The sequence below is a fragment of the Oryx dammah genome, unplaced genomic scaffold (assembly GCF_014754425.2).
Source record: "Oryx dammah isolate SB20612 unplaced genomic scaffold, SCBI_Odam_1.1 HiC_scaffold_26, whole genome shotgun sequence".
Lineage (NCBI taxonomy): Eukaryota > Metazoa > Chordata > Mammalia > Artiodactyla > Bovidae > Oryx > Oryx dammah.
In genome coordinates, this window is record NW_024070210.1 from 92,489,137 (window position 1) to 92,552,847 (window position 63,711).

General features: G+C 39.8%; 2 protein-coding genes across 3 annotated transcripts in view; one reads left to right on the plus strand and one right to left on the minus strand.

Moving 5' to 3' along the window:
- ZBED3 (zinc finger BED-type containing 3) overlaps positions 1-4,731 on the plus strand; it is a 14,814-nt gene extending 10,083 nt beyond the window's left edge. The window contains exons 2-3 of one of the 2 annotated variants that reach the window (XM_040225922.1): positions 2,456-2,571; positions 3,816-4,731. In XM_040225922.1, the coding sequence (XP_040081856.1) occupies positions 3,830-4,480 (651 nt within the window). In that variant the 5' untranslated portion in view covers positions 2,456-2,571; positions 3,816-3,829 and the 3' untranslated portion in view covers positions 4,481-4,731. The remainder of the gene's footprint in view (positions 1-2,455; positions 2,572-3,815) is intronic. The other variant, XM_040225923.1, reaches the window with a different exon arrangement.
- An 11,410-nt stretch (positions 4,732-16,141) lies between these two features.
- AGGF1 (angiogenic factor with G-patch and FHA domains 1) lies at positions 16,142-60,747 on the minus strand. Its single transcript, XM_040225925.1, has 14 exons — positions 60,145-60,747; positions 55,759-55,861; positions 54,542-54,744; positions 53,555-53,719; positions 49,678-49,866; positions 36,736-37,066; positions 35,533-35,644; positions 34,323-34,374; positions 30,405-30,506; positions 29,348-29,513; positions 27,740-27,822; positions 22,462-22,589; positions 20,594-20,693; positions 16,142-19,394 (listed from the first exon to the last, which is right to left on the minus strand). Exons 1-14 carry the CDS (start codon positions 60,352-60,354, stop codon positions 19,194-19,196), a joined length of 2,145 nt encoding a protein of 714 aa, XP_040081859.1. The 5' UTR covers positions 60,355-60,747; the 3' UTR covers positions 16,142-19,193.
- Positions 60,748-63,711: the final 2,964 nt, after the last annotated feature.

A 63,711-nucleotide genomic window follows, 5' to 3' on the forward strand; every position in this document is an offset into this window, starting at 1 on the left:
GAAGAATCAACCTTCCTGGCTTCAGATTAAACTACAAAGCTACAGTCATCCAGACAGTAGGGTACTGGCACAAAAACAGAAATATAGACCAATGGAACAAGATAGAAAGCCCAGAAATAAACCCATGCACCTATGGGTACCTTATTTTTGACAAAAGAGGCAAGAATATACAATGGGGCAAAGACAGCCTCTTCAATAAATAGTGCTGGGAAAACTGGACAGCTACATGTAAAAGAATGAAATTAGAACACTTCCTAACACCATACACAAAGATCAACTCAAAATGGATTAAAGGCCTAAATGTAAGGCCAAAAACTATAAAACTCTTAGAGGAAAACAGGCAGAACATTTGATGACATAAATCAAAGCAAGATCCTCTATGATCCACCTCCTAGAGTAAAGGAAATAAAAGTAAACAAGTGGGACCTGATTAAACTTAAAAGCTTTTGCACAGCAAAGGAAACTATAAGCAAGGTGGAAAGACAACCCTCAGAATGGGAGAAAATAATAGCAAGCGAAACAACTGACAAAGGATTAATTTCCAAAATATACAAGCAGCTCATACAACTCAATGCCAGGAAAACAAACAACCCAATGAAAAAGTGGAAAAAAGACCTAAACAAACATTTCTCCAAAGAAGACATAGAGATGGCTAACAAACACATGAAAAGATGCTCAACATCGCTCATTATTAGAGAAATGCAAGTCAAAACCATAATGAGATATCACCTCACACCAGTCAGAGTGACCATCATCAAAAAATCTACAAACAATAAATGCTGGTGAGGGTGTGGAGAAAAGGGAACACTCTTGCACTGTTGATGGGGAGGTAAATTGATACAGCCACTATGGAAGATGGTATGGAGATTCCTTAAAAAATTAGGAATAAAACCACCATATGACCCAGCAATCTGACTCCTAGGCATATACCCTGAGGAAACCAAAATTGAAAAAGACACATGTATCCCGTTGTTCATTGCAGCACTATTTACAATAGCTAGAACATGGAAGCAAACTAGATGTCTATCTACATATGAATGGATAAAGAAGTTGTGGTACATATACACAATGGAATATTACTCAGCCACAAAAAGGAACACCTTTGAGTCAATTCTGATGAGGCTGATGAACCTAGAACCTATTATACAGAGTGAAGTGAGTCAAAAAGAGAAAGAGAAATATTGTATTCTAACGCATATACACAGAATCTAGAAAAATGGTATGAATAATTTATTTACAGGGTAGCAATGGAGAAACAGACCTAGAGAACAGACTTATGGACATGGGGAGAGGGGAGGAGAGGGTGTGATGTATGGAAAGAGTAACATGGAAACTTACATTACCATATGTAAAATAGATAACTAATAGGAATTTGCTGTATGGCTCAGGAAACTCAAACAGGGGCTCTGTATCAACCTGGGGGCGGGGGGGTGGGGGGAGGATAGGGAGGGAGATGGGAGGGAGGTTCAAAAGGGAGGGGAAATATGTATTCCTATCACTGATTGACGTAGAGGTTTGACCGGTGAGCCAGTGAAGTTGCTCAGTCTTGCCCGACTCTTTGCGATTCCCATGGACTGTAGCCTACCAGGCTCATCCATCCATGGAATTTTCCAGGCAAGAGTACTGGAGTGGGTTGCCATTTCCTTCTCCAGGGCATCTTCCCGACCCAGGGATCGAACCCAAGTCTCCCACATTGCAGGCAGATGCCTTACCATCTGAGCCAGCAGGGAAGCCCAGAAAACAAAAAATTCTGTAAAGCAATTATCCTTCAATAAAAAAATAAATTAAAAAAAAATTGACTTGTCTTTTCTGTTCTCATCTTTGTCTCCAGTCATCCCTAGTTGCCTTTAATAAAAGTTTCTGGAACTTCACCATCTCCACTGCTGCCGGTTTAAAAGGGAGCACTGGCCATCTCACTGCCCAGGATTCTCCCAACTTGGCCTGAATTTTCCCCATGAAATAAGTTCTCAGGAGAGCTCCAAGTTGTTCTCATTGTTTAAACTTCCAAAGCAGATTTGTTGAGAATTATGCATTTGACCCTTTGTGAAGTTATCTTTTTAAAGAAGAAATATCACCTTTTCTATCTCCCTCCTCATGTGATAGGTCATCACATTGGGAAATGCTTTCTTAATAGAGAAGACCTTGCAAGGAGAGGCACTGTGTTGTGTTCGGACCCCTTTAACTACAACTATTTGTTGGACAAAGCAAACAACTATTATTTTTTTTGGAACTGACCAACCTTTCTATCTTGCAAATATATAGAGAGGGCCATTTAGTTGGGATAAGCAGCACAGAGAACTAATTTTATTTGTTTCATGACCAGAGCAACTATGAGAGGGTTGGGAAAATGAACACCAGAGGGTCAAGGCACTAGCTAGTATTTCTAGTGTCTACTTTTAGGGCTGTTTAATTGAATGTCTTTTACTGGCTGCCTGTCCTCTGAATTTACTCCTAGCACAGCTGATGGTTCTTGACATCTCAGAAGTCACGCTACAGTGTTTCCACCTGAGAACCTGGGTCTGCTGAAAACACTGAGGCAATGACCAAGACTGCCCACCGCCTTATTTGAAGGTAAAAGTTGAGAAAACTGCCCTGTATATTGCTGTTTCCTAAATGAGATGTGCATTTGAATGACTCTTAGGACAATTTTCTCATAAGCACATGGTTTTTACAATCACAGAAAGATATTTTTATCTTGAAAAAAGTTTTCTCTGAAAGCTTTTTAAAAAGCTGCTCAGTCCTAGCACCTAAGGTCTAAGAAACAAAATTTTCATTCCTAAAACTCTTTTTCCCCACTCCTTCCTTCTGTAACACTGCAAGAAGAATTCAAAAAGGAACCTTTCTTTTATTCGGAAAAGGTCAGTTTCTTTTAAAAGAGCGTAAAAGAGAGTAGTTAAAACTAATATATATATAAAGCACTTTTTAAACTTACGGAAGCTTGGCTTCCTAATTTTAGTCTCAGTACTTGTTAGGTAAGGATCCAGTGAATTTCAAAGACTCCTAGTTATGGAAAGAAGTCCTAGGCATCTTCAACATTTTTTTTTCTGAGTAATTAATGTGCTGAAATAAACAAATGAACATACATACTGAAGACTTATTTCTCAAGGGCACTTGCTTCTTGGAAGAAAAGCTATGACCAACCTAGACAGCATATTAAAAAGCAGAGACATTACTTTGCCAAGAAAGGCCCGTCTAGTCAAAGCTATGGTTTTTACAGTAGTCATGTATGGATGTGAGACTTGGACTATAAAGAAAGCTGAGCGCCGAAGAATTGATGCTTTTGAACTGTGGTGTTGGAGAAGACTCTTGAGAGTCCCTTGGACTGCAAGGAGATCCAGCCAGTCCATCCTAAAGGAAACCAGTCCTGAATATTCATTGGAAGGACTGATGCTGAAGCTGAAACTCCAATACTTTGACCACCTGATGCAAAGAACTGACTCATTGGAAAAGACCCTGATGCTGGGAAAGACTGAAGGCAGAAGGAGAAGGGGACGACAGAGGATGAGATGGTTGGATGGCATCACCGACTTGATGGACATGAGTTTGAGTAGGCTCCGGCAGTTGGTGATGGACAGGGAAGCCTGGCGTGCTGCAGTCCATGGGGTCGCAAAGAATCGAACACAATTGAGCAACTGAACTGAACTGAGAAAGAAATGCAAGTGACTATTCAAACTACAGGATTTTATCAGTAGTGAGGACGAGGCATGGTTTCTTCACAGGTTAAATCCAGTCCTAGAAGCTGTGTGTTGGAGCGGTTGTCCGGTGGCACATGTAATTTTGCGGTCATTAACTTAACCCTGTCTCCCTCGGTGCAGGCTCTGCCTAAAGAATGAGGAGCGAAGAGCCGGCCGTGACCATGGAAGAGACCGGCGGGCCGGACGCGGCTGCGGGCCGCCTGGGGGCGCCCTACTCCGAGGCCTGGGGGTACTTCCACCTGGCTCCCGCCCGCCCTGGCCACGCGGCGGGTCCCTGGGCCACCTGCCGGCTGTGCGGGGAGCAAGTGGGCCGCGGCCCGGGCTGGCACGCGAGCACCCCGGCGCTGTGGAAGCACCTGAGAAGCGCGCACCGGCGGGAGCTGGCGGAGAGCGCCGCCCGCCGCTCGCCACCCGCCGCCCCTGGCCCTGTCGCGGCCGCCGAGGGCGACTGGGCGCGCCTCCTCGAGCAGATGGGCGCGCTGGCCGTGCGGGGCAGCCTGCGCGAGCGGGAGCTGGCGCGGCGCGAGGCGGCCGTGGAGCAGGGCGAGCGCGCCCTGGAGCGCAGGCGGCGGGCGCTGCAGGAGGAGGAGCGCGCGGCGGCCCAGGCGCGCCGGGAGCTGCAGGCCGAGAGGGAGGCGCTGCAGGCGCGGCAGCGGGAAGTGAGCCGGCGCGAGGGCGCCTTGGCCCCGGCCGCGGCCCCGGCCCCCCGGCTGCACGCTCCACTCAAAGACGAGCCCGAGGGGGAACCCAGGGACGGCTGCGTCATCACGAAGGTCCTCCTGTAGGTTTGGGCGCTCCCACCCCGCTACCCCCACTCCACCAGCGGTATTCCACGTGTGGCCCGCGGAGCGGCGTCTTCAGCCTCACCTAGGAGCGGGATCTCAGTCCCTTGACCCCTGTGCCGAGTTGAAATCGCCAAATGCAGGGTCTTGAGAAGCAGAACCAGAACATGCTCGTGATCCTCTCCGGCGGCCTCCTCTGCTGGTGGCGTTTCGTGGGACCCGCGCAGGCGGTGGTTTTCCTCTGACCGCCTTTGGGAAAGAATCCACCGGCCCCGTGAACCGACAGCACTTGGAGGCACGGCCATTCTGTGGCTGGTAACTTTGAAAGGACCGAAACTTCCTTACACACCGAGGACTATCACACCACGTGTCCGCAGCCCAGGGCAGAGTGTGCATCGAAACGAGGAGCGGGCATTTTTACCCCCCAAAAGTTTTACTTCCTAACGAGTAAGTCTTTGATGAGTAGCCCTTGCCCAGCACCAAGTTCTGAAGAGGAGGCCGTTTAGTTTCCAGAACTGCTCATTACCCTATCAATCATTCCTAGTGCCTTAGGAAGGCAGTCCTGGAGAAGCCCTCTTTTTGCTCCCCTCCCCAGCTGGCCCCCCAGTACCAAGCGCCTTGTCTCACCTCTGCCGTCTTCCTTCCCCCGTTGGCCTGATGGCAGCTGTGGTAAGTTCCCCCTCTTCACTGCCTCACACTTGCCACCTTACTTGCAAGACCTGACCTCAGCCCTCCTTGACAGGAAGGGAGCTTCCTCCCCCACGTCTCCTCAGTCCTCAACCTGGGCCAAGAGGAAGGCACCCTCCCATCTGAGGCCACTTCTTTCACCTTTTTTGGGCCTTTTGTTGTTGCCGTGCTAAGTCATGTCTAACTCTTTTTCGACCCCATGGATTGTAGTCCCCCAGGCTCCTTCCCAGGCAGTAATATGGAGTGGGTTGCCATTTTCTACTCCAGGGATCTTCCCCATTCAGGGATCAAACCCACGGCTCCTGCGTTGCAGGCGGATTCGTTACCACTGAGCCACCTGGGAAGCCCCATGGATGTCTTATAGAATGTCCGATACTCTGGATTTGTGATTGTTTCCTTAGGCCAAATTATGTACTCCTTCTTGGTTCATCTACCCGGAGAGCTGCAACAGTCACCTCCGTGCCGGAAACTCCTGACTACCTCCAGCCTTGTGTGTTCTTCCCAGGTCTGTCCTTCATGTTCAGTCCCCTGCAGCGTATCTCCACCTTTACTTGCACATCTTGCCACTGGGGATGGAAGGGCTAAATGCATTCAATTCCACATCCCCACCCCTGACCCAATGACTAAGAATTACTGGGCTCTTAAAATGTGTCAGGTATATTTGCATTTGTACATTTGCCTCTCACTTTATTTCCATAGCAGCTCCCTGGGGAGGGGGGCATACTAACACTCTGCCCATTTTACAGCTAATGAAACAGAGAGGGGTTAAGTGGCTTGTACAAGATGACAGCTGGTAAGTAGTAAGTAGTAGTGTCAGCAGTCCCATCCAATCTCCACCTCCAGATGCCGTGTTCCCGGCTGCTGTACTGTTGCCCCTGTTGCTCACTCATCCCAGCTGACCCGTTTGCTTCCTAATTCCAGCTCCAGGTCATACCATCAGTGACACTGCCATATACTGACCACTCACCATGCCAGAGCTGTGCAAAAATGTTGGACAAGAATAACTGCCTACCGTGCAGCAACCCCATGATATAATTACTCCTACGCCCACTTTGCAGAGGAGAGACAGGCTCAGAGGAACCAAGTAATGTCGAGGAAGAATGGGATTTGAGCACCAGTTTTGCTGAATCCTAGGCCCCTGATCTGTTGAGTCTATTTCTAGTGGCTCAGTGGTAATGAAGAAGACCCAGGTTCAATCCCTGGGTCAGGAAGATCCCCTGGAGAAGGGCATGGCAACCCACTCCAGTATTCTTACCTGGAGAATTCCATGGGCAGAGGAATCCCATGGGCACCAGGAATTCCTGGAGGGCCACAGTCCATGGGGTCGCAAAGAGTCAAATACGACTGAGTGACTGAGACTTTCACTTTTACACCTGTCTTCCTTCTGATGTCACCTGCCCAACTCAAGACCCAGTTATCATTCAGCTGGGATTCACCTTTCCATCCTTGTCTTCTCACACTACCACCTACCTGACACTCAGCTTGGCCAGAGGAATTGTTCCGACACTGATTGTATCACATCTCCTGCTCAAGACTGATCACCCATCCTCTACAAGCTCTCTTTGTGGCCTGACAGTCAAGTCCCCTCCAGCCCTGTGCCAGTCTTATCTGTCCCCTCCTCCACACACACTGTATGCTTCAGCCAAACTGGACTCCTTGTTCTGCTGATGTGTCCTGGTCTTGGCACCTTTGTGCCTGTTTGCACTTCCACCTCTTAAAAAAAGCCCCTCAATCTGAGTATGAAAAATACCACCCATTTTCTAAGAATAAACTCAAATTCGACTCCCTACATGAAGCTTTCCTGGATTCCTCATCATTCAGAAGTGATTCTTTACTGCTCTGGACTCTCAGCATTTTGTATCTCAAAGCCCTTAGGGAGGCCCTCCGGTGTGCACCCTCGGGAGCCGGGCTGGTGTCCACTCATCTGGCCCCCCCAGTGTCTTACCTGTGGCAGCTGCTCAATAAATATTTGAGGTGATAAACCCATTCAGTTTTCCCAATTAATACAAGTATTCCTTTATCTTTAATTCTGAGTGGAATTCCTAACAGAAAAAAGAAGTAGCCTAAAAGGAAGTAGCAGTAAATTTTTAAAAGCTGTTTAGTCAGTGCACTTTTAATGTGTCAGTTTGGGGCTGTTTGGTTTGAATCTAATCACGAGGTATATCAACTATCAGGAACATTTTTCTTAAAATTATTATTTTTTTCATTACACAATTAATGTAAATGCAATGCCCCAATCTAGGAAGAAAAACTGAAAGAAAAAATCTCCCAAAGTCCTATCATCTTAGTCAGACTGCTATTAACATTTTATTCTGTCTCCTCCAATTTTTTATTACTCTAAAAATAATATTATTTCTATTAAGAACTGAAATGTAACTTCTTCATGTGTGTTTATAATTGGGCTGTACAATCTGAATTTGAACTTTTAGGAAGGAAAAAAGAAGTACAAATGTTTCACCGATTGTTCAAACCATTACAATAAGCAAAGAGTGACTTTTAGAATCTTAACTACTCTTTCACGAAAGGTGGCTAATGGGTGCACCAGTCATCTGTTCGGGGGATGGGGAAAGCAATTAGCTTGACTGATGACTTACTACTGGTTGTGGGAGTTAAAACACTTTTTACACTTCTGCATTGCTATAGCTTTTTCATATCAAGCATAAATTACTTTTATAATTAAAAATAAAAATTACTTCTTGCAAATGGAAAATCCTGTCAGCATTCAGCTTATTTAAGATACACAAAACTTCCCACACAAGAACTGGGATAACCTGCAATTCCAGAAAAGCCTAGAAGGAAATGCAGTCCAACTCCATCGTTTGACAGATGAGAAAAATGAGCCTGAGTGGCTCATCCACTTAGTGGCTATGAGGGCTCACCTGACTCCATCCTCATCAGATACTCTGCCTCTCTGGTCCTGAGGGCTTCTGCGGGCTTACCTGGCAAAGCACACGGGCTACCAGGACCAACTGGCTGAGCTGGCATCCTGTCAGCTAAGTGCTGGGATCTGAATGTGCAGAGGTGGGTTCCAGGGGTAGCATCGGTCTCTCTGGCCCAGTTTGCTCACATTAGAGTTGTCACTGCTAATGGGTGATGGGGATGTGCCCTTCTTATACTGGCAGAACTTCCCTGATTGATACCGTAAGGCTTGCTAATAGCAGCAGACAGTTGCTGCCTTTGAGGGCAAGGCACATGGCAAGGTGGAGGGCTGGAACTGGGATGCAGAATGCCCTGAATCCAACTCCTGAACCCCTGCCATGATGTCAAGTGATGGGCCACTTCTTTTAAGTTGAGATTCGGCAGAGGAGAGGGTGTGGGCAAATCGGGGTAATGACAAGACTCAAAGAGCGAGGGCTCTTTATGCACCTAAGGTGTCATCCTTGGAGGCTGGAGAAGGGAACGGCTTGCTTAGTTTGGGCTGAATTTCTACTTTAGAAAGCTGTCTATGTCTCAAGGTCTCGCTTTTGCTTTGCTACCATGGAATTACTGGGGAATTCTGTTTCTAAAAAGGTGTGATCTTCTTCAGTCTGCTCCTTTGTCTGGAAAAAGGATCACGTGATCATTAAGGTCCCCTTTGGCTCTAATGTACTATGATAACATAAAGTTCAGTGAAACAGCAATCTCTTGAGTGAATCGGTGGTTCTGTTTAGATTTTCCTGTTAATTGTAGATTTAGAAGGAAGTGCTTAAAGTCACATATATGTGTTTATTATTAAAAATAACAATAGTATATCACACTTCTTCTACAGAAGTGAGGCACTAACTATGAGATTCACTACCCAGAACTGAAAACGTGTGTAAGCGTGCTCTCCCATTCCCCACTCTTTCGGTTCTCACAGCACCCTGCAAGCAGGACAGGTATAATCATCCGTGTGTTACTACGAGGCCCCACACTTCAACAAGGTGAAACGGCCTACGAAAGACCACAGCTCCTAAGCAGCAGACTGGAGGCTGGACCTCAATCCATGGGTCCCAGCCAGATGTGGAACCAAACAGCTGCCCTCCTTCTGTGACTCTCTTCTGACCCACCTCTTCACCACTGCCTGACCTCTGTATCGTGGCCTGAGTGTCTGCTGACACTTGGGTCCATGTTGATTATTCCCACCCATGAGCTCTGGTGCTGAGAGGAAGCAACGCTGGCCATCATGAGTTTTGTATGGCTGCTGTAACAAATTCCACAAACTTGGTAGCTAAAAATAACACAAATGTATTAACTTACAGTTCTGCAGGTCAGAAGTCTTAAAATGCATCTCAAAGTGTTGGCAGGGCTGTGTTGTTTTCCAGAGGCTCCAGGAGAGAATCTTGTTTTTTGGGGTTTTTTTTTTTTTTTTTTGCTTTTTCTGGTTTCTGGAGGCTGCCAACGTTCTGGCTTCTTCAAGGCCAGCAAGGACCAGTCTTTCTCACAAACCATCACTCTGCCTCCCTTGTCCACATTTTAAAGGACTGTCTACTGAACTTAAGTTCAGTTGGTCAGCAACCTAATTCTATCTGCAAACTGAGTTCTCCCCTGCCAGGTAATACTGCAGTTCCAGGGGTTAGGATATGGACACTTAGAGGGGGGAAGTGGCAGGCATTATCTACCTACCATAGCACATTACACTGTCTGACCCGGGTCTGGGTAGGGGTGATGTGAGAAAGGAATGTGCCTGATGAGGAGCCCCTCTTCCTTGGGAATCAGCACTTCACTGAGGCCCTCATCTTTCCCTCTTGTGTCTTCCTCGGTCTCTCTGCCCAGTGCAGGGAGTCCTCATAGGCTTTTCTGAGAAAGATACCTAGAAAGTGATATGAAGAATGCCTCTGGAGTTTACGAATTTGTACACTGAGTAGAAAGGCTGGTGTGTGTGTGTGTGTGTGTGTGTGGGTAGGTGGGTGTGTGGGTGTGTGTGCATGCGTGTGTGTGCTGGTGTGTGTGTGTGTGTGTAGAGTTGAGTCTTTAGAGTCAGATGTGAATTAAACTCTTAAGTTAAAAAAAAAAAAGTCCTCAGATGTTATTAGCAAAAATGTTGAAACACAAAAAATTAAAAATAAAGTCTAAGCTTCCCACTACCCCTGTTAGCTGTCACCCTGGCAACCACTTCAATCTCTCTGAGATCCAGTTCCTTCATCAGTAAAATGCGGGTAAGACATACCTTACAAAGTTGCTGTTATGATTACTATCTAGGCAAATTCTGATGTACTTTAAATTCAGTAACAATGACTTCTTTTTTTCCTTTTTTTCTCTTACTTATCTGAAAGACAGCTCAAAACCAATCCAAAGAACTTCAGAAAGAGCAAGTTCCCCCAGGATGACTCCCGAGAGGAGAGGAACATAAGCCACAAGGGTCTGCCAAATCATTCTCCCTCATGATGGGACTACTCTTCTATCAAAACATAAATGTCACACCTGATTTGCCAAAGAAGCTAATTCAGTCAAACTCAACATGACTTGTGACTACCATGTCACCTGACCAATCTTACAAGTAAATCTATCAAAGCCAATCCATCTATGCACTTCTGCCTTCAAAGTTATCACCTTTGAAGATTATATAGTTATTCCACAAATGTTTCCATGCTTCAAATACTTCTGGAACTCTTTTTTCAGAGTAGCCCTTGGAGTTTCTGGGGTGTGTTCTAAAGTTACCAAATATTCATCTTTCCAGGAAAAGTTGATTTTTGAAAAGAGCTGCCAGTTACTCAGAGCCCAGTCTGATGAATATAACCAGATTAACATTTCTGGTTAATAGGGTGTGATTATAATAAAGCAGCAATAATTCTGTGTGTGTGTGGTTCATAAATTGGCCTTGAAGGTGTTGTACATTAAGGTTAAGTAAAGGGAGCATAATCGTGGTGGCGATTAAAGCCCGTTTTAGTGGGTTTATGATCTGAATGAATTCAGATAGCACTGGGAGTCATTACATATTTAAACAGTATTAAATGTTTCTCTTTATGAAAATCTTAATTATGACATTCTCTGAAATCTGATTTCATAGTATTAAAATGAAGGCTTTAAGGAAAAGCATTAAATGCTAATGAGAGCTTTATTATTTCAGTATATATTCTCCTGGGCCTTTGGTCAAGGTAAGTAATGATCAGATGAATGAGTTGGCAACCTTCCTGGCCTCTGAAGTCTACTAGTAATTGGAAGCTAAGTAACACACTGTCACATGTTTAAATATATTTAATAATATTCCACCAACTTTTCCCTGTCTTGCTTTCTGGGCAATGAAACACCACGGCATTTTAACACAGATAAGGAAAGCTGGCTTTCTGTCGGGAGAATTTCTGAGTCATCCTTACTCAGCACACACTTACTCAGCACACTCAGTACTCCGTCTGCATCCATCACATTAGCTCCCCAAGCGTGTCTGCTCCTCATCCTCCAGGGACTTCTGATTTAAATGTTTTCCATCAACTCCAGTTTCTAACAACTTGATAAATGGTTTTTGTTTTGTTTCTTTGTACTTCAGTGCTCTACTGTTCAGACTTAGGACCACAAAACCCAAATGTCTGATGAGGCACAAGTACTAATATTTTCAGGTAGTCAGAGAAGATGCATAATCAAGTGAGGGGCTTGCAGCCTCTAAAGTTCTACTATTGTCTACATATCCAAAACCTTTAAAAACATGACTGAAATATTTTGAAGGCAGAGTTTATAAGATTCCCCTAAGAATGTCTGATTTAGGGACAAATCTGAAAGTATTGTTTATATCCCAGGAGGTGCAGTGGTAAAGAATCCGCCTGTCAATGCAGGAGACACAAGAGAGCAAGTTCCATCCCTGGGTCAGGAAAATCCCCTAGAGTAGGAAATGGTAACCCGCTCCTGCATACAGGTTTCTCCAGAGGCAAGTCAGGTGGTCTGGTATTCCCATCTCTTTCAGAATGTTCCAGTTTATTATGATCCACACAGTCAAAGGCTTTGGCATAGTCAATAAAGCAGAAATAGATGTTTTTCTGGAACTCTCTTGCTTTTTCCATGATCCAGCAGATATTGGCAATTTGATCTCTGGTTCCTCTGCCTTTTCTAAAACTAGCTTGAACATCTGGAAGTTCACGGTTCACGTATTGCTAAAGCCTGGCTTGGAGAATTTTGAGCATTACTTTACTAGCGTGTGAGATGAATGCAATTGTGTGGTCGTTTGAGCATTCTTTGGCATTGCCCTTCTTTGGAATTGGAATGAAAACTGACCTTTTCCAGTCCTGTGGCCACTGCTGAGTTTTCCAAATTTGCTGGCATATTGAGTGCAGCACTTTCACAGCATCATCTTTCAGGATTTGAAATAGCTCAACTGGAATTCCATCACTTCCACTAGCTTTGTTCATAGTGGTGCTTTCTAAGGCCCACTTGACTTCACATTCCAGGATGTCTGGCTCTAGGTGAGTGATCATACCATCGTGATTATCTTGGTCGTGAAGATCTTTTTTGTATAGTTCTTCTGTGTATTCTTGCCACCTCTTCTTAATATCTTCTGCTTCTGTTAGGTCCAGACCATTTCTGTCCTTTATCAAGCCCATCTTTGCATGAAATGTTCCCTTGTTATCTCTAATTTTCTATATTAAGCAGGTCAGGAAGCAGCAGTTAGAACTGGACATGGAACAACAAACTGGTTCCAAATAGGAAAAGGAGTACGTCAAGGCTGTATATTGTCACCCTGCTTATTTAACAGAGTACATCATGAGAAACGCTGGGCTGGAAGAAGCACAAGCTAGAAACAAGACTGCCGGGAGAAATACCAATAATAAAATATGCAGATGACACCACCCTTATGGCAGAAAGTGAAGAGGAACTAAAAAGCCTCTTGATAAGAGTGAAAGAGGAGAGTGAAAAAGTTGGCCTAAAGCTCAACATTCAGAAAACAAAGATCATGGCATCTGGTCCCATCACGTCATGGAATATAGATGGGAAAACTGGAAACAGCGTCAGACTTTATTTTTGGGGGCTCCAAAGTCACTGCTAATGGTGACTGCAGCCATGAAATTAAAAGATGCTTACTTCTTGGAAGGAAAGTTATGACCAACCTAGACAGCATATTAAAAAGCAGAGACATTACTTTGCCAACAAAGATCCATCTAGTCAAGGCTATGGTTTTTCCTGTGGTCATGTATGGGTGTGAGAGTTGGACTGTGAAGAAGGCTGAGTGCCGAAGAATTGATACTTTTGAACTGTGGTGTTGGAGAAGACTCTTGAGAATCCCTTGGACTGCAAGGAGATCCAACCAGTCCATTCTAAAGGAGATCAGCCCTGGGATTTCTTTGGAAGGAAGGATGCTAAAGCTGAAACTCCAGTACTTTGGCCACCTCATGCGAAGAGTTGCATCATTGGAAAAGACTCTGATGCTGGGAGGGGTTGGGGGCAGGAGAAGAAAGGGACGACAGAGGATGAGATGGCTAGATGGCATCACTGACTCAATGGACCTGAGTTTGAGTGAACTCCGGGAGTTGGTGATGGACAGGGAGGCCTGGCGTGCTGCGATTCATGGGGTTGCAAAAAGTCAGACACGACTGAGCGACTGAACTGAACTGAACCCGTTCCTATTCTGTCAATGGCATGAGAACTGGACTCACCAGTTTAGCATCCCATCCTGTTCCCACCTCTATATCTCTCTCTCTCATTCTCACACTCACACACTTGTAGCTCCTAAGACAATGCCACAGCTTCTGTCAAACAGTTTGAAAACCAAGTTTAGATCAGTGTTCTTCTAACTGTAGGGTTCTGCCCATTAATGGATTATAAAATCAATGCAGTGGTTGGGATCAGTAATTTGGAAAACAAAAATAAAAGTGCATTACATGAACTAATAGCTAAGTGAAAGTCACTCAGTGGTGTCCAGCTCTTTGCCACCCCATGGACTACATAGTCCATGGAATTCTCTAGGCCAGAATACTGGAGTGGGGTAGCCTTTCCTTTCTCCAGGGGATTTTCCCAACCCAGGGATCGAACCTAGGTTTCCTGCATTGCAGGCAGATTCTTTAATCAGCTGAGCCACAAGGGAAACCCAAGAATGCTAAAGTGGGTAGCCTATCCCCTATCCAGCAAATCTTGCCCACCCAAGAATCGAACTGGAGTCTCCTGCATTGCAGGCAGATTCTTTACCAACCGAGCTATCAGGAAAGCCCTAGTATTGGTATCTATAAAACCTGTTATATATGCACACACAGACCCTCATGTAGTGAGCTGTGACATAAGCTGTTATTTCTTAACTCAGATCATGGTCAAAATGGCTTGAAAGCTTTTGCTTTACCTTCTCTTGTAGCCTCGATTTCTTCCATTTCCTCAGTCACATAAATCTCCATTGATATCAAACCACTTGTGGTTCCTCAAACCCAACCTGCTCTTCCCCTTCTATGTGTCCATGGTGTACGATGCTAGGCACCTCTTCTGTGCGTGTAAGTGCTCACATGGACAGACAAGTATTATACAAATCACACTAACACTTAGCTGTGAACCCAAGTTAAGTAGGCTAAATGAAACACATCTGGATTTTCAAGAACATGAACCAAAGGCAATTCATCTCAGGAGACAAGGGAGCCATCTCTGTAGAAGAATCCATTAGCGGAGAGCTAAAGAACAAGTCAAAGTTAACTAGGTAAGCAGGCAGAGGAAAAGCACTCCAGATGGAACATACAGGCAGCCCTGGGATGAGAGAGGACGTGGCGTGTTTGAGGAACTGACAAAAAGCCCAGTGAATGAGTGGGAGGGCAGCACAAGACAGGACTGGGGAGGCTGGCAGTGGCTGGGCCAGCTGGGGGCTCAGGAGCTCGGGCTTTGCTTCTGTCCTCAGAGTGGAAAGCCACGCAAGGATTTAAGCAGAAGATGACGAATAAAGAGTTGTGAAGACACTGTGTTCTGCAGAGTGGAAGATGGACTAGAGGGAAGCAGTGACTGCAGGGAGGCAAGTTAGGAAGCTAGTAGAATAATCTGGGTGCATAGTGACAGTGAATTGACTCAATATATTGGAAGTCAAGGGGGAGAGGAAAAAGTATGTGGTAGTGAAATGGAGACTGACTGCTAGGTTCTGACTTGCATAACTCGGTAGATAATGCTGCTTGCCAAGAGTAAACTGAAAAAGATCAGGTTTGGAGAAGACTCTGGGTTCCGTCCTGAATAAGCTGCTTGGATACGTATCCTGGCTAAGACAACCTGGAAGCCATGGAGTACAGATGGGAAATGAAACTGGGTGTATGAGCATAAAGAAAACACCTGGGCTTGTGCCCTGAAGGCCTCTCCACTTCCTGGCCTTATATTCCTACTTATTGTAATGTCTCTGAGTACACACAGTTAACAATACAGGTTTTATCTGCGTTAAAGTTCAAATATAGAAATAATAAAAAGTGAAAATCTGCTCACTCTATGGGTAATTAATCATTTGATATGACCCTTATATATATTTTTAAGTGGGATTATGTAAAACATACTTTTCTAAAATCAGCAATGTAATAATAATATTCTTCTCCATCATCATATAGAAAGTTCTATCTTACTTACCTGAATGGCTACAGTATTACATAGCGGGCCTGCATTACAATTTAACCAACCCCCCAGTCACCAATGATGGATAGTTGGATTATCTCACAGTTACTGCCCATTCAGCAGTCACTGACCTCCTTTTGCCTTGCTCACTGAAGCCTGATTTTGTTTGAACAGCAACATGTTCCACCTCGTGATGGCTCACAATGGGTTTAAGGCAACAGAGACCATCCTGTTGCCCACCTTTTCAACTTTCCTTGTAGCCATGGGCAGTCATGTTACCAGGTTCTGGCTAATGACCCCAAGGAGAAGTCTGTTATGAGAGTTTCTGAGTAAGCTTTTGCTTTCCTGATAAAGGAGAAACAACAGGAATACTGCTCTTTCCCCTGTTTTGGACTTGAACGTGATGACTGGAGTTTCAAAAGTCATTTTGCAATTACAAGGACATAAGCCAGAACTAAGAATAGTAAAGCAGAAAGACAAAGAGAAAGAGCCTGGGCCCTGATACACATAGACACACAGGTAAACACTGACTCATTTTAAAGAATGCAAATGTATTTCCACTTTAAAGCCTGAAAAAAGTAAAATGAAATGTTTTAAAGATTCACGGCAGAGACATAAGTGATGCCCTAAAAAAATAAGAAGCACACTTAGAACACAATGGGGAAGACACTTTCAACAGTCCCTGAGAACCTTCAGGTGCTGGGTCCAGAAACGTGTTTCCGGCTCCCTGCCCAGCACAGCCCTCTGCCCTGCAACTCAACAGGATGGCCTCTGTACACAGTCTCTGACACCTCTTCTCCTCGGTGGAAATTTATGTCTTCTTTTGGCTGCTCTTTGAAAATGTGCCAAATTAAGAAATAATCTTTTACATGAAAAGCTGGGAGGTATTTTAACTGGGTGAACCATAACTTCATAAGTTCACAACTGGAATAAATTAAACAGAAGTAAAAACCTTTAAAAACAGAAGAAAAATAAAACCCTTTCCTTTCTGAGAAAAAGTGCTTCTTAGCTATTTAATTTAGAAGACAATTTCTGTTATTTTACTATAATGGTGATGGTATCTTCTGTTCTCGATTTTGCCAACTTCTCATGTTCTGGCAAAATATGTTAGAATTCTCAAAATTCAGCAACTCGCACCTTCACTTTAAACAAACACTTAAAGGCTATTAAATTACTAAATGTAATTTAGTAATAAACTGTGTAAATAAACTATAATTTTAAATATTAGACACAAAACAATTTTATGCATAATTCAAATTGTACATAATCCACATTTATGCTTCTAAACAAACAGAAGCTCACATTTGTACTACTTTCATAGTTTACAAAGTGCTTTTATATACATTTTCTCATTTTTTATTCGAGACAAACATGTAAGTTAAATATTATTCTCATTTCACAAGTAGAAATAGAACCAGACATTATTCAGTGCTTTAACCAGTATACAGTATAGCCCTGAGACTCTAGATCTGCAAAGGGTTTTAATAATGCAAATACCATATATATATCAATTTTTATCACCATTTTCAAGTTTCCATTTTCTTAACAAAGGAAAACAATGAAAAAGTTTTCCACAATCTAATAATAAAAGTGGGAAATATATATACAACTGTATACTAAGCCAGTGAGTGAGATCTATCAGAAGCAAGTTTACTCTGAAGGTCCTATATTGTTACCTGTATACAGGGTACCAGTATCAGAACCATGTTTACACGAGTAATTTTTCTACTTTAGAGAAAATAATCCAGGACATTCCTATTGCCTCCAAGTCTTGTGAATGTGTGTACGTGTTAGGGTATGAAAGTGGCCAGGTGTGTGGTACGTTTGTGTGTTAGGGTTATGTAAGCGGCCAGGAAGGGCTGTGTGTGTGTCAGGGTATGTATATGGCCATGTGTGTTTGTGTTTGTGTGTGTTAGGGTATGTACGTGGGCAGGAAGGATACAGAAAAATACTTAATCCATCTTTAGAGTTATAGGACCTCTGATTTTCCCATCTGCAGTGACTTGACAAATTTGGTCACATGGCTCATCTATAGTAATACATTTTCTTTCCACACCCCTCCTTCTTAAGTACCCTCTACCATTAAGATTAGAAATTCCAACAGGTAGCTTTTCTTCCTGAATTATCTTCCCTATTGCATACTTTTTTCCCCCAGAATTTTCCTTTCCTATTTCTGTATCTTGAAGACATTTCATTATAGTAGATGACAGAGCTATAGTTTATATTCACTGTGATAAAAGATCAGTTTCAGCATTGATTTCCCAGCAAAAAGCTGACAGGAAAGTCGACCACAAAGGGAAAAAACAGCGATAACTGGCAGCGCAGTGACACCTGCACTCAGAAAGCTGCACTGCAGCCTCCCCAAATCTGAGCTAATCTCCTCTCAGCACTGTGCTGTCAATTTTCAGAGGAAAATTCTGGCTGGTTTCATTACTGTGCTGTCAATTTACAGAAGGAAATTCTGCCTTCTCTTGAGTTCAAAGCAGACCAGAATGTTTAAATTATTGGTTCAATGAATTATTTTTTTTGATGTTACAAGGTTTTTATTGCATCTGAAGATACTTTCAATAAATATCTTGAGTTTGGAGCCTTGGCTAGGTAAGGAAGCAAGGTGAAGTCGCTCATTCGTGTCTGACTCTTTGCGACCTCATGGACTGTAGCCTACCAGGCTCTTCCATCCATGGGATTTTCCAGGTAAGAGTAATGGAGTGGGTTGCCATTTCCTTCTCCAGAGGATCTTCCCGACCCTGGGATCGAACCCAGGTCTCTTGAATTGTAGGCAGACGCTTTACCGTCTGAGCCACCAGGGAAGTCTCTAATCCTTTTGCAGTAGAAATCAAATTTTTCTGGCACGACTCCATTGCCAGCAATGGGGTTTATCAAAACTACAAACGCCAGCACATTGAATATTTCAATACTGTACTCAATTGTTCATATTTTAGCTATGAAACAAACCAAATGTAAATGCTTAATATATAATACAAATCCACAGATTCTTCACAGAAGAAAACAAAGGAAGACTGATTTTCTACATGTCACCTGCTCATTAGTTCTTCAATAATATGTTTTGAGTTATTTCAAATATAATGTATACACCACTACCTATGTTTTTCAACATTTTCTATCTAGGTCCTAAAGGGTATAAATAAGGATGCATACAGTCAGGTTGTTTCTATAAACTTTTCATCTTTCTTCTGTTATGCATCTTACAATAATGAATATAAGGAGACAAAGACAAATGTACATTTAAGTTACTGGTTTCATGAATTTTGCTTATATGGCTAGATATTTATATGGGTCTTGCGAATGACAAAATAAAATAACAAAGTTTGATAAGCCCATCCATGCCCCGTGAACTTTAGTCCACTCACAGCATAACTTGATTCAGTCACTATTTATTAGTTTTTAAAAATGTTTTTTAAAAGCTCTGCAAACCACACTTTATTACAAATTTTTGAATCATGAGGGGGTAAACTGACACAGTTCCCTCATGTCACTGACTCTTTTTGAGGGGAAATTTCTGCAGTTATACAAGAGTTACCAAACTCTATAAAAAAGGTTAATTGTGTTCTATGACTGACCTTCACTCTACAGTCCCCTTGACCCAAGGCACAGTCCCTGGTGCATCTTTTTGAGATTTAGTTTCCAGGAAATTTTCAGCAAATCTCTCTCGTGCTTTCTCCCAGTTCTTTTTGCTCTTGTTTTGGAGAAGGTGAACATCTTCAATTGAAGATGGCTTGCCTGTCCCCAAGCCTGCATGTGTTCGCCGAAGCTGAAGCTGGATCTGTTACCAAAAGTTGAGAAGAGAACTTACTGTAGCACCTAAACACACTGAGAGCTGCTTTATCCAATCTGATACTTTTAACTATAATTCTTTGAATTAGAAAAGATTGATGCATAAGAAAAAACTGTCAAATGCATCAAATACAGGGATATTACATATACGGTGATATGTGGAACTTACACTCATTTTTCTACACTGTCTTGCTTACCAATAAGAACAATGGACTCTTATTATAATAGAACAGAGTAGTCCTTAAACAGCAATTACCGTATTTCACTGAGATGCTGCAGAATCAGTCATCTACTCTAACTACAAGTAAAAGCAATGGATGTATGTAAACCTACAGTCTGAGCCTCACCTAGGTAAGTGAAGGATAAGTTAAACCTCTGACTCATAAAGAGTTTGTTTTCATAAAAGGAGCAGAGGACTTCTCATTATTTTGAGAACCATTAAAAGCCACAAATTACTGTGTCTAATGTATGTCAGGCATCAACCTAGGGGCTTTATTTTTGGATATTCCTGAAAAAGTTCCCATTATCCCCATTTTAACAGATGAAGACTGAAATCCAAATGTGCCCTAAGTTGTACAGCAAGTGAGAGAGCCCACACTCTAACCTGACTGCAAAACCCATGTTCTTTCCTCTGTACCTCCAATGAGAGGATTTACATTAACTCTTCCATTATTTTGTTAGGTACCAAGTCATTATCAAGAAGGTTCTCTGGTCGCATTACTACTTTGTAAGGTTTCTGTGAAAGAGAATCTGAACCACCAATGAACCGTGGGACTGCAGAATTAAACCACCGTACTGTTTCCTAGACACGATTCACTCTATTGCCTGTTACTTGCTCTGAATCTTGAACCTAAAACAGATTCTCCAGCTAGTACAGAATCTGACTGTTCATAAGTTAACACTTGATTGTTCCTGCATGTTAGGACAAGGCACAGTAAACAAAGCCATTGAAAATAAAAGGCACAGAAGAACTTCTGGCTCAGGGAAAAAACACGGATTATTCAGAGGTTTAGGAAGTCTCTAAGAGGCTTCCTAAAATCAAAACAAATCATAAACACAAAAACCTGGTAACTGTGATTCTCTTTGCTTTCCACCATACTGCTAGCACGGCAACGCCTAGCATATAGTAAGTATACAGTAAATATATCTGTTACAAGAGTAACAAATCAAAGGAATCACAAGTCTTACCGGAGTTTTCATGCCTCCACCGTCCTTCCCTAGGCCCTCTCCTTTCTTCCATCCCATCTTCTCCAACATCTTCCGACCTTTATTGCTATCAGTAATTTCACTTTAGAGAAAATTAAGATGATAGTTGATTTTGAGACCATTTAAATCACATTTATAATAAACTAATGAATTAAAAATAATTGGTACAACTACTTTAGAAAACTACTTGGCTTTCCCAAATAAAGTTGAAGACACACAAATTCTAATCCTACATATACTAAACAGAAAAGCGTGTATACGGTGCACCAAAAAGACACGGACAAGAATTTTTGCGGCCAAATCTAACAATAACCACAAATTAGAAATAATTCAGATGTCCATCAGTGGTAAAGTGGATAAACTGTGTCATATTTATACAGGAGAATATAGAACAATGAAAATAAAATGCACCTCACAAAGTAATGCTGGATAAAAAGAATACAGACACAAAATAAATACTAAATTACTCCATATACTTAAAATTAAAAATTAAGTAAAATTAATCTGACACTGTTGGAAGTCAGTAGAAGAGTCATTTCTGGGGAGGAGAGAGGAATGGTGATTCAGAGGGGACACTGAGGAGGCCAGGCTTCTGGGGTTACTCATGATTTTCTATTTCTTGACCAAGACTGGATTCTGCAATGTGTTAATCTTATGATATATCATTGATATTGATACTTAACATTTGTGAATATAACATCAATTTAAAAAGTTAAAATGAAAATAAACCTTTCATTAACTAGTTGCATTTTGTTTTATGATTTTATGGTCTAATTTAAGGGTATTTTAATTTTATGTTCTATCACATTGTCTTTTCAATTTTACAAAATGTTAAATTAGCTCTTCAATAAAAATAGACGAAGCAACCCCCTCAGACCAATGTATTTCATTATTTATTAGCTGTAATATAATCTTCATGTTGTCCAGCAATTATTTCAAAAATATTAAACCTTAAAAATATTTGTCAAGTTGTTTGGTATATGTAGTCTAAAATATTGTATTTCATAAAATCTGACTCCATAAATTCAAAGATGCCTTGTTGGTTTATGTACCATTATGAAAAAATTGCTATTATATGTAACTGTAAAATTCTATCCAAGTAATATATCTTAGAGCCAGTAAAATATATGAAGTCAAAATTTAATAACTGCTAGTTCTACATGAAAAATTTAAATAACTAAACCTAGAATTTCGGAGAAGGCAATGGCACCCCACTCCAGTACTCTTGCCTGGAAAATCCCATGGGCGGAGGAGCCTGGTGGGCTGCTGTCTATGGGGTCGCACAGAGTCGGACACGACTGAAGCGACTTAGCAGCAGCAGCAGCAAACCTAGAATTTATATTGTGAGAAAAAAAAATGTAGCTAATATATGATTAAATGTAGAAATATAGTCACATTGTAGGTTTCAGAATTACAGTCTTCATGTTTATCAATGCTACTTAACCAAGAGGAAAGAACTGAATCAAAAATACTAAGAAAAATAGGATTTCAGGGTCAAGAACAGAAGCAGCTGAGTACTGAAATAACTATTAAAAGTATCAGTCTATTACCAATTTCTTACTAGCCCAGCCTTCTAAATACACAGTATATAAATGTATGGTCACTCAGTTGGGTGGCCAGAATGTCAGTTATGCATATACATATATGTGTGTGTGTGTTTAAGTCTATATGTGATAAATATGTATGTATCCATATTCATGTATACGATCAGTAATTTTCCAGGGAATAGCAGAATATCAATATTAGAGGAAAATATACACAGAACTTCCACAGTCCTATAAATCAGATTAGTCCTATGAGTGTGATTATGGTACAAAGACTTTTTCAAGCAACTAAAATTTAATACTTACGAGTGAACAGATGCAGGAGCATCATCTCTTTGGAAAGTTCCTTCACTTCCAATCTGCTCCCTACGTTTTCCAGCTCTATCTTTATATTTTGGATTCTTCAATGCCTTTTCATCTTCGTAGTCTGTATTCTTTATAAACATGAAATATTCATTGAGGAAAACAAAATTGAAAAAATGTCTGTATATTTGCCTTGCTTAGTGAATATGGTTCAATTTGGTCTCTATTAAATAAGTCATGATATAAATTAAGACATGATACAAAGTAAGACAATTATGTTATTAATATTTTTAGTCTATCCCCTTTAAAATGTTTATCATTTCAAGTTGTGCTACAATATAAATTGTACATAGAAGATAATATAAACCATATATAAATTATAATATGCAATTATATGAAAATATAGTAAAAAATACAGTATATTTTGAATTAATGATATGTATTCATAGTCTCATATGACTACCAGTATTAAAAGAAACATAGAGAACCTCTGGGCTTGGGAAAAAAATCGATTTCTCCTTTTCTCTAAGGAACTGAAAGTTCCGAAAGATCTAAAAAGTTTTGATACTGTTCCTTAAAAGGGAAAAATGTAGAAAGTCTTTTAAAAAATAAATAAAAAACAAATACTCTTTTACAATGGCAACAATAATAGCTTTTTACTTAAGTACAGCTTCACTATATGATTAATCAGTCACTCAACAAAAATTGGAAAAGGCAATGGCACCCCACTCCAGTACTCTTGCCTGGAAAATCCCATGGACGGAGCAGCCTGGAAGGCTGCAGTCCATGAGGTCACTGAGGGTCGGACATGACTGAGTGACTTCACTTTCACTTTTCACTTTCCTGCAGTGGAGAAGGAAATGGCAACCCACTCCAGTGTTCTTGCCTGGAGAATCTCAGGGACGGGGGAGCCTGGTGGGCTGCCATCTATGAGGTCGCACAGAGTTGGACACGACTGAAGCGACTTAGCAGCAGCAGCAGCAAAAAAAATTACTGAGTAAAGAGTAAATTAAGCTCTATGTAAGGTGGTAGAATGCAAAGAAATTTATAATCCTCAAATACAGACATATAATCTTCAGCATGCTACAGTATGACTGGTTCAACAATAAAGGTATGCCCAAGACAAGCCAGTGGCACAAAAGAGGCAATTCAGCATGGGGTATCAAAGAAGAATTCTCTTACCTTTTGTTACTATTTGCTAACCTTTATATAAAAAGTTGGAGTAGGAAATCGCAACCCACTCCACTATTCTTGCCTGGAAAATCCCATGGACAGAGGAGCCTGGTGGGCTACAGTCCACAGGGTCGCAAGAGTCCATAGGGTTGCAAGAGTTGGACATGACTAAGCACGCACATATAAAAAGTGAAAAACATTCATCAAAAAACACACTACAGATTGCAAGAGCAATGCAAGGAAAGCAGCATAGAAGTTTTTACTTAATTTTTCTTTCAAAACAGAGAAATGAAGAACCACCAATCCTAATGGGTATTTGCCCTCAGAAAATGATGCAGAAATTGAGCTAAATTTTTGAGAAAACATTTTATTCTCTCCTTATAGATCTTCTACTTTCCTCCCAAATTAACCTCTTGACATTTTTTCTATTATGATTTCTCTTTTAGTACAACAGTAACAACAAAAAATACAATTTTTCAGAAAAATTTTGGCAGCATCTTTTCTGATATCCTCATAAAGTGTAAAAAGCATTGGACAAATACACTTAAGACCTACAATTCTGTATCTAGCTCTGTCATTTAGTAGCTGGGTGACCAGATCTAGTTTCTCCAATGTAAACTGGCAATATTAATTACTTTCTTGCTCTATTATAGAAATGGTAATTTTTAACTGCCTTATTGATACATAATTAACAAACAATAAATTATACATGAAGTGTACAATTAGATACTTTTGAGATTTGTATACACTTATGAACTTAGAACTGGACATGGAACAACAGACTGGTTCCAAATTGGGAAAGGAGTACATCAAGGCTGTATATTGTCACCCTGCTTATTTAACTTACATGCAGAGTACATCAGGCGAAATGCTGGGCTTGATGAAGCACAAACTGGAATCAAAATTGCTGGGAGAAATATCAGTAACCTCAGATACACAGATGACACCACCCTTAGGGCAGAAAGCGAAGAAGAACTAAAGAGCCTCTTGATAAAAATGAAAGAGCAGAGTGAAAAAGTTGGCTTAACTCTCAACATTAAGAAAACTTAAGATCATGGCTTCTGGTCCCATCATTTTATGGCAAATATATGGGGAAACAATGGAAACACTGACAGACTTTATTTCTGAGGGCTCCAAAATCATTGCAGATGGTGACTGCAGCCACAAAATTAGAAGACGCTTGCTCCTTGGAAGAAAAGCTATGACCAACCTAGACAGCATATTAAAAAGCAGAGACAGTACTTTACCAACAAAGGCCCGTCTAGTCAAAGCTAGGTTTTCCCAGGAGTCATGTGTGGATCTGAGAGTCGGACTATAAGGAAAGCTAAACGTCAAAGAATCGATGCTTTTGAACTGTGGTGCTGGAGGAGACTCTTGAGAGTCCCTTGGGCTGCAAGGAGATCCAACCAGTCCATCCTAAAGGAAATCAGTCCTGAATACTCATTGGAAAGACTGACTGAGGCTGAAGCTGAAACTCCAATACTTTAGCCACCTGATGCAAAGAATCGACTCATTGGCAAAGACCCTGACGCTGATAAAGATTGAGGGCAGGAGAAGAAGGGGTTGACAGAGGATGAGATGGTTGGGTGGCATCACCGACTCGATGGACATGAGTTTGAGCAAGCTCCTGGAGATGGTGATGGACAGGGAGGCCTGGCCTGCTGCAGTCCATGGGGCCGAAAAGAGCTGGACATGACTGAGCGACTGAACTGAACTGATACACTTATGAAACCATCACAATTAGTATAATAGATATTCATCTCCCACAAAAGTATCCTTGTCCTTTTTTTATAACCCATCCCTCCAGACCCTCTGCCTGTGCATCCTTCCTCTCCTGTATCCAGGCAACCACTGACCTGCCATGATACATTAGTTTGCTTTCCTAGAATTTTATAGAACTGAAGTCCATAGTGTGTACAGTTGATCCTTGAACATGAATTTGAACTTTGCAGGTCCACTGATACACAGCGTTTTTTTCCACTGGTAAATATGACCTACCCTATCTGTAATTGGTTGAATCTGCAGATGCAGAACACCAGATACAGATGAACTGTAGTTATGGAGGGCTGAGTACAGACATGAAGATTTTTCAACCGAGGTGAGACTCAGCACAGCTAATCCCTGTGTTGTTCAATAGTCATCTGTACTCTTTTTGCCTGGCTCTCACTCAGCATAACCATTCTGAGATCCACCTACGTTGTAATCTGTATTAATAGCCTATGTTTGTTTTTTTTTTTTTGGTTAGGAGTGTTTAACATATACATTTAACACTGTTTATCTATTAATGATGGACATGAGTTTTTTTTTCCAGTTTTTGGCTATTAGGAAAAAAGCTGTTGTGACCATTTGTTCCCTAGTCTTTGTATGAACACATGCTTTCACTTCTCTTGGGTAAATACTTTGAAGCAGAATGGTGAATCATATAGTAGGTGTACATATAACTTTTAGACAAAATATTAAACTCTTTACCAAAGCCACTGTACCATGTATAGTCTCATCAGCACTGTATGATAGTTCCAGTTCTTCCACATGCCGGCAACACAACATAGTCTTAAATGGTTTTAATTTGCATTTCCGGAAAATCCCATGGATGGAGGAGCCTGGTGGGCTGCAGTCCATGGGGTCACTAAGACTTTGACATGACTGAGCAACTTCACTTTCACTTTTCACTTTCAGGCACTGGAGAAGGAAATGGCAGCCCACTCCAGTGTTCTTGCCTGGAGAATCCCAGGGACGGGGGAGCCTGGTGGGCTGCCGTCTATGGGGTCGCACAGAGTCGGACACGACTGAAGCGACTCGGCAGCAGCAGCAGCAGCAGTAACTAATGGCACTAAACATCTTTTCATAACTGTCATGTGCTTTGGTGAAGTGTCTATTCAAGTCATTTGCCCATTTTTGGACTGCTCTCCTTTACTGAATTTTGTTCTTTGGAACCTTCATTGGATACATGATTTACGAATGTTTTTGCCAGTCTGTGGCTTATCTTTTCATTCTCTTAACAAATCTTTGGAAGAACAGAAATTTTGGAGGAGTACAATTTGTGCTTTTCAGGATTGTGCTTTTAGTGTTAAATATGTAAAAATTCTTTGCCTAACTCTTTTTTTAAGGTTTGCTTCTAGAAGTCTTATAGTTTAAGTTTTAGATGTACATGTACAGTCCATTCTGAGTTCATTTTTGTATGTTATGAGGTGTGGATCAAGGCTGCTGTTCTTGCTTTTGTTGTGGTATGTGCTGTGTTGACTTTCCAGTTAGTTCAGCACTGTTTGTTGGAAAAAGACTACTGTTTCTCCACAAAACTGGCTTTATACCTTTCCCGAAAACCATACATACACACACACATACACATATACATATTTATCTATGAATCTATTTGTCTATATAGGTCTATTCCTGGACTCATTAGTCTATCAACATATTTGTTTCTCTTTTTGCCAATGCTACTCTCTTTATTATAAGAGTTTATAAAAAGTCTTGAAATCAGGCAGCATTAGCACTCTGACTGTATTTTTCAATGGTATCGTTTTAATATAAGTTTTTTAAAAATCAGAAATGGCTACTGAAATGTAGAGTATTATCATCTGTTTTCTGCTCCAATCTCAATAGTTGTTGAAGTAAACAATAAACAACTAGCAGGAATTACATCAATCTCAAAATAATTATGAGTAGCTCTTCTCTTTTGTATATAAAAATTGACTATGCTTATCTAAGGGCTTCCCTGGTAGCTCAGCTGGTCAAAAATCTGCCTGCAATGCAGGAGCAATGATCAGTTCCTGGGTTGGGAAGATTGGCTGGAGAAGGGATAGGCTATCCATTCCAGTATTCTTGGGCTTCCCTGGCGGCTCAAACGGTAAAGAATCCACCTGCAATGCAGGAGACCTGGGTTCGATCCTTGGGTTGGGAAGATCCCCTGGAGGAGGGCCTGGAAATCCACTCTAGTATTCTCGCCTGGAGAATCCCATGGACAGAGAAGCCTGGTGGGCTACAGCCCATGGGGTCGCAAAGAGTCGGACATGACTGAGCAACTCAGCACAGCATGCTGATCTAAAGGCACTTTTACACAAAACCAGACACCCAGTTTAGCACATGTAACAATATTTAACTCCCTTACCTGCAAACCATATTTTACTCGTATTTTCTTTAATTCTTTCCTCCTTTCCAACTCTTTTTCCTCCTTACTTAGTGTTGGACCAACTACAAGGAAAAATTGAGTTTAAAAAAAAAACACTAAGTTTGTTATAATACTGTTTATTTAATAATGAAAAACTAATAGTACTAGTATTACATCTCCAAATTAACAAAAAGTTCAAATAAATTAATATAAAAGTATCTTGGGTTGTGATGATGTCCTTTCAGCATTTTGGTAATTAAATCTAATTGGAAAGTAAATCAAACCCCAAAGAGTATAAGAATGTTACAGTTTAGATACTAAAAGAAATACTGAACATCTTAATTTTTCAATATGGTTATTGTAATAGTATCCCAGATGTAGAAATACTGTGAGTTCTCTGAAAGAACATAAGTTTGTGCAAAATAAAAAACACAGAATTCAAGAGTCACATTATTGTGTAGTGTGCCTTACTCATTTTCATAATGTAGTATATAGGAAAACAAAAAATACATAATGAACATTTAGTTAGCATTAAGAGGAAAAAATAATGTAAGGAAAATTACTAGTTCAGAGTATCTTTCAATTTTTAAAGCCTTAAATAAGAAAGTTTTAACAAGATAGCAACCTTTTACAGTACTATTATAGAAAATAATGGTATATACACAGATAATACGTCAACAAACTGTAATTAGGGAAGCAGACATATCAACCAATAAATCTTAATACCTTAGCCTATTAATTTTCTATGTTACTATTTTACATCAAAGTTTAACTGTGGATTACTTTTTATAACAGTAAATAGATGTTAAAGAGAACCCTTGGGCTTCCCAGGTGGCTCAGTGGTAAAGAATCCACCTGCCAATGTAGGAGAGGTGGGTCTGATCCCTGGGTCGGGAAGAGCCTCTGGAGGAAGAAATGGCAACCCACCTCAGTATTCTTGCCTGGAGAATCCCATGGCCAGAGGAGCCTGGTGGGCTATAGTCCATGGGGTTGCAAAGGAGCCAGGCACAACTTAGTGACTAACACAACACATTTTTATTTAACTGTGTCACAATTACTCCTCTGAAGGACAGTTAACTACCACTGCAGTGCTGCTTCAAAGCCCCACAGACTTGGGACTTCCCTGGTAGTTCAGTGGTAAGACTGTGCTCCCAACACAGGGGGCCTAGGTTAACTCCTGGTCAGGGACCTACATCCTGCATACAGCAAGAAAGGGCCCGCGGGCCACACCTAAGACCCCGTGTGACATACCTAAGACCTGGCATGGCCAACCAAATAAATAATTAAAAAGATAAAAAGCTGTAGATGGATTAGCAACAGCAGAGCTATCAATTATCATTCCTGGTCAGAAAGTAACCTAACGCTATAACAGTACAACTAAACCATTACATAGAAAAATCAACTACAATCATAATCTACTACCTAAGTCTCACATTTCAAAACGTGTTATTTTTTTAGCCTCATCTGATAGTATTCACTGAAATATAAATGTATCTCAATAGAGTATTATATCAATTAGATATGAAGCTGGTAGCTACTGATACATTTTTTAGAACACTTTGGTGAATTAAAAAGTTATCACACACATAAACAGTATGTTTCACATACCAAAAAGTTCATCTTTCTTATCAAGACGAAGGTGAGCTCTAACCTGCCCTGGCTCACAGCCATCACAGGTATCGCTGCCAGGGTGAATATGAAACGACAACACAGTCTCTCCAATTTTCACTTCATCCCCATGCTCAAGTACATAAGGGTCACATTTAGTTTTGGGCTAAAGGGGAAAAAATAACAAAACAGAAATCCAAGAGTTACATATGATTATTTATTTTATGGTTACTATAAATAACGTCAGATTATAACAAAAAATTTTGAGATGGTTCTCAATGAGACAGACAGACATATGCATACATACCCATTTCCACAACATGAGGGTGATATGTAATATTCTATTAGTGGAGCAGACAGATGAACTGAGCAACTTCTAATTTTTATATTATCAAAATCCACTATCTCCCCATCTCCATACCCAATGCTATCAGAGAAATATCCAACCCAAACTTCAATCTATTACCAAAATGAATAATCATCACAGTCAAAAAGATGACATATTAAGGAGATAAATCGCATCATATTTCCCTTTTTCTTTCTTCTCTTGATAATTTTTATTTCATTTTTGATCTTTAACTAAGACCTCCCTTCCTCTCCTCCTTCCACATATTATCTTATTAGGTGCTAAGCACTCTGCTACATGTTAGGGATGAAAGAGTTAACTGAACAGACATAGCCCCTGCTTTCAAGGAGTTTTCCAATTTAACATTTCTGTTAAAACAGCTTAAAAAAATAAAAAACACACACAAAAGAATGGCCCCTAAAGTTGCTATAAGAACAACTTCCTTTGTATGGCTTTAAAATGCATTTATCTCTAAAAATAAGGCATAGATACATAATTAGAAAGGCAAAACTTAGCAGTTAAGTATCTACTTACTGTATGTATTTTTCCGCTCTAAGAATTCTCTTCCACATTAATACATCTGGCTTGAATACCAATCTGAACTAAATGATATGTATAATCACTATGATAACTATGCCGTGAGGGATAAAATATTCCAGTTCAGTTTTTTAAAAGAATATGCAAGTACTTAATTAATAAATATACACTTACCTGAAGAATCTGTTTTCCATTAACAACTGTACCATTCTGACTGCCTTGATCCACAAGGACATAACTTTGTAAGTCATGGTCAAAATAAATTTCTGCATGAAACTTAAAAAAAGAAACCAGGTAATTATAAATTATTATACTTTTAAAAATCACAGATAATAATTTCTCCATGATAAAATGCAGTGGACTCTGATGATTTAACTTGTATTATTCTTAATACATTTTTTTTCTGAATACAAAAGAATTTCAATGCTTCTGGTAGAAATAAGAAGGCTGCAGGAGAAAAAGTCACCCACCTGTAACCCCACCTATAATTACCATTAATAACTTAGTATGTGTCCTATCTTTCCTACTTTTATAATATTCTTGAGATAATACTATATATAGTTTGAAATAATTTTTCACCTAATATAGTTGCTCACATCATTAAAAATTTTTAATACAAAGGTGATTTGAAATATTCAAGGTCAACTTCTCAGAGTTTCCAAATTTTCAATACTCAGGACTAATCACTCCCTCCTGCTCCACAGCACTTTGTTTATGTAACACTTAAACTATACAAAGTTACTGTATATGTGAAGGCCACTGTACTGCTTACAATTATTGCTTACATTTAGTTGACAATGTGCTCACCACTTAGTATATAATATAGTGCTTCACATATATTAGGCACATACTCAATACATGTGTGTTTAACTGGATATAGAGCTGCAAAAATATTTAAAGTTCCATAAACCATACATAGATGGTGGTCACATAAAATGATGCAGCTGCTTTTTGGGGAAGTTTGACAGTTCCTCAAAATGCTAAACAGAGTTACCATATGACTCAATAATTCTACTCAAAGGTAGGTATCAAGAGAAATGAAAACTACACTTCCAAACAAACTTAGCAGCATTACTCTTAATAACCAAAAAATGGAAACAATTCAAATGTCTAATAGTTGATGAACAGATAAACAAAATACTATAGTGTGTCTGAACAATGGAGTATTATTATTTGGCAATAAAAACAAATGAAGTACTGATACTTGCTACAACAAGGATGAATCTTGAAGACAAGCTAAGTGTACAAGCTAGTTACAAAAGACTACATACCGTATTATTAATATGATTCCATTTACACGAAATGTGAAGAACAGGCAAATCCACAGAAACAGAAAGTAAACTGGTGGTTGCCTAGGGCTGTGGGAGGTGAGGAAGGAATGGGGAAGGACTACTATTGAGCATGATACTTTTTTTCAAAGTGATGAAAATGTTCTAAAATTGACTGCAGCAATGGTTACACAACCGTTACTGTTGCTGCTGCTGCTCCTAAGTCACTTCAGTCGTGTCCGACTCTGTGCGACCCCATAGACGGCAGCCCACCAGGCTCCCCTTCCCTGGGATTCTCCAGGCAAGAACACTGGAGTGGGTTGCCATTTCCTTCTCCAATGCATGAAACTAAACAGTGAAAGGGAAGTCACTCAGTCGTGTTGGACTCTTCGCGATCCCATGGACTGTAGCCTACCAGGCTCCTCTGTCCGTGGGATTTTCCAGGCAAGAGTACTGGAGTGGGTTGCCATTGCCTTCTCCAACAGTCTGATGAGCTTGGACAAATGTATGCTAACAGTATTTATCTCCTTTATCTTGCATCTTTGGCTTAATACCATCTAGCTGTAGTGCAGCTCTAGCTGTACCAGCAGCTATAATACATATTCTTTTAATGACAACAGCCAGGTTTTTTCCCCAGGTTTTACTAGTTTTCAAAATGCTTCTATGAACAACCCTGTCCATGCACTCTTCCTGTGGACAATACAAGGGTTTCTCTGGGGGTATACACTTAGGAATGAAACTGCTAAGCCATCTACAGGCAAACAAACTTTATTAGATACTGCCATATGATTTTCCAGGCTTCACAGGGGGCTCAAGTGGTAAGGAATCCATCTGCCAATGCAGGAGCTGCAAGTTTGATCCCTGGGTCAGGAAGATCCCCTGGAGTAGGAAATGGCAACCCACTCCAGTACTGCTGCTGGGATAATCCCATGGACACAGGAGCCTGGTGGGTTACAGTCCATGGAGTCGCAAAAAGTCAGACATGACTAAGCACACACATATCATTTTCCAAAATGGTTGGACCAATATACAGTCTCAACACCAATCTATAAGAATTTCCGTTGATCTATACAGTTTTAAATAACACTTTGTATTGTCAGAATTTTTAGCTTTTGTAAGCATATCAAGTGTGAAATTAAATTTCATTACTGTGGTTTTAATTTGCATTTTCCTGATTACAGGTGAGGCTGAAATCTCTTCTTATATTTTTAGCCATCTGGGTTTCATCTTCTGTAAATTTTCTCTTCATGTCCTTCATACATTTCTTTCAATTGGGTTGTTTAGAAAAACTATATCAAAGAGTTTAAATAACTTCAAATCTTATGACTGGAAACCTTATTCCAAAGACCTTTCTAAATTATGCTCTCAATAGGAATGATATTTAATAAACGGGATGAATGAAAACTAACACTTTGGTCTCAATTGTATTTCTTGAATTACTACAAATATTGAATGGTTTTTGCAAGTTAAGCATATTTCCTCTACTGTGAATTACTTATCTATGTCCTTCACTCATTTACCTGTTGGTATCATAGTGGGGTTTAAAAAATGAATTTGTATGAGCTCTTAAAATATAAGGGATATATAGATCTGATTATCTTAGACTGCCATTTAAATTTATTTCTTACTTAAATTATTCAAAATTACCTCATATTCTGTGATTTTGTTTCTTTTTTTAAACTTAGAAAATCCTCTCCTATACACTGGTTAAATATTAGTTTCTGTTTTTCTCCTAATATTAATATGAAATATGTTGGAGTTTTTTGACTTTAACTTTTTCATATATCTGAATATGTGTGATACATACTGTCAAACTGATTTCACACAACTAACAAATTACCTACCCCACCAGTGGACACGTTTGTTTCAAAGAAAGGAAAAGCAGAAATGCCACCAGAGAACTACCTACATTTCAGACTGAAGTAGAAGGACGTCTTTGTTATTTAAGTTATAGACGGGTTTTTCTTTGGAGGCAGAAAAACCAAGCATCATGAGAAGGTAAAAAAGGAAGATAATTTGGTCTGAATTAAGATTACAAGGACTTCATTCCCTCTGAGTGAATCCAAACAAAGTAAAATAATCAGACTTTCAACTAATAATGAAAAAACAAATTTCATTCCAAAAAGACAAAAATCACAAAAATACAGTTTAGAATCATATTATAATCCATTAAATAGAAACAAAATGGGGTTGATGAAAGGTCAAAAAAAATAACAATTATAAAAGGGAAGGGGGAAAACCACAGAAAATGTAGTAAAGAAAAAAGATAAGACTTTTGATAGCTAAATCTTATAACTTTAGTTGCAACTCTGTTCTTTTTGTTTTGAAAAACCCAACTGCTCTTTTTCCAGAAACCATTAGAAAATCAACTAGGAAAAGCTGTAAAATCAACTAGAAAAAGACTTGAGTGGTAGAGGATAGATTATTCTTGAGTTGAAAAATACCATGGACTGAAATTTAAAGTAACTACGCACTAAAGTAGCCTGAATCGACATATGATTTATTTTTGAACTACCACAATACCCAGCATACTGACTTCACTCAATAAATATTTGCTAAACAGGTATTACTTTAATACTTTGTCTACATTTTCTACTCCTGCTCCAGACAGTTAAAAACTAAACATTATTTTAGTTCATCCAAATTTTGATGGAGAATTTTTTTTTCTCAAGTAATGGAATAAACAACCTTCATTACTTTCATTACCATTACTATATTGACAATTAACCTTTCTTTTTCATCTGAAAAACCCTAGCTTTCTGCCAAAATGATGATTTACAAAGTCACACCGAGGAAGCTGTATCTGAAAAATCAAAGAACTTACTTTACTGACACCAACTTCAGGGATTCGGAGAGTATGCTCCATATCTTTTTCTCTGCAGAGTTAAGTAAAATTAAAATGCCTTTAATACTTTTTGAGACATATTTAAAGAACTTTTTTAAAGATAATTTTGCTTTAAAAAATATGTTAGGATTCAAGTCTCCCAGATTAAACCCAGTTTCCGTAATGCTACTCTAAATTTCATGTTTCAAAGTAGGTCCTGGAATTACCTTAACTCTTTCATAAGGTAATTGTAGCGGTCCCCAACCTTTCTGGCACCAGGAACCAGTTCCATGGAAGACAGTTTTTCCACAGACCAGGGCAAGAGTATTTGGGATGATTCAACTGCATTACATTTATTATGCACTTTATTTCTATTATTATTATATTGTGATATAGAATGATATAATTATACAATTCACCACGATGTAGAATCAGAGAGCCCTGAGCTTGGCCTTCTGCAATTAGATAGTCCCATCTGGAGGTGACGGCAAACAGTGACATCTGAAGTGTGTTGCGAGTGATGAGGCGCAGCTATAAACAAGATGAAGTTTTCCTCGCTCACCCAGTGCTCCTCTCCTGCTGTGCAGCCCGATTCCTAACAGGTCCAAGGGATGGGGACCCCTGGTTTGGTACATCTGTCAGAGGCTAGTGAACATCCAGTAGGACCAAATATCCTTTGTAGTAATGTCAGTCCAGATCTGTTGACTATGTTTCCACTTCTATTACTACGTGTAAAAGGAACATACCTATTTTCCAAGAATTTAAAATTAAGATACTGTATGAAACCTGAATTGATGATATATTACCTTTCCACTTGGGAAAAAAGGAAATTATCGTACTCATGATTAAAACCTACTTCTCTAGTTACATAGGGGTAAAGGAAAAGGATCAAAGAAGGAGGTCATACTGGGTTTAAATAAGTAACTTAAGCCTAAAAAAAGGCAATACCAAAGGTAAGAAAATGATGAAATCTCTCTGGAAGGTATCAACCAAGATTTTAACTCTTTACATCAGCAGACCGCTTTAGGGACAATGAAGTTATGTCTGCAATCGACTTCCAAAACCACGTGACAAAAGGTAAGTGTCAGAATATTTTCTGAGAGAGGGAGGAACAAGGATATCATTTTTAGTCTATTCTACAAGTACCACACATATTTAATAATTGGAATAAGAAAAATAAACAGAATACGATAATGGTAAACATTTTTACCTTCCAATTGTAGCAGGATTTACAGCTGTAATGATAAAAAGTGAGCCTGTCTGCAACACAGGTGATCTAATTACAATTACTCTAATACATGGAGGCCAGATTTTTTCTTCATCTGCCAAAGAAAGAAACAGGTAAATATTAACTCAAAAATAACAAATGCCCAGGGAATAGTAGAAAGCATACTGCTGCTGCTAAGTCGCTTCAGTCATGTCCGACTCTGTGCGACCCCATAGATGGCAGCCCACCAGGATCCCCTGTCCCTGGGATTCTCCAGGCAAGAACACTGGAGTGGGCTGCCATTTCCTTCTCCAATGCACGAAAGTGAAACGTGAAAGTGAAGTCGCTCAGTCGTGTCTGACTCTTTGCGACCCCATGGACTGCAGCCCACCAGGCTCCTCCATCCATGGGATTTTCCAGGCAAGAGTAGTGGAGTGGGGTGCCGTTGCCTTCTCCGAGAAAGCATACATAAAACTAAAATAAACTGATCAAAAATCTTCCTTCTGTTTAAAACAACCTTCTCAAATTCTGCTATGTGACATACACAATACGTAAGTTTTAACAACATTGGCAATTTAAAATAATCAACCTAAAGATATACAGCAGCTATCACAATTACAAAATAATCAACTCTCTCTTTTTTAAGGTATTGGTATTTGAAAATATGCCCCCCAAAAAAAGCATTTTTTAAGTTAGAAAAACTGAGTCTACCTTTTTAAGAAAAAAATGAGAGGAAATTCCATTAAGAACAAACTAAGCTTGTACACACTACTACAAAATTCTGAGTTTTCAAAGTATGTCATTATATCAAGTAAAAAAAAAAAATCAGATTTACCATAATACCTATGTAGCTGAATTAATGGCCTACTCTTTAAAGGCAACTGGCTTCCCTCCCTCAACTATAAAAGTGGACAATAAATATCTAACCCGTTAAAATAGACTTAGCACTCTAGGAAAGAGTAGGTAACTTGGTTTTTTGTTCAACTGAGTAGGCCATTCAATGCAACTGAACTTTAGGATCCAAGTAGTAGTCATTTATTCACACCCTACTGTAAATATAACCAAAGTTATCATTTTTAATAATGTTATTAAAATAATCTCTTTAAAACAATCAGCTCACTTTTGGGCAAATATATGGGCTACCAACACTTTTAACTACTGTGCTGTACTTTGACAGTGACCGGAATATAACGGCTGTTTACTCACCTTCATCTTCAGTGTCTTCTGCAGTTGCATTGTCTTCACTGGCAGTGTCTTCATCGTAACTGTCCTCGGTCTGAGAGTCTGTAATTTCACCTTCTTCAGGCTCACTATCAGTGTCTATGATTTTCTCATCTTTAAATGAAGCCGAATTATAAATGTTTTCATTGAGAGGAGATTCTACAGTCTTTACACTAACTGGAACAGTATATTTGGGGGGACTATTTTTGTAATGAATGTCTATTTTGGCCTTCTTTTTCACATTTGCAAAATCTTCTCCCTCACTGCAGCTTATATGTTCAATATTGGATGTTTTCTGATCTTCTGAATTCAAATTCTGTAAAGAGGTGGGAACAGGAGAGAAGAATCTTAAACATGACCATCTTATAATGTTTAACCCTAAATGTTTCAATGAATTAGTGAAAACACATGTTCAGCGAAATAACAACAGCTATTATCTCTATTGCCTCTTCCTCTTATTATGTTCCCTTTCTTAATGATGTTACCATCCACTTATCCAAATCAAAAGTCTTTGACATCTCCTGAACCACTCCATGGAATCAATTACTGAGTCTATAGACTATGTTTGAAATCAATCCCAATTTTCTCTCCTTATCTAGTATCATTTTAACTGTCCCAATCCATATCCTCATCACATATTGCTTGGACCATGTGAGAGCCTAGAACAATGCTGTCAAAAGTAAAATGCAAGTTTTATATATATATATATATATATATATATATATGCTTTAAAATTATCTAGTAGGGTCATTAAAAAGGTAAAAAAGAAGCTGGTGAAATTCATTTTGTTACTTTACCTAACCCAGTACTTACAAAATATTACTAATTATATATAAAGATGACATTTCATCAGCATAAAAATTTTTACCAATACTTTATATGGATTTTCTGTACCAAGTCTTCAAAACTGAGTATAGTTTATAGTCAACTAGGTAAAGTAACCTAGCAACATTTAAAGTGATCAGTAACCACATGGAGCTGGCAGAACAGTGAAGGCTTAGAGAAAACAACTAAACCTAAATTTTCTTTTTGAACTTTGAGTCAATTATTAAGTCAACATACATGACATAAAGAATTAGCACTAATTACACCAGGGATTTAAAGATCTAAAGTACCTAATATATCAGAACTGAAGTTTTGCTAAAATACTTTATAGAGTCAGTTTGATGATACAGAAAATAGTACAGATGAATCAATTACATCTCTTTATTCTGAACTTCCAACTGGCATAAGCCTTTTATTATTTATTATACATGCATATTGGCCATACCCTAGGACAAATGAACATATCTATTATTTTAACTTTAGAAGAAGCAGTTACCTTCTTCTAGTTTGTAACACACTCCAGTTTTCTTTCTACCTTAGGGCAACATGATGAAGTGAAGTCATATGTTCTGCTGTTATTTTATAAAATACGAGAGCATCCTAAACACATATTTTTAATGGTAGCACAAATTCAGTTTGAAGACTGGCTAAACATTCACAGCATGCTAAACTATATGTATTTCCAGCAACACAAACTCACCAAGGACAATAACAAGAGCAAGTTCCTGAAAAGCTATGAGGAACTTTAAAGACCACTGTAAACTATAGCCAAAAAATTTCCTGATCTATATATGCTTAAAAGAAAAGCAGCTTCCAATATTATATATTATTATTATTGTTTATAGGACAACACATGTAGAAGAAAATAAGCGAAACAGAAATAGGTACTGCTTTTTAAAACTGTCAGTCCCGAATGTTAGATAAATATCCATTAAGATAAAAGAAAGGCCCAGGGCCTAGATCAGGCATATATGCACATTTCAAGTTATTACTCTAATCTCCTCACCCTACTTCCTTCCTTCCGTATACTCTGCTGCTGCTAAGTTGCTTCAGTCGTGTCTGACTCCGTGTGACCCCACAGACAGCAGCCCACCGGGCTCCTCTGTCCCTGGGATTCTCCAGGCAAGAATACTGGAGTGGGTTATTTCCTTCTCCAAGGCATGCATGCATGCTAAGTCACTTCAGTTGTGTCTGACTCTGTGCGACCCCATGGACAGCAGCCCACCAGGCTCCCCTGTCCACAGGATTCTCTAGGCAAGAATACTGGAGCGGGCTGCCATTTCCTTCTCCATCCGTATACTCTGCACTTCCAAAAAGTGAGGCCCAAGAGTATCTTAAAACTCAAGAAAAGGATGAGGATGTCCTAAAACTGGTTTCCTCCCATGTGACACAACTACATTTTATAATCCTTGGGGAATTCAAAATTTTTATTAGTATTTTTCTTAAGTCCTTGTCCTAAATTAACATATTTTTACAGGAGGATGGTAAAGATGAATGGCTATGAGAGCTAAACTGGACCAAAATCTCACAGAATACTATCAAATTTCATCATCTAGTTTGTCAGAAAAGGTCATTTGAGGACCCCTATATATTCTTTGCTTTGCTGGGAGAACTAGTTTCATTAACACATCCTTTCCAACAGTTCAATGACTAGTAACAGGTAGGACTCACTACACAGAGGTCTCTGAAAAAAAAGAAAAATAATTTTCGACATTTTTCTTACTCTTCAATTCTTAGGTACTGTCAGTAAAGATAATAGAGAAATAAACAAATCAAATAGAGAATTGAGATAAAATTTCAAGGACAGGGGAAGTGGCCAAGACGGTGAAGTGGGAAGACCCTAAACTCATCTCCTCCATGGGCACACCAAAATTACAACTACTTACAGAGCAACTATCTATGAGAATGACCTACCTGAACACTAGCAGAAAAGATTTTCCACAACTAAAGACATACAGAAGAAACCACACAAGATGGGTAGGAGAGGTGGAGACCCATACCCCTATGTTGGCAAACCACAAATGGAAGGGATATCCCAAGCACAGAGGTTCTTTCCAAGGAGTGAGGAGACGGAGGCCCAAATGGGGCTCCCCAGCCTGGGGATCCTGAACTGGAAAGACAAGCCCCTAGAATATACAGCTTTGAAAAACTAGCAGAACTTCTGTTCAAGAGAACTGGAGAGATACAGGAATAAGATTCAGCTCTTAAGGCACACGTAAGATGGCACATGTTCTGAGTCTCAACAGAGAGGTAGCAGCTTGAAAGGAGCCGGGGTCAGCTGTTTTGGGGAATCTGTTCTACCCCCAGTAGCAGTGGCATTGGAACACATCTTTCTGGAATCTTTCCTCTGGTCTGTTAGTGCTGGCATCCCTGCCCTGCCCACCTGCTGGCCAGCACAAGCCCCTGGCTTTCCAGAAGAGAGCCACACAGGGACTCGTCCAATGGGCCAGGAACAGCCCTGAGCCCCTGGGTGATGCAGTCAACCTCACAGGAAGGCTACCCTTCTCTCGACTGGGCCTGCAGTCACCACACGAGGCACAACCTCGCAGCCAGCCAGGGCGAGGGCCAGCCCTGCCTTCCAGCACTCCCACAGTCATCAGTCTCACCACAACAGAAGGATGTACACAGCCCACAGAGGGAACACCCCAAGTAAAAAGTTCTGGTGAGCAGAAGGGCACACGTTGCCTGGGCCCCAGAGGAGGTCTACTAAATACGGCCACTTCTCCAAGATGGGAAACATAAACAACCTACCCACCTTGAAGTCTACCTAACACACAGAAATAAATACAGTGAACAGAGCCCAGTGAGGAGACAGAGGAATACGTTCTCAACAAAGATACAAGACATAACCTCAGAAAAGAACATTCTTCCAAAATACAGGTTTAAAAGGGATTTTTCCACTACTTTATAAGATGTTCCCATACTTCAAAGAATACAATTAAAATCTAGTCAAATCACAGCAAAAAAAAAAAAAAAGAACAAATGGAGATAAGCAATCTACTGGATAAAAAGCTCAAGGTGATGAACACAAAGATGCTCACCAAACTCAGAAGAATGAATGAACATAAAATTTCAGTAGTTAGAAAACATCAAGAAGAACCAAACAGAGCTAAAGAATACAAAACTGAAATTGAAAATATACTAGAAGGAACAACAAATTAGATGATATAGGGGAACAGATCAGCAATCTGGCAAAGAGTAGTAATCACTCAAGCTGAAGAGATAACAAAAAAAGAGTATAGTTTATACCTCTAGACAACATCAAGCATACTAACAAGCACAAAGCGTATGTGAATCATAGCTGAAAATGTCCCTAACCTGGGGAAAGAAACACATTCAGGTCCAAGAAGCACAGAGTGCCAAACAAGATGAACCAAAAGCAGTTCACATGAAGACAAAATATAATTAAAATGGAAAAATTAAAGAAAAAGAATTTTAAAAGCAACACGGGAAAAGCAACTAGTTATCCACAAGGGACCTACCATAAGGCTGTCACTGACTTTTCAGCAGAACTGAAAAGTCAGGCCAAAAGGGAATGGCACCATATATTCAAAGTGATAAAAGGAAAAAACCTTCAACCAAGAACACTACCCAGAAAAGCTATCCTTCAGATTGGGAGAAAAGATGAAGAACTTTCTAGACAAGCAAAAGCTAAAAGAGTTCAGCATCACTAAAAGAGCTTTACAAGAAATATTAAAGGGACTTCTCTAAGTAGAAAACAAAGAACCACATCTAGAAATATGAAACTTACGAAGGGAAGAATCGCATTGGTAAAGGCAAGTGTACAGTAAAGGCAGCAGATGAACAACTGATAAAGCCTAAAAACCTAGAAAGACTAAAAGACAAAAGTAGTAAAACCATGTATAGCCACATATGCAGTTAAGGGACAAACAAAACAAAAACACAAAATATGACCACAAAAAATTAGATGTAGGGGGGCAAGGACAGTAAAAACAGAGAGCAGTTAGAATGCATTCAAACTTCAGAAATCATCAACTTAAAATAACCACATATATGTGCTGTTGCACCATACTAAGTTGCTTTAGTCATGTCTAACTCTCTGCGACCCTATGGACTATAGCCCTGCAGGCTCTTCTGTTCATGGGATTTTCCAGGCAAGAATACCAGAGTGGGTTGCCATGCCCTCCTCCAGGGGACCTTCATGACCCCAGGTCTCTTATGTCTTATGCACTGGTAGGTAGAGCGGGTTCTTTACCACTAGTGCCGCATAGGAAAATAAAAAAAAAAATAAAAAAAAAATAAAAAAAAAAAAATCTAAAAAAAAAAAAAAAAAAGGAATGAATCTGATGGTTACCAAAAACCAAAACTCAGTAATAGATACACAGAAAGGAAAGGAATCCAAGCATAACACTAAAGGCAGTCATCAAGTCACGGGGGAAGGGAGCAAAAGAAACAGAGCCAGAAAGGAAAGACAACCAACAAAACAGCAGTACATATACACCTATCGATAACTACTTCAAACATAAATGACTAACAGCTCCAATTAAAAGACACAAGAGTGGCTGAATGGATTAAAAAAAACAAAAGTGAAAGTGAAGTCGCTCAGTCGTGTCCGACTCTTTGCGACCCCATGGACTGTAGCGTACCATGCTCCTCAATCCACAGGATTTTCCAGGCAAGAGTACTGGAGTGGGGTGCCATTGCCTTCTCCAGGGGATCTTCCCAACCCAGGGATCGAACCTGGGTCTCCCGCATTGGAGGCAGACACTTTACAGTCTGAGCCACCAAACCCACATATATGCTGCCTAAAGGAGACTTACTTCAGATCTAAAGACACACACTGACTGAAAATAAGGGGACAGAAAAAAGGTTTTCCATACAAATGAAAATAAAAAGAAAACTGGGGGAGCAACACTTATGTCAGACAAAACAGACAGCAAAAAGAGACAAAGAAGCATCTCATATGCTAAAGGGATCAAGCCAACAAGGAGATATAACAACTGTATATATAAGTATCTATGTACCCAACATAGAAGCACCTACTAAGTACATAAAGAAAATACTAATGAACATAAAGGCAGAAACTGACAACACAATAGTAGTAGAGGACTTTAACACTCCACTTTCCTCAATGGACAGATCATCTGGACAGTAAACCAGTAAGGAAGCACTGGCCTTGAGTGATACATGTGACTAAATGAACCTAACAGACGCACAGACAACATTCCATCCAAAAGCAGCAGGGATACACATTAGTTTCAAGTGAAGACGGAACATTCTTTAAGATGATGACATGCTAGGCTACAAAACAAGCCTCAAGCAACTAAGGCTTGAAGTGCAACTAGACATTATCACACGAAGTGAAGTCAGTCAGAAAGAGGAACACAAATACCATATGCTATCACTTACATGCGGAATCTAAAATGTGGCACAAATGGACCTCTTTACAAAACAGAAACAGACTCACAGACAGAGAGACCGTTCTTGCGGTTGCCAAAGGGGAGAGAGGGAGGGAAGGGGATGAACTGGGAGTCTGGAGTTAGTAGATGCAAGTTACTGCATTCAAAACAGATAAATAAAGGCTTACTGTATAGCTCAGCGAACTATATCCAGTCTACTGGGATAATCCATAATGGAAAACAATATTTTTAAAAAAAGAATATGTATGTGTGTATAACTGAGTCACTTTTCTGTATAGCAGAAATTAGCACAATCCTGTAAATCAATTATACTTCAATTTCAAATAAATAAATTTAAGACTGAATTATTAGGCAGCTTTTCCAATCACAACAGTGAAAGACTAGAAACCCACTATAAGAAATAAACTGCAAAAAACACATAAGAGTCTAAACAACAAGCTACTATACAAGTAACTGGTCACTAGTAAACTCAAAAAAGAGATTTTAAAAAATTACTGGAGACAAATGAAAATGTTAATATAATGATCTAAAATCCATAGGATGAGGCAAAAGCAGTTCTAAGAAGTTAAGAGCAACACAAGCCTAACTCAGGAATAAGAAAAATTCCAAATAAATAATCTAACGTTACAGCTGAAGGACCTAGAAAAAGAAGGAAAAAATCCAAAGTTAAGAAACAATAAAGGTCAGAATAGAAATAAATGATACAAGAAATTCCTGGGAGGTCCAGTGGTTAGGACTCTGTGCTTCCACTGCAGGGGGGAACAGGTTTAATCTCTGTTGGGGAACTAAGATCCTGCAAGCTGCAAGGTACAGACAAAAAAAAAAGAAGAAGAAGAAAGGATACAGAGATTAAAAAAAAGAAAAAAGGTCACTGAAACTAAGAGATGGTTCTTTGAAAAAATAAACAAAATTGTTAGCCTTTAGCCATCAAAAAGGACCCAAATAAATAAAATCAGAAATCAAAGAGGAGAAGTTACAGTTGATATTGCGGAAATAAAAAAATAAGAGTTTACTATGAACAATGATATGCCGATAAAATGGACAACTCAGAAAAAAATGGATAAATCCTGAAAAACATAGTCTCCCAAGACTGAATCAGGATAATATAAAAAATATCAATGAACCATTTACCAGAAATGAAAATGATTCAACAATCAAAAATCTCATAAGTAATAAAAATCCAGGACCAGATGACCTCACAAGTGAATTCTACCAAACATTTAGGGAATAGTTAAAAAACATAAAAGATGATGCTGTTAAAGTGCTGCAATCCATATGCCAGCCAATTCAGAAAACTCAGCAGTGGCCACAGGACTCGAAAAGGTCAGTTTTCATCCAGAAAGGCAATGCCAAAGAATACTCAAACTACTGCACAATTGCACTCATCTCACACCCTAGTCAAGTGATGCTTAAAATTCTCCAAGCCAGGCTTCAACAGTACGTGAACCGAGAACTTCCAGATGTTCAAGCTCAATTTAGAAAAGGCAGAGGAACCGGAGATCAAATTGCCAACATCCGCTGGATCATTCAAAAAGCAAGAGAGTTCCAGAAAAACATCTACTTCTGTTTATTGACTACACCAAAGCCTTTGACTATGTGGATCACAATAAACTGTGGAAAATCCTTAAAGAGATGGGAATACCAGACCACCTAACCTGCCTCCTGAGAAATCTGTATGCAGGTCAAGAAGCAACAGTTAAAACCAGACATGGAACAACGGACTAGTTCCAGGTTGGGAAAGGAGTATATTGTCACCCTGCTTATTTAACTTATATGTAATGAGTACACCATGAGGAATGCTGGGCTGGATAAAGCACAAACTGGAATTGAGGTTGCTGGGAGAAATATCAAACCTCAGATATGCAGATGACATCACCCTCATGGCAAAAAGCGAAGAGGAACTGAGGAGCCTCTTGATGAAAGTGAAAGGGGAGAGTGAAAAAGTTGGCTTAAAACTCAACATCCAAAAAACAAAGATCATGGCATCTGGTCCCATCACTTCATGGGAAATAGATGGGGAAACAATGGAAACAGTGACAGACTTTATTTTGGGGGGCTCTAAAATCACTGCAGATGGTGACTGCAGTTGTGAAATTAGAAGATGTTTGTTCCTTGGAAGAAAAGCTATGACCAATCTAGACAGCATATTGAAAAGCAGAGACATTACTTTACCAACAAAGGTCCATTTAGTCAAAGCTATGGTTTTTCCAGTAGTCATATATGAATAAGAGAGTTGGACCATAAAGAAGGCTGAACACCGAACAACTGATGCTTTTGAACTGTGGTGTTGGGAGAAGACTCTTGAGAGTCCCTTGGACTGCAAGGAGATGCAACCAGTCCATCCTAAAGGAAATCAGTCCTGAATATTCATTCAAAGGACTGATGCTGAAGCTGAAGCTCTAATACTCTGGCCACCTGATGTGAAGAAATGACTCAATGGAAAAGACCCTGAGGCTGGGAAAGACTGAAGGCGGGAGGAGAAGGGGATGACAGAGGATAAGATGGTTGGATGGCATCACTGACTCGATGGACATGAGCTTCAGCAGGCTTGGGGAGTTGGTGGGGGACAGGGAAGCTCAGCATGTTGCAGTTCATGGGGTCACAAAGAGTCAGACATGACTGAGCTGAACTGAACTACTGAACTAACAAACCTGTCTTTCTCAAATTATTCTAAGAAGTTAAAGAGGAAGGAACATTTTGAACTCATTCTATAAGGCCAGCATCAGCCTGACATGAAAACCAAACAGAACACAAATAAAATAAAATTTCAAGCCAATATCACTGATGAACACAGATGTAAAAATACTAGTGTAGCAAATTCAACAATATATTAAAAGACCAAACACCACGATCAAATGGGATTTATCCCAGAATGCAAGGATGGTTCAATACCCACAAATCAATCAAGATGATATACCACACTAACACAATGAAGAATAAAAATCATATGAATATCTCAACAGATACAGAAAAAGTTTTTGACAAAATTCAACATCAACTTATGATAAACTAAACAAAGTAGATACAAAGGAAATGTACTTCAACATAATAAAGGTCATGTATAACAAACCCACCCTGGAGGAGGGCATGGCAACCCACTCCAGTATTCCTGCCTGAGGATCCCATGGAGAGAGGAGCCTGGTGGGCTGAAGTCCACAGGGTCACAAAGAGTCAGACACGACTGAAACTACTTAGCACACACACATGCATATGACAAACCCATGTCCAACATCATACTCAATGGTGAAAAGCTGAAGCATTTTCTCTAAGATCAGGCAGAAGACAGGTGTCACACGTGCCACATTTACTCAACACAATATTGGAAGTCCTCGCCACAGAAAACAGACAAGAAAAAGAAAGAAAAGAAATACAAACGAGAAAAGAAGTTAAACTGTCACTGTTTGCAGGTGACATGATACAATAGATAGAAAATCCTAAAGACATTACCAAAAACTATGAGAACTAATATGAATTCAGTAAAACTTCAGAATACAAATATACAAAAATACAGAAACCTGCTGTATTTTTGTATACTTAACAAACTACAAGAGAAATTAAGAAAACAATCACATTAATAACTGCATCAAAAAGAATAAAATACCTAGGAATAAATCAAACCAAAGAGGTAACAGACTCATACTCTGAAAACTCTAAGATATTGATGAAAGAAAGGGAAAGATACACTGTGCTCATCGATTAGGGGAATTAATATATACTATATCCAAAGAAATCTATATACTTAATGCAGTCCCTATCAAATTCCAATGGTATTTTTCATAGAACTAGAAAAATTCTGTAATTTGTAGGGAAACAAAAAAAGAACCCAAATAGCCAAACAATCTTAAGAAAGAAGAACAAAGCTGGAGGTACCCTGCACTCTAATTTAAAAATATACTACAAAGCTACAGTAACCAACAGTATGGTACCAGCACAAAAGAAGACACATAGATCAATGCAATAGAATAGAACCCAGAAATAAACTCACATTTATATGGGCAACTAATCTATGACAAGGGAGGCAAGAATATACAATGGGAAAAGACTGCCTCTTTAGTAAATGGTGTTGGAAAAACTAAACAGCTAACTGCAAAAAAGTGAAACTGGACCATTTTCTCACACCATACACAAAAATAAATTCAAAATAGATTAAAGACTTAAATGTAACAAAGGAGGAAAGAATATACAATGGAGAAAAGACAGTCTCTTCAGCAAGTGATGTTGGGAAAGCTGACAGCCACATATAAAAATCAGTAAATTTAGAACATTCCCTCATAGCCTACCCAAAAATAAACTCAAAATGGCCTTAAAGAGTTAAATATTAAGACATGATACCATAAAACTCTTAGAATATAGGTACAATATTCTTTGACATATAGTAGCAATGTTTTCATATGTCAGTGTTTCAAAACTATAGAAATATAAACAAAGGGGATCTAATCAAACTTATATGCTTTTGCACAGCAAACTAAACTATAAATGAACAAAAAGATAACCTACAGACTGGGAGAAAATCTTCACAAATGATGTGACTAATGACAATTTCCAAAATACATAAACAGCTCATACAACTCAGTAAGAAAAGAAAAACAAATAACACAATCAAAAAATTGGGAAGAAGACCTAAATAGACATTTCTCCAAAGAAAACATACAGATAGCCAAGAGGCCCATGAAAAGATGCTTCTTCACTAATTATTAGAGAACTGCAAATCAAAACTATAATGAAGTAACATCCCACACTGTTCAGAATGGCCATGATTAAAAAGCCTACAAATAATAAATGCTGGAGATGGTGTGGAGAAAAGAGAACCCTCCTGTACTGTTGATGGGAATATAAGTTGTGCAGTCACTATGGAAAATAGTATGGAAGCTCCTTAAAATGCTAAAAATAGTGTTACACTGGGCTTCCAAGGTGGCTCAGTGGTCAAGAATCCACTTGCTCATGTAGGGGACATGGGTTCGATCCCTGGGTTGGGAAAATCCCCTGGAGAAGGAAAAGGCAACCCACTCGAGTATTCCTGCCTGGGGAATCCCATGGACAGAGGAGACTGGTGGGCTACAGTCCGTGGGGTCGCACAGAGCAGGATACGACTGAGCCTGCACATGGAGAGTTACTTTATGGTCTATCAATCCTACTCCTGGGCAGATATCCAGAGAAAACACACCAATATTCACAGCAGCACTGTTTATAACAGCCAAGTCACAGAAGCAATCTAAAAGTTCACAGACAGATCAACTGATAAAGAGGTTGTATATATACATAATGGACTCTACTCAGCCATAAAAAAGGATCACGCCGTTTGCAGCAACGTGGATACAACTAGAGATTATTATCCTAAATGAAGTAGATCAGAAAAAGACAAATATTATATAAATCACTATACATGGAATCTAAAACATGACACAAACTCGCTTACAAAATAGAAACAGACATGGGTCACAGAGAGTCAGACATGAGCACACATGCAAGCAAGCAACCTATTTCCCCCAAAGATACCAATTTACACTAATAAATATACATATATCCTATATTTGCTAGCAGTGGATTTTTTCCTTACGTTTCCTAACATAAGTAACTGCTCAACATAACTAAGAATGTTGAACTTTTACCCACAGCTGCTTATAAACTGTTTTTCCTCTGTTGTGAGTTATGCACTGACATCAGCTTATCAACAGATGCTCTGAATGGTCTTCTTCCAAATTACACAACACAAGAGTACTTTATCTGCCCTATATCTACCTGCTTCAAACTTTGAAAAATTTTTTCAGTGGTCAATTTCAGGCTGAAAAAAAGAAAAAAATTTTTTCTGCTTCTCATAACTGAGAATTTGTAAAAAGTCCATGTTTTCCCCATATAAAAGTTTCTTTTGGTAAGATTCTGGTACCTTATTATTATATAATGTAATATTCTAATTAAATGCTGTATTTAAAACACAGACTTATGGGTAGGGGGGGTTGGGACTGGCATATATTCACTGTATGTGTGTGCTCAGCTGCTCAGTCGTGTCTGACTCTTTGTGACCCCGGGGACTGTAGCCCACCAGGCTTCTCTGTCCATGGGATTCTCCAGGCTAGAATCCTGGAGTGGGGTGCCGTTTCCTACGCCAGGGGATCTTCTCGAGCCAGGGACTGAGTCTGAGTCTCCTGTGTCTCCAGCACTGGCAGGCAGATTTCTTCCCTAGCACCACCAGGAAGTTATAGATACACTACTGTGTGTAAAACAGATGACCAGTGAGAACCACCTGCACAGCACAGGCAGCTCTGCTCAGTGCTCTGGTGACCTAAACGCGAAGGAAGTCCAGGGAAGAGGAGACACATGCATCTGTGGCTGAGTGACTCTGCTGTACAGCAGAAACTAACACAACACTATACAGCAAATATACTCTAATTAAATTAAAAAAAAAAAAAGCAGAGCTACTAAATGATTTTCAGTTTCATCAAAAATTTTGGCTTTGGGACTTCCCTGGTGGTCTAGTGGTTAGGAATTCAGCTTCCAAAGCAGGGGACACAGTTTCTATCCCTGCTGGAGGAACTAAGATCCCATATGCTGCCAGCCAGCTGAGCCTGGGCACTACAATCAGAGAAGCCCAAACACCACAATAAAGAGCCTGCACACCACAAAAGACCCAGGGTAGCCAAATAAGTAAAGTAGAATGTAAAAAAAGAAATTTGGCTTAACTATGCCACCATTGTATAAGTTTTAAAAATTATGATGACATTACCTTTTCTTCATTTGTTGTAGAAGAATCTGGATCTTTTCTTTTTTTCTTCAATTTTTTATCTTTACTTTGTTTTGTGCCAGAAGTCTGATAAGGCTGCAAATCCACTCGAGAATGAAACTGGTATCGACCACTTTCCACATCACAGTAGTAATAAATTCCAGTGGAGGGATCATAATACAGCTGGTTTTCCTTTCAAAGTGAAGGGAACAGTAAGTTCTATTCTTGATGAAATAAAATAGAAAACTAAACTTTCTAGTAAATGTGTTTCTTTAAAGAATTACAATTTTTTCTGGAAAAAAAAATAAAGATAACATAATAAAAATGCTTCTAATTTTCCAAAACACTATTCAATATCTCCTCTAGTTTTCCAAGTGTGGAAAATAAATACATTTATATATTAAATTAAATCTCAGATAATTGCTAACATTTGACCATGTTTATGCTTATAGAAATAGCAACTTCAGATGGTTCAACAAGAAACCTTTAGAAGTCATGAAAACTAAGGTATGCATCAGAAAAAGCTGACCACATAAAAGCAATTCCAGACTCATCATCTATATAATTACATGGTAATGATTTGGTAGTATAAACATGTAAGCTCTCCTCTCAGTGTCATAAAGATTTGCCTCTTACTGTTCATGATTCAAAATTCTGGAGAAAATTTGAAAATAAAATTAAGCTCATGAATACTGTAACATAACATTCTATACAAAGAAATCAAACAACTGTCTTCACTAATCAATTCTACACTAAGCAACTACATAAGATTTACTGTAAAGCAGCCATGCAATACAGAATTTTGGTCAATTATAGATAAAAACTAGAAAGATAAAATTATAGAATCATCTGCATTTATTAGATACTGGCCAAGATTTCCAAATCTTGAAAAACTTTTTCCAAAAACTTTCTGGAAAACTCAGCAGTGGCCACAGGACTGGAAAAGGTCAGTTTTCATTCCAGTCCCAAAGAAAGGCAATGCCAAAGAATGCTCAAACAACCGCACAATTGCACTCATCTCACACGCTAGTAAAGTAGTGCTCAAAATTCTCCAAGCCAGGCTTCAGCAATACATGACCCGTGAACTTCCTGATGTTCAAGCTGGTTTTAGAAAAGGCAAAGGAACCAGAGATCAAATTGCCAACATCCACTGCATCATGGAAAAAGCAAGAGAGTTCCAGAAAAACATCTATTTCTGCTTTATTGACTATGCCAAAGCCTTTGACTGTGTGGATCACAATAAACTGTGGAAAATTCTGAAAGAGATGGGAATACCAGACCACCTGACCTGCCTCTTGAGAAACCTGTATGCAGGTCAGGAAGCAACAGTTAGAACTCAACATGGAACAACAGACGGGTTCCAAATAGGAAAAGGAGTACGTCAAGGCTGTATATTGTCACCCTGCTTATTTAACTTCTATGCAGAGGACATCATGAGAAACGCTGCACTGGAAGAAGCACAAGCTAGAATCAAGATTGCTGGGAGAAATATCAATAACCTCAGATATGCAGATGACACCACCCTTATGGCAGAAAGTGAAGAGGAACTAAAGAGCCTCTTGATGAAAGTGAAAGTGGAGAGTGAAAAAGTTGCCTTAAAGCTCAACATTAAGAAAACGAAGATCATGGCATCCAGTCCCATCACTTCATGGGAAATAGATGGGGAAACAGTGGAAACAGTGTCAGACTTTATTTTTTTGGGCTCCAAAATCACTGCAGATGGTGACTGCAGCCATGAAATTAAAAGACGCTTACCCCCTGGAAGAAAAGTTATGACCAACCTAGATAGCATATTCAAAAGCAGAGACATTATTTTGCCGACTAACGTCAGTCTAGTCAAGGCTATGGTTTTTCCAGTGGTCATGTATGGATGTGAGAGTTGGACTGTGAAGAAGGCTGAGTGCCAAAGAATTGATGCTTTTGAACTGTGGTGTTGGAGAAGACTCCTGAGAGTCCCCTGGACTGCAAGGAGACCCAACCAGTCCATTCTGAAGGAGATCAGCCCTGGGATTTCTTTGGAAGGAATGATGCTAAAGCTGAAGCTCCAGTACTTTGGCCCCCTCACGTGAACAGTTAACTCATTGTAAAAGACTCTGATGCTGGGAGGGATTGGGGGCAGGAGGAGAAGGGGATGACAGAGGATGAGATGGCTGGATGGCATCACTGACTTGATGGACGCCGAGTCTGAGTGAACTCTGGGGGTTGGTGATGGACAGGGAGGCCTGGCATGCTGCGATTCATGGGGTGGCAAAGAGTCGGACGTGACTGAGCGACTGAACTGAACTGGCCAAGATTTGACTGAATAGTCTATATCTTGTTTACATCATAAATCCATGCAGATCAGACCTGGAAACATCTGGCAATACACTGAGATTAAGCAACTAAAGCTTCCTGAAAAAGAATTATTTTTCTAAGTGTTGATACTATTACAATTTACTAATTCATTTTGTCAATCTCTTACAAAAAATATTTATAATCCTCACTATCCTTTTAGCTAAAAAACTGAATGGAAGCTTTAAATCTTTATTTCCAACGATAACAGAACTTCTACAACTGAAATCTTTTTAATCTGCTACCTTTCAGCCCCAGATACAGACATTTCAATTATGTAAGAAAATGTTTATTTAATTAGAATAAAATGAAAACTAGCAAAATAAAAATGGCAAAACAATGACATCCCTATTCCAAAGACACACAACCTGCAGAACGTGATTAAGCATTTACGGAAGAGATGTCAGGAGGAAAGCTACAGAAAGGAAGGTGAAAGAATGGCAGACGCTAATGTCATATACTTGGAAATCACGTATTTTCCTAAAAACCAATCAACTAATCATTATCTTCTTTGGTAATAAGAGTTTAAACATTTATTTTCTGGATATTAATTAACATTTTCAATTGGCATACTCCTATGAAAGAAAACTCTCTCTTTACAAAGTATTTACAAAGTACTGTACCAAGTGCAAACTGACAAGCTACTGAAATTGATTATCTAACTAAAATATTTACTCTTATCATTATGTTCCCTAGATTAGTTAATAGCAGTTCCTATAACTGGAATTGTGAATATCTACTCCACTTTGTGGCACTCATTACATTCTGTAATTCCTGAACCAGATCATATTTGTAGACCACAGAGGTTGAAGAATGTGGGTGTACTGAGTTCCATCATTACTGTCATCAAAAGCTGAAAAAATCCAACTAAGTACTAGATCTTCAACAATCAAAACACTGCATTATAAATCAAGAATTTTATTTTCTGGTTTTGTCCTAGTTAGTGGTTCACTGTATTTCTGATTCCACACTAATTCCCTAGTTCTCACTGTTAATAGATTGATTTTTTTTTTTTAAGTAGAATGCTTAAAAGACACAGAAAATAAAACACTAACTAATAATAAATATGCCATAAAGAACTTTTAAAAAAAGACTCCCTTGTGGACTAAAATGAATTCACGAAGATACAGGTATTTGAAACAATTAAAAAAAAAAAATCTCACCGCCAAGCCTAGAACTAACAATGTTACTTCTGTATAAATTCTATGAAAAAATGTTAAGTTCTGAAACATTTTACAAAATGCAGTTCTCATCTCTTTTTATTAATAAATATGCTAACATTTTTGTATGTTACTTTACAATGTAAAGGTTATTAGATCTCTCTAAAATAGTAATCTATAATAACACAATTAACTCATCTAATTAAATAAACATAAAAGTATAGTATCACAAGCTATTTTATAAATCTTTATTCTTATCAAGTAGCTCTGAATCAAACAATTTTTACATGCAGCTCCCTGCTTTTCTTAATTCAACCTAAGGTTTAATATTAAGCATTCAAGCAGCTAAGAACACAACCATCCAGTATGAAAAGGTCTGAGACACTTACGGAATCATAATAGAATCCAGTACTGTGATCAAAGTACAATCCAGTGTTCTCATCATAACTGAAACCAGTCTGTGACACAGCAGCTTCTGCTGCAGCTCTCAAACTTTCAGCTAGTGATGAACCTTCTAAGGATGTATTCTCTGTTGCTAACGCAGATGCTGGCTCCTAGATATGGTACAATCATGTCAAATAGGACAAAAACATCCTTAAATAAAAAAGTAACAGAATTTGAACAATAAATAGACCTATAAACTATTTGGAATATAAGACCTCAGTTTCTTCAATGGAAAGGGATGGCTATCAATTACAATTTGGTTGCCATTAAAAAAAATATGTCAGTTAATTCAAATCTGACCCTGTTTTGAAGACACGAGTGAGTGAGTGACCATTATTCAAAAATAAATATCTAATACCATAGGGAAGCGATCCACAAAATACAGACAGAACTATTCTTTACGACAAATGTTCAGGATTCTTCAATAGTTATAGGCGCAAAGGAAACAGTTTTAGAAAATAGATGGGTGAGGAAAGCTATGAATTCTGTATCACACATTAAGCAGTTGCCCTGTATAAACCTTACAAGATCCTGATTCAAACAAACTGTAGAAACTAATTTATAAAACATTCTGGGAAATTTGACAATGGCATGATGTTAGACATAAAGGAAGCATTGAAAGAAGCTGGTGTGAGCATGGTATTGTGGTTGTTCAAGAATTTTTGGTTGAGTCAAAACATACTGACAAATTTTGCTTTAGTTTATGTGTACCATACTTTTTTTTGGAACACAATAGAGTAGGAAAACAATAACACATATGAATAAGTTCTAAGTTTTGTTTCTCAAAAAGTGTATAATCTACTACATAATTACAGCATGTTTACAACCCTTGCATATGCTGCAGTAAAAGAAAGAACTCTATTTTTCTCCATAATAACAACAAAGAAGAACAAGTTTCTGTAAGAACAGTTTCAAGTAAAGCACTCTATTACCTGTGAATTCGAGGCAAAATGGTCCTCTTGTCCAAAATTAATACTTTCTGTTATATCAGTACCAGCATAAGTATCATTTTGTATGTGAGACTGGTCTTTAGAATTAAAAGTAGAAGCTTCGATATCCTTATCTTCCTGAACTGAGAGTTCAGATGCTTTATTTGAAAGATTAACTTCATTATAGTATGTCTGATAGTAATAATCTATTGCAAAAACAAAAAGTGGTATCATATTAGAATAGTGTATATAAAAGAACTTAATTCCAAAACATTACCAGCAAACACAAAAGAGCACACATTGCATGCAACTTGTATTTTTACAATTATACACATTTTAACAGATTAAAATGAAGAGTGCAAGTAAATCTGCAGAAGGATACATCTTTGATTCTAACATCACCTTCAGTACCCTGGCTGTCAAGCTAAAAAGAAAAAGAGGTAAGCAGATTTGGATTTTCCATAGCAAGAGTAAAAAGAGAAAACAGGTATACAGGTTGTGTTCTGTCAAAAAAAAATTAGCAACTCTTAAAAATATCTAACCACATACCTTAGTATCGTTGAATATCAAATGACAATGGAATAAAGACAACATGTCAAGGGCTCATTTTTCCATTAAATTTCAGTCATGATGCTGACTTTTTAGAAAAACATAACACCATAATTTGCTAAGTTGTGCACAGAATAAACAAGGCAAATTGATTGGGAAAGACCATTTCTTGTGATTTCTATTTATTAAAACCCAGGTGCTCAGTTATTTTGCCTCCCAACATCATGCCATTGATGAGGCCATGGTTGTAGGCCCAGCCTCCTCCCAGAAGGTCCTGAGACTGACACGGAACTGATACTAAGTGTAATACGTCAACAAGAAAACACACCCCCTGGTCACAAGTAAGGCAAGAAGCGAGGAGACGGTTTACAGCAGAGCAAGAGCTACTCGGGTGAACGTGCAACTCGAAACAGCGATACTGTGCATTTATAAGAGCAACAATAAGTTCTACTTTCCCACAAGAGCAAATAGATTATCTGAAGATACCAAGTCATATAGAGAAAAGGCAACTTTGTAACAGCTCTATCTAGATATGTGTGTGTGTGTGTGTGTATATATATATTATATATATAATATATATATATATATATATTTTTAAGTTTAAAGAAAACACCACACTAGCACGATTTGAAGGTGAAAGTATTTGGATAGCTTCACTGTAAGGTGAGTACCTGAAATTGACCAAGGAGGGTGGTTCTCTGTTTGTACTTCTACATCAGACTTTTTATTATCTTCGTTTCTCCCACAATGGAGTATTTTACTGAGCTCTTCTACCTGAAAGGAAAAAAGGCTTTAGGAAATAAACCATACAGCAACCTACTAATATGTACATTATTCTCCTAAAATTACAGTAATTATTTTTCCTGGTAAAAGTTTGGAGAAGTACCAGTATCAGCTAGTTTCCTTTCAGAAAAACTGAAAATACTATAATTGGCTTTCACTTTTTACATCTGCAAAGGGAGATGTTTTTATTCCTATACTCTCTTGGGAAACCTCAGACTATTCCTTCCAAAAATCAGACTTACTACATTACTAAGACCCTGTGAACAGATTTATTTATTTCTAACAATATAAGAATGCCTTTATATTAACATTTTAACTGGTCAGCAGCTCTCCCTGAGGAGAATTAAATTATCTAGTATCAGTGTTCTCCACCTGGAATTAACTATTCACTTAAATAATGTCACTCATATACATTAACACACTTTTTTCTTGAAATAGTAATCTTATACCTAAATAACTGGAGCAGAAGGAAACAGAGATGACTGCCTCAGAGGGGCATCTGGGCTCCCCGTACCTCACAGAAGGTCAAGGCCAGAGCACCAGAGCGTGAAGAACACCCATCAACAGAAAAGAGCACTTATTAGCAACCTCAGTCAGACAGGATCTCAATGCAAGACTCAATTCAGCTCAGTTCAGTCCAGTCACTCAGTCATGTCTGACTCTTTGCAACCCCATGAACCACTGCACGCCAGGCCTCCCTGTCCATCACAAACTCCTGGAGTTCACCCAAACATATGTGCATCAAGTCGGTGATGCCATCCAGCCATCTCATCCTCTGTCATCCTCTTCTCCTCCTGCCTTCAATCTTTCCTAGCATCAGGGTCTTTTCTAATGAGTCAGCTCTTCACATCAGGTGGCCAAAGTATTGCAGTTTCAGCTTCAACATCAGTCCGTCCAATGAACACCCAGGACTGATCCCCTTTAGAATGGACTGGTTGGATCTCCTTGCAGTTCAAGGGACTCTCAAGAATCTTCTCCAACACCACAGTTCAAAAGCATCAATTCTTCGGCGCTCACATCCATACATGACCACTGGAAAAACCATAGCCTTGACTAGACGGACCTTTGTTGGCAAAGTAACGTCTCTGCTTTTGAATATGCTATCTAGGTTGGTCATAACTTTCCTTCCAAGGAGTAAGCATCTTTTAATTTCATGGCTGCAGTCACCATCTGCAGTGATTTTGGAGCCCAAAAAAATAAAGTTTGTCACTGTTTCCATTGTTTCCCCATCTATTTGCCATGAAGTGTGGGACCAGATGCCATGATCTTAGTTTTCTGATTCCTGAGCTTTAAGGCAACTTTTTCACTCTCCTCTTTCACTTTCATCAAGAGGCTCTTTAGTTCTTCACTTTCTGCCATAAGGGTTGGTGTCATCTGCATATCTGAGGTTATTGATATTTCTCCCGGCAACCTTGATTCCAGCCTGTGCTTCATCCAGCTCAGTGTTTCTCATGATGTACTCTGCATAGAAGTTAAATAAGCAGGGTGACAACATACACCCTTGACGTACTCTTTTCCTGATTTGGAAAAGTCTGCTGTTCCATGCCCAGTTCTACCTCTTGCTTCCTGACCTGCACACAGATTTCTCAAGAGGCAGGTCAGGTGGTCTGGTATTCCCATCTCTTTCAGAATTTTCCAGTTTATTGTGATCCACACAGTCAAAGGCTTTGGCAAAGTCAATAAAGCAGTAATAGATGTTTTTCTGTAATTCTCTTGCTTTTTCGATGATGCAATGTGAGATTATATTCCTTATAAGCATGAAACTAAAATACAAGCTTCCACATATTTCTTTCATGTTACACAGAGGTTAAAAAGAGAAAGGTGGTAAGACTGATTATATACTGATTTTCTATGCATTTCATCAGAGAAGGCAATAGCACCCACTCCAGTACTCTTGCCTGGAAAATCCCATGGATGGAGGAGCCTGGTAGGCTGCAGTCTGTGGGATTGCTAAGTCGGACATGACTGAGCGACTTCACTTTCACCTTTTGCTTTCATGCATTGGAGAAGGAAATGGCAACCCACTCCAGTGTTCTTGCCTGGAGAATCCCAGGGACGGGGGAGCCTGGTGGGCTGCTGTCTATGGGGTCGCACAGAGTCGGACACGACTGAAGTGACTTAGCAACTTAGCATGCATTTCATAAATGATCAGATCTGCTGCTACCACCAAAGCTGGAACTAGACTGAAGCAAGCAAGGCACCAAAGGCACAAAATTTAAGGAGGCACTCACACTCAGGCTCATGACAGTTTAGGATTGTACCTGAGAATCAGTACCTCCTTGAATTTTTCGCCTTAGGCTACCGATTGCCTTACCCTAGTCCTGGTTCTAGCTACTACCACTATTACTGTGAACAAGGTAATTTATTTAGCACGTGCTACATTCTAGGCACTACACTTGGTACTTTGGATGACATTTCATTCATTCTTACAACCACCTTACAAACTAGCTGTCCTAATCCCCATTTTAAACATTTTAAACATGAGAAATTTAAAGAGATAAGTAATTTGCACAAAGTTCCTTTGCCTCCAAAGCCTGTACATTTATGTATTTTCCTGCTAGTTCAACTTCAATTCTCAAGCCAATTTTTTACTGCTCCAGATAAACCACTATCTAGTAATTAGCAATGACAGTTAACAAACGCCACCCAACACCAGGGGAGGCTGACTAGAAAGATAGTAAAGAAGAGCCATTACTATCACTAGGAAAGTTACAGCTTTCTGTGCGTTTCAACTTTTCATATTAGACGACTATCAAGTTAACACTAATAATCAAAATGATGGCTCTTCAAAGACTAGCAGAAACGTTTTTAGAATCTCTAGCAAGCAGAACTTTCACAATTTAGAATTATAAAAGGATTTTTTTTAAGGCTATCAAATTTTGCTCCCCTTTACCCACAATATTTTAACCGTATTTGTAGTCTCCTGTAGATGTCCAAGAAATAGCTGTTGAGCAACCAAACACAAATTTTCTATATCATAATATTAACTCCACACAATGGTCACAGAAAGTCACTGCAACTCAGCACTTATTTGCATAGCTGATTTGACAAAGCATAACAAAGTCTGATACTTTAATTTTCACCCTACGTATGTGGTTTTAGAAAATGTACCAATATATGTCAAAGGACAACAGTTTAACTGAAATTAGTAATTACATGTAAATATAACTTGTTGGGAAAGAATGCAATAGCCCAAAAAAATCAAGCTGGAAAAAATATGCTGTTTAAAAATTCAAGGGGGGTACTGATTCTCAGGTACTATCCTAAACTTTCATGAGCCTAAGTGTGAGTGCCTCCTTAAATTTTGTGCCTTAGGTGCCTTGTTTGCTTCACTCTAGTTACAGCTTCAGTGGTCGTAGCAGATGTCTATCAGCTTAAACATTTGCCCTTACTGTATTTTATGGCAAAGAGTTAGCTGCTTAGTGTCTTTAACAAGCAGAGTTCTATCTTCCCGACTTCCACCAGACAACTCAAGATAAATGCCCAGAACAACCTCACATTAATACCTTCTTGTTGTTTAGTCGCTCAGTCGTGTCTGAATCTTCACGACCCTATGAACTGTAGCCCATTAGGCTCCTCTGTCCATGGGATTTCCCAGGCAAGAATACTGGAGGGGATTGCCATTACCTGCTCCACACGATTTTCTGGACCCTCCCACTCACGTCTCCTGAATTGGCAGGTGGATTCTTTTACCATTGAGCCACCAGGGAAGCCCCCTCACATATGCATAGCGATCAAAACGGTGAAACCGTTTATGGACGCTTAATTTGACTTAACCTTCATCAGTTGGTCCCATCATTCTCATTTTATGGGCAACCAAGGCTCAATTCAAGGCTCAACCAAGGTCGCAAAGAGTCGGACACGACTGAGGGACTTGAACTGGAACTGGAAAGCTCAATCTCAGTTCATCCTTCTAGACAATGATAAATGGGGCTGATTGCAATTGGTGCTTTACAAACCCAAAAAGTGATCTGGAATATTGTAAATGTGCCTACTGCCAAGGGGATTTTACAAGTGAGAATGAAAACTCAAGGTCCTTAAGTTCACTTCACGCCCGGCCGCAACTGCAGCTCACGCATTTCATCTAAACCGAGTACCCCAACTCTTAGGTTTGTTCCAAAGGTTCTTGTAATTAAAATAGCACAAAACTTTTAACTCTTCCAGGAGCTCTCTAAAGCAGTCCAGGGCCCTGCCAGGGAGCCCTCCCGAGGAGATCCTAGGCCTCGAAGGCCTCGCCGCTGGGTGGGGCGTGGGGCTGGAACCGGACGGCGCACCTGGGTGCGGAGCTCCTGGTTGTTGCTCTCGGCGCTCTGGTACAGCCGCTCCGTGTGATGCAGCAGCTTCTCGATCTCCCGCACTTGTCGCTTGCAGCTCCGCAGCTCGCGTTCCAACGTCTCCACCTTGCGCCTCAGCTGGGCCAGCTCAGGCTCGGGGGAGGGTGGCGGCGACGGAGACGACGAAGGCGGCGGCGCCTCGGAGGCCATGGGGTCCGGCGCGAGGCGGCCCGTGGGCGCGGAGGGGGCTGCGCTCAGACCGAGGCGGACGCCGGTGGACCCGGGAGACAAGGGAGCGCGTGGGCAGCGAAAGGCGGCCTCAGCTCCGCCCGGCCGCGGCGGCCCCTGGCCATGACGCCCTGAAGCTTGTTCCCTGTAGCCAAGAGGGACTGCGGACAAACAAACAAGGGAACGGATAATGGGCACGGCCCAGCCAGGCCGGCTTTCAAGCAGTAAAACTTTATTGATAACTTCCCGTCCGACCGATCCCGTAAGCCGCAGAAACGTTAGACAAATGGGCGGGCTAGACAAGGGACCGAAGCGATCCGGCCGTTTCTCGGCGGAACCGGAAACGATGGTGCCGGCGGTGGGTGGGACCGAGACGGAAAAGGAAGCGACGGGAGCCGAGAAGGGCCTTACGGCGCACAAGCGGAGGCTGCCGGGTGGGTGGGCGGGGCGGGGGCGGGGTGGGGCGGCACCGAGGGCGTGAAGAGCCAATGCGAAAGCTGCTACAGACTGTAGCTCAGGAGAGATGAACTAAGTCGAGCATTCTTGCAGGCTTTTACCATCGTACGCTTTCATAACGTTTTCAAACTTTTTGCACAGAGTTCACTTCCTAGCTGCTTATTTTACAGAGAAGAGCGAATCTCCAAGAAATGATTTGCCAAGAATTAATGGCTCAAGCGGTAAAGAATCTGCCACAAGAGACGAGGTTTCCATCCCTGGGTCAGGAAGACCCCCTGGAAAAGGAAAGAATCCCACTCCGGGATTCTTGCCTGGAAAACTCGATAGACAGAGGAGGCTGGCGGGCTGCAGTCCATGGGGTCTCTAAAGAGTCGGACACGACTTAGCGACTAAACCAAACCATAGAGTTAATACTAAACCAGGACTGAAACGTAGTGTTCTGATGCTCCGCTTGCTTAGTGCTTCTGCAGATTGTGTGAGGTTAGGAACCCCCAGTACAAGAAAACAAATTCCTTTAGGTCTGGCTTGCAGAGAGAAGCATCCCTGGTGGGAAAATAAGCAGAAAGATTCTATTCAAGCAGGAGAGAAAGTTTTTCTGTTTCAGTGGATCTATTTGGTGTTTCGTCTACATTAAACTGGCATTTCCTCAGCAGCCCTTAAACTGATGAGGGCTTCTTGAAACACACTTCCTTCCTTAGCCAGGGTTATTTAGAATCAGAGCCTGACCTCAGAATGCTGGGCCTGAGCATTTGGAAGTCAGCGATTGAATCTTGTCCATCTTCTCCCAGGTCTCAGCCCAGTGCCAGTCACAGAGCTGCTGCTGCTAAGTCGCTTCAGTTGTGTCCGACTCTGTGCGACCCCATAGACGGCAGCCCACCAGGCTCCCCCGTCCCTGGGATTCTCCAGGCAAGAACACTGGAGTGGGTTGCCATTTCCTTCAATGCATGAAAGTGAAAAGTGAAAGTGAAGTCGCTCAGTCGTGTCCGACTCTTCGAGACCCCATGGACTGCAGCCTACCAGGCTCCTGCGTCCATGGGGTTTTCCAGGCAAGAGTACTGGGGCTGGGTGCCATCACCTTCTCCGCAGTCACAGAGCAGGTATCCTTAAATATTTGCTGAACATAAGAATCCTGTTAGATGTCCTAGTTCAGTGACCTCTGTGACTGCTTTTTGTCCTGTGCACCGCCCACTAGTTAAGTCACAGGGGGTGAGCTCTTCAAAGGGAACCTGCCCTCTCTCGGTCCTGCACACATTATTCCTTAGGCTTTGAGTCCAACAAGGAACCACAGTACTCTCCTAGCCATCAAAAAATATTTAGTGAGAAGACACAGTATGTCGTCTCCGATGTAAACTAGAGATGTGCTGCCAGCGCCGCCCCATCTGGCCTACATTAAAGCATTATGAGTCTAATCAAGAATTTTTCCAAATCTTTATATTAAAAGCTATTTTTCCATCTTTGGGGTGGGGGCAGTGGAATAAGGAATCCCATAAACACCACTTGTAAGTAACCTTAAGGTAAAGGGTACTTCCTAGCTCATTTTATAGATGAGATTTTAAGTTTTAACCATTCGTTATAGAATGAATAAATAAACTTATTAGCTGCTACTTGAAGTAATTTTTTTTTATTTGCCTCAATGGTAATCCATGTAATCCTAAATTCCGACCTATCCTGCAACTAATCTATAACTTACCTCTGACCATTAGTCTGGAAGAAAAAGTGTCAGTTTTTTTTAGGAAAAAAAACCTTTGTGTATCAGGTGGAAATTGCATGAAGGTTCTAAGTAACATAACTTAGTCTGCTGTGCCATGCCATATGTCCTTAAGTATAAATCTGTCCTTATCCTTCAGTTCAGTTCAGTTCAGTCACTAGTCGTGTCTGACTCTGCCACCCCATGGACTGCAGCATGCCAGGCTTCCCTGTCCTTCACTAGAGGACAGAGAAGCTTCTTGCAGAGTTTGCTCACACTCATATCTGTTGAGTTGGTGATGCCATCCAACCATCTCATCCTCTGTCTTCCCCTTCTCCTCCTGCCTTCAATCTTTCCCAGCATGAGGGTCTTTTCCATTGAGTCAGTTCTTCACATCAGGTGGCCAAAGCATTAGAGCTTCAGCTTCAGCATCAGTTCTTCCAATGAATATTCAGGACTGATTTCCTGTAGGACAGACTGGTTGGATCTCCTTGCAGTCCAAGGGACTCTCAAGAATTTCCTCCAATGCCACAGTTCAAAAGCATGTTCTTCAATTGGTTGAATTAAGCCTCAATCAATTCCTTATAATTTCTTTCTAAAATTTTTATTAGAGTTGATGTACCATGTTGTGTTAGTTTCTGTACAGCAAAGTGAGTCAGTTATGTATTTACATATATCCACTCTTTAGATTCCTTTCCCATATAAGTTATTACAGGTTATTATTTGTCTTTTTCTGTCTGATGTACTTCACTCAGTATGACAGTCTCCAGCTTCATCCATGTTGCTGCAAATGGCATTATTTTTGTTCATGGTACATAGGTACCACATCTTCTTTATCTACTACTCTCTCAGTGGACATTTCTGTTGTTTCAAGTCTTGGCTATTGCAAATAGTGCTGCAATGAATATTGGGATGCATGTATCTTTTCAAATTATGGTTTTCTTTGATTAAAGAGAACCCAAAGAATGGGAGAACATATTTGCAAACAAAGTGACCAACAAGGGATTAATCTCCAAAATACATAAGTAATTCAAACAACTCAATATAAAAAAAATTTAAAAATGAGCAGAAGATCTAAATAGACGTATCTCCAAAGAAGATAAACAGATGGCCAAATAGCACATGAAAAGATGCTCAGCATCACTAATGGTTAGAGAAATGCAAATCAAAACTACAATGAGGTATCACCTCATACC

Coding starts and splice junctions, on each gene's coding strand:
- AGGF1 (XM_040225925.1), bottom strand. CDS start 60,354: ATGGCCTCCGAGGCGCCGCCGCCTTCGTCGTCTCCGTCGCCGCCACCC. Junction 37,067..49,677: donor CTACAACAAATGAAGAAAAG/GTAATGTCATCA, acceptor ACCTCTTTACAG/AATTTGAATTCAGAAGATCA. Junction 34,375..35,532: donor AATCCTGCTACAATTGGAAG/GTAAAAATGTTT, acceptor TTAACTCTGCAG/AGAAAAAGATATGGAGCATA.